At 37.1% G+C, this 72,089-nt stretch overlaps 1 protein-coding gene across 2 annotated transcripts; it reads left to right on the forward strand.

Moving 5' to 3' along the window:
* Nucleotides 1-16,233: 16,233 nt before the first annotated feature.
* On the forward strand, nt 16,234-41,365 carry VSTM2A (V-set and transmembrane domain containing 2A). 2 transcript variants are annotated; one of them, XM_028108882.2, is made up of 5 exons: nt 16,234-16,312; nt 18,152-18,318; nt 19,510-19,560; nt 22,893-23,229; nt 41,277-41,365. In XM_028108882.2, the coding sequence occupies exons 1-5, from the start codon at nt 16,234-16,236 to the stop codon at nt 41,363-41,365; spliced, it is 723 nt and encodes a 240-aa protein (XP_027964683.1). The 2 variants fall into 2 exon arrangements, with proteins under 2 accessions (XP_027964683.1, XP_027964684.1); XM_028108883.2 differs by lacking the exon at nt 41,277-41,365 and adding an exon at nt 41,155-41,231.
* The last annotated feature ends 30,724 nt before the right edge of the window (nt 41,366-72,089 follow it).

A 72,089-nucleotide genomic window follows, 5' to 3' on the forward strand; every position in this document is an offset into this window, starting at 1 on the left:
GTTTAAGTTCATTGGTTTAATTAATACAGACATATCTTTAGTGTTATCAGCATCAAATATAATACTTTTATCTTACCTAGGTTTACTAAAACCTAATAAGCTTATGTTGTCTCTGTTACAGGATTTGTCAGCAAGAAAATAACTTAAGATAATGGTTAGCTGTTTAATAACTCATGAAATATTCATGACTAATCTAAACATAATTAAGAACAAATGAATTAAATAAATGTAAGATAAAAGTTTATAAATGAACTTTTCAGCAATATTAATTTTACGATATGTGTAGTTTTCTAAATCTCTTTGATAACTTCCACTCTTAGAATTTTGCTAAGTTAAATTAAATGCTGGGACTACATTTAATGTCTAGATTACTTCCAGTAAGATAAAATACTGAAACATTAATTTCTAAATGTGTCTAAGTTTATCTACGTTTTTCTTATTACAGAGAAACTAAACGTGTTTGTGTCTGTTGGTAAATATGTCTTGTGCCACATTGAAAGATTATACTATTAAAAGGAGGCATGTGCTTCTAGAAATTATGAAATGTGTTTATAAATTTAAATCTAAACAATACTGGTATAATAGAGAGTTTACAATTGCTTACTTTTTAGTTTTTGCTAGAAATTAAGGTTTCTAAGGATTAAGAATTCTTATTAATATATATATAATTAAAGCTACTGGAAATAATAAGGGAAATATCTCTGTATGCAAGGAAAGTAAAATATATTATGTTGATGAAAAAGAACATTATAAAATGTTTGTGGAAAAGGAATCTTTGGAGAGAAATTTGTGTATGTATGTGATCTTAGTTTTTGGCTAAGATTGAAATGAATTTAATTAAGTGAATGGGCTTTAATATCAAAAGTAAACAGGTGCTAAATTAAAATTTGGTTTTATCTATGTTAAAAAGACAAAGTTTTCTTGGACTATTGGTCTGCTTTTAATAATAATAGATTTTAAAGGTATTTCCTTTGCTCTTAAAGTCATCTGCCTAGAATTTTTTTTTAATTTGTGTTTTAACAAAATAATGTCCTGTACTTAATGTTGTTTTAATCAGGTCTTCGATTACTTTAGAAAACTAAATCTCAGTATTGAAAGAGCTAAGCTTTGCTAACAACTATGTAGTCTTCTGTATTTTCCTTAAAACCTTTTATTGTCACTTTGAGTAAATAAATATCATTTCATAATGATTTCTGATCCTATGTAATCAAATCTTCGAATTTTTTTTATATTTTTGACAAACTTCCCAAAATTCAAATTCTAAGTGAAGTGTTTTGACTTAGAACTAACTTTAATAACGGTGCTTGGGTGGCTCAGTGGTTAAGCATCCGCTCTTGATTCCCGCTCAGGTCATGATCTCAGGGTCATGAGATCGAGTCCCACGTTAGCCTCTGCACTGGGCATGCATCCTGCTTAAGATTCCCTCCCTCCCTCTGCCCTTTCCCTCTCTCCCTGCTCCCCCCACTCTCTCTCTCTCTTAAAAAAAAATAGATAAAAAGAACTAACTTTAAGATATGAGATATTCCAGAGGGTCACTGGAACAACTCAAAAGATCTGTTCACTCTTCTAATTTACAAAAAAAAAAAATGATATTAAGCTATCTGGGCTTATCTGGTATGTTCAGTTACATGGGAAGCATTGCCAAATAAGTGATGATGAAATTCCTACATTATATTGTATGGGTGGAATAGTATTGATGTAAGTGTTCTGGGAATTGTATAAGATTCCTAAAATTCTGATAAGTTCTGGTATAATGTTATCAGTCATAATTCTAGTTATTATCTCAACAAGTTGTGTGTCACTAAAATAACCAAATTCCCTTGGTCAATTGCATTAAAATGAACTCTCATCAGATTTTTAACCACAAGAATTTTTAAGTCTTTGTCATCTATAAATACTTTTTTTATTCTGATGTTGCATATGTGTTTTATCTTCAAAGAGATTCATGGAAAGGAGTTTTGACAAAATGGGTTTCTGATAACTTTAAGATTATAAAACTAAATAGGGTAACAATTTCCGGAACTCATTAAGAAAATGGATTCAAGCAAAACAAGTATTAATTACATGGGACTACAAACTAAAAAAGATGATTATAATTCTTTATGACTTTTTGTTTAAAATATCACTGGTGCTTTAATCTTTTGTTTTCTGGATATAAGGAAACCTTTCCTCTTAAACTAACCATGACTTACAGCAATTTGGTAAATTATAGTTTTGTAAGGAAAATAGAAAATTTATCTTTCTCCCCCTACCTGACTGTTACAGAATTTGGAAATTCTTAGTGAGTATTCTTACTTTCATGGCAATATTGTAATTTATATAAGTTCAATAAGAATCTGTTTTCCTTGTAATAAGACAAAATTAGAAACATTGGTTATGATACCAAGGCTTTGACTGAATGTCATATTTAAGAAAGATATAAATAGACTCAGATACAACAAGACATGCTTAAGAACCTAAGGCTGACTTCATGGAGCTAATAAAGCTCCTTGAAAAACTCAGTCTTGCTTACAGAGTTCTTGTCAGCCTTACTAGGTGAATAAGGAAAGTCATTTCCTGGAAAGCACAGGAAACTTGGGATATTTTGGAGATCCTGAAAAGAAAGGAATTCACCCAAATTTAGAGGTATTGCAGGCAAAGTCTTATGGCAAGCCTTGGCTTCGGCTTCTTTGCTTTGAAAATCTAAAGAAGTTCAATCTGAGATTCCTTATGAAAAGTTCCAGCAAAGCAGATTTAAAAGAACTTATATAAGTCAATCACGATCCTTGCTGTACTTTTATGAATAAATAGGCCAAATTAGGCCATATTTATTGAAAATAGACGTGGTTTGTAAGTGAATTAGTCTTGTGATTATCTTTGATAAAAATGGGGGTAATTGTAGAGAGAAAAAATATGCTTTAGTAATGTATTGTTAATTGTCTTTCAGATTTTGTTTTCTACTTGTAAAGTGAACTAGAGTTTGCATTCTTCTAATTTCCTCCAATATTTGGCTGCTAACTCTCCAAACTAACATTTCCAAATTTCTCCCACCTTTCTAACTTAGAATCATTATAAATTAAAACTGCTCTTTTCCCAAAGCCATGTAAGCCAAAGCTGGACAACCTGATATAAACTTCAGATAAATCACCACAACAGCTCATGTATAGACAATCTTCATGCATGTTGCTGTGTGAGCCACTTAGAAAGATTACCAGAGACATTCAAACTACAAACCAGAAAAATATATCAGACTGCTACTGCTTGCCCTCACTTTGTCTAAATATCCTCCAAGCCAGATATCTAAAAATCTTCTCAACTGGTGGTCTTCAAAATTTAGAAACTGGGATTATAATCTGCTCCAATTATTAACTTTTGTTTTGTTTTGTTTTGTTTTGTTTCCATAGAAATGTGTGCCACAGGCCTAACTTGGGGAGACCACCTGCATTAACACCTCCTGAGATGAGACACAGCTATTTAACTGAACTGACCTGTTTTCAGGTCCAAGCCTGGTTCAATGAAATGGAGCAATCCACCAAACTGAAGGGGTTCAGAATGAGCCTTTCCAAAATGTGCCATTTTGGCACATGAATTATTTCGAGCAGAAGACAATCAAGACCCATTTGACTCAAGAATAGCTTTTACCTCTCCTTTAAGCTACCGGAAAGAATTTAGATAAGAAGTCTGGCCCCAAAAGAAAACTATTGCTAAGAGATAACTTTTTATCTGAATGACCTTTACTGAATGGCAGGACAAACATTTAAATACCAAGCATCTGCTTTTCTTATCATCTTGTTAATCATCTTCACCCCCTTTGAAGTGCCAGGCCCCTAGCTCATTCTTTAGCTCAAGGTGGTATATAAGCCTCAATTGCTTGGCTTGTCCTTGGGTCTCATATTCTGATGGGGCCCCATACTTATGTAATTAAATTTGTTTTTCTCCTGTTAATCTGTCTTATGTCAATTTGATTATGAAGTCAGCCAGAGAAACTAGAAAGATAGAAAGAAAAATTTCCCCTCCCCAATAATTTTTAGATCACCATTGGCAAAATCACAATTTAAACAAAGGCAGGACACAACAAAAATTATGTAGGGTCCTCCAGTTTGTTTTTATTTCTCTATAAAGACCATTGAAATATTTCTTTTAAGTATCTAATTTATTTACATATTTAAATCCTCCTACAACTCTTAATGTTGCCCCATATTGAATTTTATAGCACTTTCCCTACCATAAAAACAATAGACAAACATTACCAACTTTATTTCACACAAAAAAATAGCCCAATTTTATATGACCTACTTCAAACCCAATGAAAGGAAAATAAATCTAAAAGTTGAAGATGAGCCAAAGTGAATTATATGCCAATTTATTATATAAATTCCTCAGTGATACAGTATTATCAGTATTTCATTTTTATACACCAAAAGAATAAACAATTTAAGTATTTCCTACTAAGAGATACCTAAAACAGTTGATTTCTTATGTGTACACTGACTTTACCAAAATTGTCGGTCTTGATTTCAGCTCAGGTCATGATTTCGGTCAGGGTCCTGGAATCCAGCCTTGCTCCGGGCTCTGCACTCAGCAGGGTGTCTGCTTCAGGATTCTCCCTCTCCCTCTACGTCTACGCTCCCCTCAAATAAATAAATAAACTTTTTAAAAAAGGTAAATTATTAGCTTCAATTCTGCCGGTAAGTTTGTGTGTTTGGTGACAGGAAGGTAGATGATCTTTTCTTCTGATATCTGCTATTTAATATTTGGAGTGAGAACAGAGGGTATTTGCACATCATAAAAGGAGACTCTTGTGGTTGAAGGTTTTAGGAAACTGGCAAAAGTTTGAAATAGTAACTGAGGAGAATGTGGAGTGAGCCAACTAGGAAAATAATAGATTAGTTATTATTACTATGAAAATAATATAGTTACAGGTGTCATCTAGAGCCCGTTTGAAGCTGGTGATAATAAATGTTTAATGATGTCAGTTTAATGGTAACGGTTTTGGATTTCTTGTTGCTTATTTTTATTAAAAAAAATTGCAGAAAAGATAAATTTCCAAATCAATAAATTATCACCCAGAGAATACCCATATAACCAGTTTCCGGGGCAAGGAGTAGAATGTGACTAACTCCCATTGGAATCTCTTCATACAATACTTTTTCCTTTCCCAATATTGACTTAATCACTGTAGTGTGGCTATACATGTTTTTTTTTTTTTAATTTTATTGAATTGTATGCTGTAGTACATAATCTTTGGTGTCTGACTTTTTGTGCTTATGAGATGTATCAATTTCGTAGTCTATGGTCATGTTTGTTAGTTTTCTTTAATGTTTGATATATGAATACACCACGATTTATCTATTCTACTGTAGATACATATCTGGTTCCAGTTTTGAGTTATTAAAGGTAATGCTACTGTGAATATTCTTACACAAGTTCCTTAGAGTACATATATACATATTTTCTTATTGCATTTGTACATAAGAGTAGACTTATAGTTCACACTGTAAGTACATCTTAGTCTTAACAGATATGTCAAATGGTGTTTCAAACCGGTAGTACTACTCTCACCAAATTTCATGGGTTCCCCTATGTTGCTTCACATGCAGGCCAATAATTGAGAATTTCATTTAAAAAAAAATAGGTATTCTGTTGGGATATCTCATTACACCATTCATTTGCATTTACATTACTATTAAGGAAACTTAACATCTCTTCATATTTTTATTGACTTTTATTCTCTTTTGCAAAGGAGTGTAAAGTCTTCTGTCCATTTTTAAAAATAGTATGCTTTTTTATTGATCTATGGAATTCTGTATATATTCTTGATATGAGTGTTTTGTTGGTTATGTGTGTTCCAACTCTCTATTCCACTCTATGTTTTTCATTCTTACTCAATTAATGATGCCATTTGGTGAACAGAACTTCTAAATTTTAATGAAGTCCAACTTACGAATCAATCTTGATGGTGGTGGTTTTTGTAACCTGTTTAAGAAATCTCTATGCCAAAGTCGAGAAGATTTTCTCCTTTATTATCCTCTAGAAACTTGAATATTTCAGTAATCATAATTAGGTCATAGTCAATCTGGATTTTTTTTTCTATGTGCCATAAATCAGAGACTGTATTTTCCTTTTTTTTATGTAGATAGCTAATAGGCCAAGAATCATTAATAGAAAAGATTTTCCTTTGACCATGTATCTGAAATCTCACCCTTGTTACATATAAAAGTCCATGTATACACAGGAAGATTTCTAGAGTCTTTATTTTAATTTCATTTTTTTTTCCGTTTGTAATCATGCCAATGTGATAATGTCTTACAAATTCTTTATACTGTTTTGATATACCTACCAGATCAGGTCCTCATTTCTCTGTTTTCTTTTTTTAATCTTTATTTTTCCATTCAAAAATTTCCAAGAGAAATTTCAAATTAGCTTGTCAATTACCACAGATATCCTCTTGACATCTTGATTGAAATTAGATAGATACATACATTCATTTGTCTTCTAATCCATAAAGATATGAATACTCTCATTTTATTTAGATCTTCTTTTATTTCTCCCAATATGTTTATAACTATCCACATAGAGATTCTGTGAATTTTTCATTAGATTTATTCCTGGATATTTGATAATTTTATTCTATTGAAAATTCTATATTTTTAAAAATAATTTTAATATTCTAACCTGTGTTGCTAAGATATGGAACTACAATTGATTTGATATATTGACCTTATATCCAACAATTTTTTTTCAAAGTTTACTTATAAATTCTAACAATTTATATTTTGTATTTTCTACATACATAATCATATCAATTGCAAATATTGACAGTTTTGTTTTAATCTTTTCTTATACTTACATGTTTTATTTCTTTTTCTTGCCTTATTATATTAGCTAGTATCTCCAGTACAAAGTTGGATGGTAGTGAAGACTATGGGCATTTTTGTCTAAGCCCCAAGCTCAGAGGCACACATTAACATTTTGCTATTAAATATGATATTTAATATTAGTATTTAATAAATGTTTTTTATAAGGTTAAGGAAGTTCTCTTCTATTTCCTGTATAACACGAACACTTTTTACCACAATCATTAATGGATATTAAATTTTATCACATTTTTATCAATTTATCATGGTTCACTAAATGAGATTCATACTTTAAGAAGCTAGCATCCAAAATTGAAAGTGACTTTAAGAGTTTATTTGGCTACGTGATTAAAACTTGAATTTAAAGAGGGCCTACATTCAGTGAGGTAAAAATAATGAACTTCCATAATATGGAGGAAGATATCCAAAGATTTAGAAACATAGGAATGTGGTATGTATTTATTATGTGATGCACATTCACCTACTCACTATCTATCCCCTGAGAGGGCTCAGAATACACCCCATTCACTAAGACACTGACAAATACCTCTGTCAAGTATCACCACGTTCCATGAACCTGGCTCTTTTGGGTCAGTCTTCTGTAGGGCATCATTGTAATGAGCTCTTTATGGGAATGATTACTTTGGGGCAGCAACTAACCACAAAGTTACAATAATAAGCCAAAGGATTGCCATGGCAATCAGAGGGTTTTGCCCTTCAGAGATTGGTCAATTGATCATGATAGACTTAAAAATTAAGTAGATGACTATCTTTCAAAGTATTATTCAATCTATACAAGTGAAAGGGGGGAGAAACTTATGTCTGAACAGAAACAAGTTAATACTAAAAAAAAAAAAAAAGGTCTCCTCACCAAGTCCCCAGACACAATTTAAATAGAAAATGGGGAGTCATACCAAACCTTTTTCTATAACTCCATGCTACATAGAACATGGCTCAATCAAATATAGAACTCTAGACTGTTATGTTGGTCCCCTTCCCATATATATATTTCATGAATACAGTCTCAGGGCCCAAGTGTATTTTTTTTATTTAGTCTTTTTGTTTTGAACTAATACTAGTTTTTCTCTCAAATATCAGTTCCTTATTCTTCTGGATCGTAAGTCACCATTAAAGAAAAACAAAACCCTGAATGTAGGAGTCTCTGGATTCTCTTGAAGAAGTCTCCTTACACACCAGTGCCTGGGGCCCTAAAATGCTGCCATACTTTACCATTTTGGAGGCTTATGGAAATCAGGCCATACACAGAATCTTGGATCTGATGAGCCTATGGACCAACCTCATAGTTATCTCCCTTGTTTCTGAATGGTGTTAGGGAAGATATACTAAGGAGTTTGCAGGATCCTTATATGACTCCTTGGCAAAAACAGGTGAGGCTGAACGTTAAAATGATAGCACACTGAACTACGTTTGAGAGAAAGAAGTGAAGACAGGAGTGAAATGATAATATGGGAAAATGTCTGAAGAGAAACTGGGATGAATTTTGTGAAATAGTTGACCAACTAATGTGGGAGTTATGGAGCAAAATAACTGAATGGATACAAGGTTTTGGTAAGTGATGGGGGGGTGTATATTTACTATTTCTTTCTTTTTCTTTTATTCCAGAAATTTCTTTTTTTTTCTTTTTTTTAATTTTATTATGTTATGTTAATCACCATACATTACGTCATTAGTTTTTGAATATATTTACTATTTCTAAGATACAACAGATCTAGGAAATAGCCAAGTCCACAATGAGACAAAGGAGGTATGTGATTGAAGTAGAGTGAACAATATTTTTATTTGGTAAGAAATTAAAGATTGAGAAACCAGTATTTTGAAAGCATCTTCTAACTGAATGTTGAAGTAACTAAGGGGTAAAGGCAGGGGACAGGTTAGGGATTAAGAGATAAGGTGCTGAGGGAAACATGCTCTAAGTTGGATAGAATGAGCTCCAAAGGGACACAGTTAAATTCAACTAGGAGGAATTAGGGTGGGAAGTTCTGATCTTCAATTATTTGAAGTATTAGAGCAAAAGTGGTCTACACAGGTGAAGACGTTTCTTGTGGTATGGTATCAGCTGAACAAAACCATGCTTTTGGTAAGCCACTGAATGTGTACAAAACACAAGAAGAGTGAAGAGGGTGAAGATGTAGAGAAGTTTCCTAATCTTAGAAGACAGAACTCTAAGGCGCAGGAGAGAGATCCAAAGGAGAATGTTGGCTAGAGCATGGGCGAAGGGGCTCATAGAGTAGAGAAGGCTGTCATATATCTTCCATGGGGAACAAAGTGGTTACAGCATGCTAGATACACGTGTTGTCGGGTAAAGGTGTCACCTGCTGAAACATTGCAAGAGAATGAAGGCCAGCTACAGTTTTCCCTTTAATCCTATATGTATTTATTCCCCTTTTGCCTGTCCCATCCCACCCCTGAACTTCACTGCTGCAGGACTTTCTGAAGTGCTGCGCACACACACACACATGCCCTTCTCCTTTGAAAATGGGGTAGTGAACACACCTTTTGTAATTAGTAATCAAGCCTTCCAAATATAAAACAAATCCCAGGAAATTCTAAAGACCTCCTTTATCTTTTTATTCCCTCTTTTTTGAACTGCAAAGCATTTTCCCAAAGTATAGTTTCCTGTACTTACGTTTCTTTAGTTGTAAAGCCTTTTTGCTTCCTCTTAGCAATCACCAGGACCAATTGATGATTCAGCCCAGCCATCAGGGGTTACTCCCACAGGGCCTCTGGGTCTCTCCAAAGAGAATGTGAGCTGACTCTTACCCTCTGTATTTAGAACATTCTGACTTGGGATCAAAATTTTCTTTCATTCAACCTCAAATACCTTCACAACTAAATCCTGGCCATTTATAGGAGTCTTAAATAGTCTTTCGTCTTATACCTTGCAAGTTACACAGTCATGATTCTCAACTTGATACTGAACTAAGGGCTCTATATTCCTCTTATACTAGGGTGGTCATATCATTTGTCATCCAGAAAGGGCTGTTTTTGAAAGCAAAAGTATGTGCTATGAACAATTATGGAGAGATAGTTGACATGAACCAAGACCATTCTATATTTTTAACCAACCTAGGACTTGTGTGATGTTCCTTTAAAAGGCTCAGGATTCTGAGCTGGGAAATGTACCAAGTTCTTATGATGACAGGGATCGATTATTTAAGTCATTCAGCCCTTCCTACTACAGTTAGACTAACTCCAGTTAAATTTATTACCATATAAAATCACTTATACCCATTTATTAACATACCTCGCTTAGTTTACTTAGAAATGAGTGGGACTTGCATACATTGTGGAGTCAGACCAAAGCCCTTTCCTCAATATAACTAACTCTGTGCTAGAACACAGCTAAATCAGTTATAGAACTCTGTTGCCTTGGCCGCTTTCTTATAGCATCTCATGAATAAAGTTTCAAGGTCCTATTGTATATTTTTTAATTTATTATTTTGAACTAGCTCCAGTTTTTCTCTCAAATATCAGTTCTTTATTCCACCAGTACAAATGATTATAATTCGCCACCATTTGCCTGTGGGGAAGCCCATACATTTCTCCTAAAAGATCACTATAAGGGTAACAAGGCTTTCCTTTTTATTCATAAATAAATAGCATAAGATCTCAGGCTCATGAGTGAAAAATAGGAATAAATGAAAATAAAAATAATAGTTAGCTTTTATTGAACACTTACCATGTACCTGGCATTGTCCTCAGAAAGTATGAAACAGGAACTGTTATTCACAGGGCAACTGGGTGACATTCGGGGAGGATAAGAAACTTGCTTAAGGTCATAGAGATAATAAATGCTACAGGGAAGCTCGAACCCAGTCTGTAATATTCAATAATTGGAAAACATGTATACTTAAAAATGTTTTGAATGAGGAAATATGTATACTTAAAAATGTAAGGATAGTTAAATGTTTGTAAATTGCTTTGTTTCTTGAAAGATGTTCATTAGCATTATTATAAGTTATTATTTACTTTCATGAATACTGTAAATATAGGCAAAGAATCATGGACAAGCTTAGAATTATAGACTCTACCAAAAATTGCTGCTTTTCTTGTATTTTGGTTTTCTTTCCCCCAAATAATTATCTGTTGCACAAAAATAGATGTAGAATTTAGTTATTCATGTCTAATCAAACCCATGGGATTTTTAATGAAAGAAAACATATATTGAAATTAAGAAATATCACAAACCCCAAGTTTCAACTGACTGCAGCATAATTTTGAAGCAAGAAGAAACATTCCAGAGATGGTAGGTGCAGCTACAGCAGCCTCAACTTCTCTAACTTCATGGCTTCCAGCTATAGATTTTTTAGATTTTTTATCAAGGGTAGGCACCTAGTTCCACGTTAACTTCTTTTGCTAATGAAGAAATTAGCAGACACAACTTATGTTTGATTATGAGCCCATTTTAATCTTTCAAAAGAGAAAAAAAAGATAAAGGTAAGCGTCCATGAGTTTTGTGGAGGACATCTAAGCAGATCGTGATATTAACTTTTACAGAAAATATGACACTTCCTTTTGCTGTTTCTGGAGGTCACATCTAGACCAGATATTACAGTTTGAAAATGACATAACATGACCTCATGAATAATTTGAGTTCTGACTTCCTGAACTGCAACTACAAAGTTACATCGAGATTCACAGAATATAAGCTAGATCTAGGTAATTTATATTTTGGTCATGGCATTAAAGGAAAAGATAAAGGGAGAAATACTGTGTGGAAGACTAAAATGACCAGTAGCCATAAAATGGGCAGTTAGTCGATCTAGGCCACCTGGCTGTTTACCATGCTGATCACTTCCAATGACCACTGGTTATTCTTCCTCTCTGAATTGTTGATTTTATAAGACGCAAAATATGAGACAACTGGAAATTGTGTGGAGGAGATTCACAGACTATTCTCAGCAGCTGGAATTTCAAGTGACTTGTTTTGTAGAATCTAGGAGAGAGTTTGGGTGCAATTGATTTTCTTTTTAGTGGTCACTTTTTCAATATACCCTCTAAAGCCAAGAGCATGAACAAGTTTTGTTTGCTTGCCCTATGATAGTTAATCCTCAATTCTTTGTTGTAAGCATTTTAGATCTTAGGATCTTGATGAAAGAAAGTCTTGATTTGGTTTTGTGATGCAAGTGAGCAGTCATTACTTTTAGTCCCTGTCCTGTCATATGTAGAATGAGCAGTTTGGATTGATTGCTTACTAAGATCTATGCCATTTCTGAAATTCATTCATTTTAGGAATACATGCTATATACATGTACAGAAAGAGATGTCATTTATAAGTTGTTTCTGTTGTTATTATCTTGCCCTTGACTCTCTCATATCTTTGAAAACGTGACATGTGGAGGAGACCAGTAAACCCAGCCCTACCAGGGCATAGGCTTCTATGATTCAATGGAAAACAAATTTTAAAAGCTCATCTTCAGTTAATGCGAGTTAGTGACTTTCTCCTGACTCTTGTTTTCTTCCGTTGAAAGAGTTTCTCTGTGGATTTTTTATATTGCTTCCATATCTAAAGAGGTCTATTTCCTTTAATTTTCCCAAATGAGAAAAAAAAAATACTCTAGGCATGAGATTACAGGTGAAAATATTTCTCAAGGCCCTGAAATATTCTCTCCTATGCAGTTTGAGCTTCTCCAAAGACCATGTTTAAGAACACAGTAGAATGAATCTCTTGGTGCTTGGATGGAAATTATGAGCAGTTCAACTAAACCGCTTGCCAGAGATGTGAAGAAATTAAGCTTATACTTCTGGATCCACAAGGATGATCTTCTAATTTCTTAGATGGTTCTATTTTAAAGGTTATTTCTAAATAAAATACTTAATTTGGGGTTTTCCAATGATTGAGACAATTTTTAAAAGTTTACATTGGGCACTTTAGCCCCAGTTTAGGACAGATTATGCAAGTAGAATAGGGAAAGTAATTTTATCATGAGACTTTGGGAGTGAAATATGGTGATTCAAAGTGAACAAATGCCCCAAAGCTGTCTTAGGAGAAGAGGGTAATGCAGTTGATAATCACAGATCTTGAAGAACCCCTCTCCTGCTTAGCTCTTGGGTGGATCAAACCTCTGAAAGTGTTTAGGAAAGACTGTGGACATCATAAGTCAGCAGTGTTTGAAAGATAAAGTTAAACAAGTTTTTATATACAAGAAAAGAGTGCAATGCAATCTAAATAAGATACCAAAAGAAAGGCAATGAAATGAACTCAAAGATTGACTTATACCTGAGGAAGGAGCATATTCAAATAAGAATTTCTATTACATATTTTAGGGGGAAAATAGCGTGGTGATACAAATATTTAAATTTTAAAATAGAAAAAAAAACAAAAACAAAAACAAAAGTTAGTTTAGAAGGCAAAAAAAAACAAATTAAAAAAGGAGATTTAAGATTTTATTTTTGGAGCATTAGTTCACAGAAAGGTGTTTGTTTGTTTGTTTGTTTGTTTGTTTGTTTGTTTGAAGAAGAGATTTGCAGTCATTTTTATAGGGTAAGACACCAGCAATGACCATTTTGGGAAAGGAGAAATGGGAAGGAAATGTCTCTCCCATTTCTGGATGCAAATAAGTAATCTGTCCTGGTAAGTTACCACCAATTTTGTAGGAGAATGTGGTGTTTTATAAGGACTTATAAAAATAGTGGGACTTTGTCTCGGAACAGTGACATTTTGATATATGAGATATATTTACATTTTAATTAAACTTTTTTATCATTTCAAACTGTTAATATAGAAACATTTTTGGCCTTAATAAGGGAAATGTTCTAAAGTAAATAATGCAAATGTGTTTACCAACACTATTTATAGTCCTTGAAATTATACAATAGTATCAATTCATACAATATAATATAATACGTACAATATAAATGATATTTAAGATAAAATTATTGGTTTATCTTGGCAAAATTGAAAATAAAATACATATCAGGCATTTTTCAGAAGGAAAAGAACATAAATCCTTTTCCAATTTTGTCTTTCTTGTTACTTTATTTCTTCTTCTTTTCTTCTTTTTTCTTTCTTTTTCTTTCTTTTGTTGCTTAAATGCTTATAAAGTAGTTTGACAGTTTATCTGTCTTATAAAAGCTTTTCTCACACTTTTAACACTTTTTCAACTTATTTTTATTGTATTTTTATAGTTACAGAGATCAAGCTCCCTTTGAGAGAATTTGAGGTGCTTTGCTAAATTAATTCAGAAATTCCCTTGTTTAAAATGGATGCCCTTTTCTTTATATTGGAAACTGTTCTAACAGCAGATAACCTTGAAGTCAGGACATTTTCATGACATATTAATCTCATGTTTATGTTAAATGTTTCAACTAAATCTAAAACCGTGAAATAAACATTAAGCATATCTTGTTAGGGATAAAATTTAAAGCTGGAGACAACTAACCTCTGCAACTAATACCTGCAAAGTTTTGTTTATTTTCCAAATAATTTTAAGTATGGGGTAAGTATATTAACTTGGATTGTTTCTATATTCTGAACACATTCTCCACAAGAGAGTATTTGGAGGTAAAGAGACTTATTTTCTTGAAATGACATACTTCAGAATCCTTTGCTCAATACAAGAAGGATATGGAGTCTTGTTGGCCTAAACATGAACAGATGTAAAATATTCCCCATGACTTTCTCCAAAACTTACAAATCTTATACTCTGTCTCTACCCATAGTGGAAGGTAAATATATCTTCAGAAAATAAATAATATTGTATTTTATAATATGTTCTGATCATTTAAGTTATTACTGCATTCAGCAGTAGAAGGATAAGTGGTTTAAAAATCCAACAGCTCTGATAAGGTTAATTTCTTTCTGGTCAGTGAAGGAATTAGCCAACTACAAATTCTTTACCAGTAAAATGAAAATACATATACTGCATTGGTTTCCTGACAGCATTGTTAAGGCTGAGTCATATTTTGAAATAATTTTGAAGATTTGTGGTATAGTTGCATAGAAATAATAATGGGAATAAAATATCTGGTATTCTGCTTAGATAGCAAATGATTTTAATTTTGTTAAAAACATTTAAATTCATTGGCTAATGGTTGGACTTCATAAGGACAAATGGAGTCTTTAACATACTGTTTGTAGATTCTTAATAAGAAACAGAATATCTCTATCTCAAACCCTCTCCAGGGCAAATAAGTAGATTTGTTCCAAATTCTAAAACTTACTGCTGTTTTCCCCCAAAATAATATTCTTTATTCATATATCGTAAGGAACATTAGTTATTGTTATGCAAAAGAAAAGCATATAAACAAAAAGAAAAATCATGCAATGAAGACCTTACTGGTATTTAAAACCCCTCCCCCATTCCACAACACAGATGAGAGCAGGAAAGGCAGAGGGGTATATGAATTTAAAAAATCATAATAAAATAAAATAAAAGTAATCATAGTATGATGGGCTTTTCTTTCTGGAGAATTCTCTCAGTACGTGACTTTTTATACTTTTTGTCTTTTCCATTTGCCAGCTAGAGTGGTATGGTTGCCTGCATGAGCTGTTTCTCCTCGCCTGGAGGCTGTTCAGCAATAAATTCGTGAGGAATAATAGCATGTGATCATTCTAGTTAAAGCAGTTAATAACTGGCTAAGCGACATTTCCCTCAAATGACTGTTTTCATCGCCCCAAAGCAGTCTCCTTCACCCCATCCCATTTCCCCCTTCAACAATGCCCCAACTTCCTCCCCAAATCTCCAGCTCCCAGCCCCCAGCAATCCTACACCGCAATCCTACAACTGTATTGTCCTCTTAAGCGCCGAGCGATCCAGTCTGCCGAGGCAAGAAAGATTCAATCGATGGGGAAAAAGGGCAAATTGGAAAAAAATAAATGCTCCTGCTCTCCAGAAAGAAAACGTAGACGGAGCCGCCAAGCCCCGAGCCTGCCGCGGGCTGCCCGGCCAGCGTTCCTGGCTGGTGGGGAGCCGTCCGGCGCGCAGAGAGTTAAAGGCATCATCGCAGCCATTAGAGGGAAAAGTTGCGGCGCGGCGAGCCCGGTGAAGTCCTCCAGCCCGCCCCCCTTGCCCACTCCCCACTTCCCGAGCTGGCTCGGCGTTTAGGGAGGGCAGTGATCACGCAAGCCGGAGCAGCGGGCTGACGTTGGACGAGCTGCCAGGTAGCTGAAAGCAGGCAGCGAAGCAGCGGAGGCACTTCCCCGCGTTGCAAGCCCGAGTGTGGACTCGAAGCCTCTCCGAATCCGAGCCAGCTGGTTTTAACCTTCGCGAATTGCACTCCCCTCTCCCCAAAGCCAGTCCTCGCGGAGTGAGCTCCAGGATGTTTGCAGGGTCGCGCGCAGGGCTCTGAGACTGAGCCTCTGATACGTTTGCATTCCTATCTTTTTGGGCTTTTTGGCTGTTGGCTACACTGATGTGACCCCCCCTTTTTTGGAATGATGGGGGTCTTTTCGGCATATGTTGGATTTGTTTTCTTTTCCGTTTTATATGTTCAACAAGGGCTGTCTTCTCAAGGTAAGTCTGTGCTCATTGGCAAATATACATTTGCTTGCGGAGTGCGTGTGTGTGTGTGTGTGTGTGTGTGTGTGTGTGTGTGTTCTCTATATTCCAAGAACGGCCAAGCAGATGTAGTGAGATTCTTAGCAAGTAACAGTGGAATAGTGTTCTGTTTGGCGTTTTTATTTAAAGTTTATTAAATAGTAGGCAAGCTAGATTTGAGAGCAAATCTACTTTGTGCCTGACAATGAAGTGGGTTCCTGGGCAAGCGCAAACACAGGGTGTTGTGTGTGTGTGTGTGTGTGTGTGTGTGTGTGTGTGTGCGCGCGGGCGCGCGCGCGCCTTGTATCTGTGTTCATGCACTGGGTAACCACTCATGCATACATAATCATGGCAAACAAATAGAGCTGAGGATGGGGGGCTCTCCATTACCAGTCCTCCTCAGTGTAGGCAGAATTGGTTTAGTTTCCTTTTTCTGGGTCCTTGCTACTTCGTTTGCATGTGTGTTTATCAAAGGACAGACTCCTCTGAGGACCCATAAAAAGGCACGACTTGCATTACAAGCCGCAGCAGCCTGCTGAATCCAGTTGTTCAGGACTTCGCAGGCTGCAGTGATCATTTCAGCACCATGAACAGATCACATCTCTGCTGCCAAAAGACTGCATCACTTAGGCAAGCAGAAATGCCATGTTCCTCCTTCCAGCTTAAACAGAAAAGTCATTTTCACATCAGAATGTCTTCTTTAACATCTGCTACTTCCTTTAAGTATAAATACAGTTCCCCTTCAGTTGAGATCGTTTTGTTATTTCCTAAAATTCTGAAAAGACACACTGATGGTGCTTCTCTTTAAAAAGTGGGGGGAAAGAGCATCCACCCTAAATCAGTCCTGCAGGCCCTCTGTCCTCCTGTCCACGAGTGTGCGTTTTAACTGTGCACTTCCGTCAGCCACAAATCTCTCCAGGATTACTTTTAGGGAAACATCAGTTCTTCACAAAGTATCCCTCAGACCAGATAAGAACAACCACCCAGAGCATTCCATGTTAAAGAAATGCCTTTGGGAGAAAGGGAACATTTCATTTTTGTGAGTTTCACCTTAACTCTGAATTTGCAGACAGGCAGTGTCAAGACTGATAGTGAAAAGACTGAAAAAAAAAATCTCTGGTGACTTCAAAACAGTCTTCGCTCTGAACTAAAACCAGGTGTGTGATTCTTATATGCCATGATATATGGCAATTTACAATACAGCTTGATGAGAACAAATATGAAGGTTAATCTAGAAAGAAAAAAATGTTCACAGCTTAGAAAGTGTGCAACTCGTTTCACGCTGTGGCTTAAAATCACAGTTGCTAGTAATTGTTTTGATATATCAGGCATGTGCATTTTGACAGGTAATCATGATCCACTCTCTATTACTTGAAACAACCAGTTAGTCATAGGTTATTTAGAAACTTAGAGCAAGAGGCTCTCCTCATATATCAACTTGACAGATTTGTCAAAAATGTAGCTCATTGAATCCCTCTGTAAGTTTTGGGTAATGCTGCAATCTGACAAAAGGCATATGGATCTAACTATGGGCAACTTGGCTAAGAGAGGTGAGTTATTTGGCAAGCTTGTTAACCTTTCCATTACCTGGACTTCATCAACAACAAAGTTATTTAGGCATGATACCAAAAATGGACATGAATGGGGCAAAGGAAAGGGGGTTGGGGAACCAGGCAACGTCCCAGAAATCACAGAGGGGTTTTGTTGCCTTTTTTTTTTTTTTTAAGTCCAGGAAAAATGTAGAGAGCTCTCAAGGAACGAGACGCTGACAAGAGTGGTGTGGGTGTTCCAAAAGGATGCGTTTCTGTTTTGCAGCAAAATTTACCGAGTTTCCGCGGAACGTGACGGCGACCGAGGGACAGAACGTGGAGATGTCTTGCGCTTTCCAAAGTGGCTCTGCCTCGGTGTATCTGGAGATCCAGTGGTGGTTCCTGCGAGGGCCCGAGGATTTGGAGCCCGGGGCCGAGGTGGCTGGTGCGCAGGTAGCCGAGTCGCGTCGCCCGCAACGCCGCGTGCGTCTGTCCCGCTCACCCCCTTAGTCCTCTAGGTGCACCCAGGGATACTGGACGCCCCTGGGGCCCGCCTGGCTCTCTTAGCGTGAGTGATGCCAGGGAGTGAGCCCGAATGTGTCCTGGTGACATTACGTTAAAACCAAGGAGGAAGTCGTGTTGTGTGGAGTGTTTCCCGATTAAAACTGGGAATAACCTCCTCCTTTTAGTACCGGCTATTGTCAAGCTGTCAATAGGGGGGGACTACTGTATTGTTACAGCTCAGGACACTCTCTGTCCCCCTTCCAGGACGGTGGGGTCGGGAGGCATTTCTCTGTGTCTGCATCACACACACACACACACACACACACACACACACACACACACACACCTGTCAGTTCTTCTCACGACTGAGGCTAGGAGAAAAGAGATTGGGAGGAGGGGGGAGAGAGAGAAGAGGGAAAGGGAGGGGTAAGGGGAGGTGGGCGTGGGAGGGAGGGAAAGGGGGAAGAAAGCGGGGAGAGGGAGAGAGAGAGGAGGGGCGGCGGAAAGAGGGGGCGAGGTGCGAAGGTAGAGGGAATAGGGAGTGAGTGAAGGAGGGGAGCGGAGGCTACTCTTGAACACACTAGAGAGGAGAGCGGAGGGGAGGGGTGGGAGGGGAAGGGGAGGGGTGGAGAGAAGGAGTACGGACTGGGAAAGGGAAGCAGCGGGGCGAGGCGGGAGAGAGAGGGTCAGCGCCGAGATTGAACGGTTCAGCAAAAGAGGCGGCGGACTTGCCCAAGAGAAAAAAGAAAATCTGGAAGAGACCCCAGGGAGGGGAGGCAGGCCGGGCAAAGACGCAGACTCCTGTCCCCGCAAACTTCCATTCGCGCCCGCGCCCGCTCGGGGAGTCCAGCCCTCACCAGCCCGCGGTGTCCGGGATCCACATCCCAGCGCGCGCGACTCGGCAGCGCCCCCGCGCGGTCCCGCCGCCCCGCGCCCAGTTGGCCTCCGCGGCAGACCCGCCGGCTGCGGCTGCGCTGGCCCTCGCCGGTCTCTTTTCTAAATCACCCCAACCGAGACGTTCCTGCTACCACCGACTGGGTCTCGCCGAGCCTCGCCGAGCTGGCTCGGCGCGGCTGCGTTCCGGATCAGGACGGGGACCGTCAGGGTCCCGAGTCTGAGCATCGTCTCCTTCTCCCGCAGGTGGAGCTGGTGCCCGACCGAGACCCGGACAACGACGGGACCAAGATCAGTGTGAGTATCACAGCGACAGGCGACAGGGGGCGCCTGCCTTTGTCAGCTGCCAGGCCGGCCCCAGATGAAAATTAGGGGAATTTTAGGTTTTTAAAAGCCTTTTAACTTATTGTCCCGGAAAAAGGCAATTTCACGAACGCAAGACGAGATCCAGTTTTCTCTTTCTTATTTACTGGGTACATAAAAATTGAAGCAGATTTAGAGTTGATACAATAAAATTATTTATTTCAATATCGTAAATATTTAAACAATTACTAGAGAATCATTTGCCAGCCAAGGAGTGTGACACTTTCTTCTTCTCTTTTTGGCACTTACATAACTGTAGGATATAGGACTGCAATACTAATATTCATTCAAAATCACAGAAAAACTTATCCTTTGATAGGAAGTAAAACACTAACTTATGAAAATCTTCCTAGGCAGGAAAAAATTCAACAGGATGTTGAAATTGTATTGAAAACAACACAATTTTCATTGTGATTCATAATGCATGCAATGTATTTCTAATGACAATGCTCAAAATCATATAAATATAAAACCATAAGGCAATGTAAATATAAAACATAATTGGAGGAGTTCGACCTATTGAAAATAGAGATGTATTTTGACTTTTAATAATGCTATGTGAAGGGCGCCTGGGTGGCTCAGTTGGTTAAGCAACTGCCTTCGGCTCAGGTCATGATCCCAAGGTTCTGGGATCGAGCCCCGCATTGGGCTCCCTGCTCAGCGGGAAGCCTGCTTCTCCCTCTCCCACTCCCCCTGCTTGTGTTCCCTCTCTGTCTCTCTCTCTCTCTCTCTCTCTGTCAATTAAATAAAAATCTTAAAAAAAATAATGCTATGTGAAATTAGAAATAAAAAGAAAATTGTATTTTTTTTACTACACCACCAATGAAGCCTCCTAGAATCACTTTATGTTGCTAGAACTGCTTAACTCATTCATAAATAGTAAGCGAGTTTTCATTACTAGAAATGAAATAGTTATATAAAGTCAGAAAGTACAAGGCCTGCTTAGCATATATGCTATACATAGGAATATATATAAGTATATATTCTTATTCTTTATTCATTTTAAGAATTTAAAAATCCAATGACCTATATTAAAAAAGAAAATTTATTCTGAAGCTGTTACAATAGTAAAAAAGTGGTATAAGATTGCAGTTATATCACACCTAAAAGTATGAAGATATATTGTACTAATAGAACCAAATTCTGTGATGTAAGTGTATAATCTCAACATGGAAGCTAATATCAAACAAAAATAAGACATAAACCAAAAACTACAATTTATATTCATAAACTCACTTTTTAGAATATTTCAATTCAAATATTATGATATTACAGAAATTATTGTTTTCATACAGTGCTAGAAAGGTTTTACTGGTAAAATCAATTGTTGACAGTACTTAACCTTAACTATTTCATTTTTATACATATATGTAGTGGCTAGATTGTTCACTGACTATTCATGCTTCACCCTTCGGCCATGACTATATCCTCCAAAGACCAGTAAGGAATAGCCTCACACATCCTGAACTAGGGAGCCATACAGTTAAGATACATGATCATGCACATAACCACTAACAGTATTATCTATGCTAAAAGTTCATAATATCTAGTGCATCAGCAAAAGTTCTGGTTACAGACTGACACAGAAAGAAGTTTATTCCCTGTTTAACAAGGTGACCTTGGTCATGTGTCTTAAACCAGCAGTTGTTAACTTAGAATTCTCAGGAATGCTTTTATCAAACACTGATAGGAGCTGTGCCTCCTTGAGATGCAAGCTTAAATGTTTCCACATTAATCCAAATGAGGCCATTTTCTTTATTATCATTATTATTATTATTATTAGTTTAGAGAGGGGGAGAGCGAGGGGAGGGAGGGGCAGAGGGAGAGAGGGACTCTTCAGCAGGCTCCGTGCCCAGGGTAGAGCCCTGTGTGGAGCTTGATCTCACGACCCTGAGATCATGACCTGAGCTGAAATCAAGAGTCGGAGCTTAACTGACTGAGCCACCCAGGTGTCCCGGATGAGACCATTTACTAAAGCTCCCTAGATGATTCTAATGTACAGTCAATGCTGAGAATCAAGGACCCAAACCCCCAAACCTCAGTTTACTCTACTGTAAAATAATAATCATATAAGTACTCCAACTATCTCAAACTTTATTAGGAGACTCAACTGAGACTATATTTGAAACTATTATTCCCCATTATTTTCATAGTATGAGTATCTTAATATGTAATTTTGCATACAAATAAATACATACTATGGTTATGGTTCACATATTGATAACTATTCATATATATAACTCTGTATGTAAAACACAATGAACATTTCCCTAGTTTTCTTAATTACTTATGGCCATTTGAAAATGTATGCCTTCTTTACTTCATTTCTCTGTCTTCCAAAATCATGCAAATCCTTAAATCCTGAGTGTCTTATGAAATCCATCATCCTGTCAATCATGGATAATATATGATGTATGTAAAACCTAACTGTTCTGATAAGGATGTTTATGGATATACATGTGTTCATGTATATTACACATAATACAAACTTATAATCTTTTAATATTTATATTTAATTTTGCTATTAATCTGGCATAAACATTAGTAGAAGAAATAAGAGAGCCAGTTTTAATTTTGAAAATCAAACCAGTGTCTGATTGATGGCATCTCCAGGTCCAGTAGCATAAAGACCCTACCATGGCAGGGGGTATGCATTCTGACCATAAGACTCCAGGTGACCTTAATCTGTACCCTGAGCCATACCACCCCAAGACTCTTGGTAAGACTGCACCAAACATTTGAGTAGAATATTAAATATTCACATCTATTTTTGTCAGTACCTTTAGTAAAGCATCCCAGTGCAGGGATAAAAACACATTCTCAAACTCTGTTGTGACCAACAAAATAATTTTGTGATCTCTCAGAGTTGTAGCCTGTAGAAAAGAGGCTATAAAACTAAATCATTTACCAAATTCTGTTTGTGCTTCATTTGACTGAGCTATCCAGGCAGAGGTCAATCTCATGGTTGGAAAATGGCAGGACTGTTCCTGGAACCTGGGAAATGAGGACCACATGGCTAATAGAATCTGGTACTGGCTGGATTGAATTAATTATTCCATGATTTTGTGAAGCCAGTTGTTAGTGCAATGGGATAAATATGACCTCCATATTTGACTGTTGAGAAAATAAATAGTTCTCTGACTGTGGCTGTGAGGCTATTAAGACCCTTTAATTTTCCAGCATTAGCAAGCTCAGGAGCAAATGTGGGAACAAAACCGTTTGATGTATGATGTAGCACTTTATTCTTTTTACCTGCAATTTTTCAGACAGTGAAAGTCCAAGGCAATGACATCTCTCACAAGCTTCAGATTTCCAAAGTGAGGAAAAAGGATGAAGGCTTATATGAATGCAGGGTGACCGATGCCAATTACGGAGAGCTACAGGAACACAAAGCCCAGGCCTACCTGAAAGTCAATGCCAACAGCCATGCCAGGAGGATGCAGGCCTTCGAAGCCTCGCCCATGTGGCTGCAAGATATGAAGCCTCGCAAGAATGTCTCAGTGGCTATTCCCAGCAGCATCCACAGCTCTGCCAACCAGCGAATGCACTCCACCTCCAGCCCTCAAGGGGTAGCCAAAATCCCCAAACAAAGTCCACAATCAGGTATGGAAACCCATTTTGAGCCTTTCACTTTACCACTCACAAACCTTCCCACGGGAAGATTGGTCGAGTAGACAGATTTATGTGTGATGGTTTTAAAATTGGAGACCTAGTTCAGTTGAAATAATGATGGGATGAGACACGGGGAGCTTGAGGCTTGCCTTCACAGAGGATGTGAGTTGCCCTGTTAGTCGCTGACAGTGCTTCATGTCCAGGGGACCTCAGAGCTGGACTATTTTTTTCCCCCCTTCTGTATTTACACATTATAAGAACAGTAAATCATGTAATGTTGGTTGCATTATAAATGCATGTTCATTTTCTCTACAGATTTATGTATTGATAATGGCCAAATTAAGAGACTTTCACTTAATCAAAATGTAAATGAAAGAGACAACACATTTTCAGCGGCCCATAGCTTTAAGCAGGATTGTTCTCCAAGGGCTTTTGATTTTGAAGGAGAAACTTCAGCTGCCTGTGATGAAAGTGATGATGATAATGGGAGGAAGTGAGGGGGGGATGAAAGGCAGTAAGTGGTGCAGAGATAAGGCAACTCCGGTAAATGTGCCTCCGATGCCAATTTAGGAGCTTAGTCACACATTTCCAAAGTCAGCTGTGCAAGTTAAAGCTGGTCTGAATGACATTAATTTATGCAATCACTCAGCCAATGGAAACTCATTGAAGTTTTAACCTTGATGTGGGATAAAGACTTCTTGGAATGAGCAGTACCCTGCACAACCCCGTGACTGTTCTGTATTTTGTTCAAACACTTGACGTAATATTACAGGATGAAGGGAGCAGAAAAATATTTAATTTATCATTCTTTAAGTTTTTCCTTTACACTTTATCACTGAAGAATTATTGATACTACTGTTGGTAATAGAAAATTACATTGCTAACATTCAGTGTCACTTTAGCCATTAAATACAAAAACCTGGTCATTTCATTAGGAGGATTTCAAATACATATATATATATATATGCCCTTTTAAAATAATGTGTGTCAACCTAGGTTTCCTACTCGTGCATCACGTGCTAATGGATATGCTTTGTAGGCAGCTTGACTAAGGGTCCCTGGAAGTTTGCTTGCCTTGCCTTTAAATGTAGGTGAGCAAGTATCCCAGCATCCCTTGGTCATGGCAGTTTCTGCCAATCTGATAAATAAATAGCCTAGTCTCTTAGCCCCCGCTAAGGCTCAATTTGTGTGGCTTTGTTTCATTTTCCTCTTTCTCATCGTTTTCGTTTTCCAAGTTAAAGAATAAAACCATAGCTAGAATGTATATGTACATAAATACCTACATGCATGTATAACCACATATACATATATAGCACACAGAAATACATTTATATATGCGCCTAATGGTTAGAATTTTTGTAGCCATTGTTTGACAAAGAGTCAGTGTTTTTGGAGACATTGTCCCCCTCTCCATGCAAAAAACAAAAAAAGAAGCCAGACGCTATATGCAAAATTACAGAGTAGCTTCAGCAGACAGTTTAGGACCTTATTCGTGAGAACTCCAAATCATGAAAGTCAAAGTATTAGCCTACATAGAATATTCCAAACTAGATATCATAAATCTGTTTCGTTGAATAAAATCAAATGTATTACCTATTCCAGTGGAGGGTTCTAACCATGGAATGAAATGTCCTATTTCTAAATTATTTACTTTTAGATGACATAATATACTCTAAAACTATCTATTTTAATATATTTTTCTTGGTGTGGTGATTGGAGCTAAATGGTAAAACTCTCAATGTCTTCTAACAGTTTTCAAACAGAAATCACTGCTTATTTTCCACCACACCAAGCCTTGCTTGTTGCTTTCTCTAAAGCAAGACAGAAGAAGGGAAACTGACTTCATGAAAGCCTATATGCATCCAAAGCCATCTGCTTATAGCAAAGATTAATATGAAATATATCAAAATCTTTAATTTCTATTTTTTTCTACCAGTGAATACTGGAAAATATTTTTGATACATTTAATAATACTTTTTAGCTTCTAGGTCAGAAGCTGGGGTAACCTAGCCACCCATCCCATCCATGTGGAAGTTTCTGTGCTTGCACAGTTGTTGTATAAAATACAGTCTCTGGGATGGATATGTATAGAGTAGATTCACTGTAATACCTACATCCTGGTTTATAATTTTGCTTTATAATTTTTCAGGTTATATCCAAATAAAGCTGATTTCAATACTCATGCTTCCTTTATTCACTCTCCATCCTTTTGAGAGCTTCTGTGCCAGGCACAATGACACAAAAATGGGAGACATACTTCCTCTCTTCAAGGAGTGTATATTTTTATTTGTGAGCAAACAATATATTTGTAAATTCCATTGATCATGCATCTTTTTTTTTCTTACTCTAGTAAAGGCAAGACATGATGAAGACACAAAAATTAACATCTTGCTTTTACAGGCCAAGAGCAATAGTAGACTTTTGTCTGTTTTCACTTGATACAAGGAGGCATGCTTATCCATGGTACATATGTTACAAAAGGCTGGTTTATCTGGCCTTTTCTCTTCATGATAGTCTTAGATTTGGTTGATTAAATTATTTGGGCTGAATTACTCAATTCTTAATTCATAGTATTTTTCTGTCAAAGAATTTCTGTCTCTATTCAGGAAAAGTATTGGCTGAAAGTAATTTGGTATATATACATATATATATATATATATAATGTTCAAACTGTCATACAATTAACCAGTTTTTATAAAGCAGAAATCTACACAAAAAAAGATGGAAAAAGAGCCTATTTCCCTCTATACACTGCAAGATAAAGAAAAGATTTAACTGTCATTTAATATAGCTAGTCCCATATTTTTCCAGTATTTTTCCAAAAGTTAGTGAGCATGTGACTGTACCCTCCTGCTTTAAACTGTTTACCTTTATGACATCTCCTTTTAAATTCATTTGATAATCCATGATTAAAAACAAAACAATGAGGAAAAATGGTAAAGCAAACAGATAAACAAAACTTGGCTTTTGCAACCCCTTGTTTTCTCACCTCCAGTTCTTTTGAACTCTCTCCAGTTTTGTGCACTCATAACTAACATTAGAAGAAATGTCCTATAGATGTTCTGAGGAGGAAGAATTCCTGATTCTGGCCGGGGTTTCATTCCACCTTCACAGAGAACACCGAGACTTCCTTGAGCCTCTCCCCTCCCCAAAGATCTCACACTATATTACCCATCCTCTACTTGAGTCTTCCTGTCTCACCCTCCTTCCAGAAGCCAAAGATGCCCTCCATAGGCCACCCCTCCAGTCCTCCCTGTGTTCCTGTCTTCTTTCCCTGCTACTGACCCCTCCCCAAGCCCTGGAAAACTGGCAAACCAGACTGAATCCAGCCCCCACTTGCCTCCCCCAGCCGCCAGCCACCATCCGGCAGGGGGCGCCGCCGCCCACTCCCCCTCCTAGCGCCTCCTCCACTGCCAGCCCTGCAGTCTCCAAACCTGTCCCCTCACCTCTCCTCTCTTGTCCTGCGTCGTTGCTAGGAGCATCTGTCCTCCGACTGGCTGTTAGAGTTCGAGCTCTCTGTTGGTTTCTCCCCGCCAAACGCCTCTCGTAAATGCAGTCCTGTTCTAGTCTCAACTTCCTGATCCAATCACCCATTTTTAAGATTTTGACTGCTAACTTTCCCCCACAAAATTCCTTCACTCACGTTTCCAATTCTGATTCTCTCCGGAGAGCCAGACTAGGTAGGGTTCACTCTGGTCCCCCAGTACATCTCCACATATGCCTTCCACAAGCACGGTGGCAGGGTAGTGATGGCTGCACGTTTGTTGACGCTGCGCGCACTGGGATGTGGCACCTGTCCCCCCGCCCCCCCAACCTGGGCTGCCCTGTGGCCACTCTGACAGTAGGGTATGAAGCAGTTAGGCGGATCATGCAATGCCAAGTCTAGATTTTGCCTTTCTGAGGGCAGGCAGCATCAGCTGTGGCCTCTCGGAAGCCAGGCACCAGTTAAGTCCAACTACCTTGAGACCACTTTACTGAGTGAAGCCTAAGCGGCCCAGCCTTTAACTTCAGTCCCTGCTGCCTTGTCAACCAGCACTGCTCAGCTGAGCCCAACTGACATCGACTCCTGAGAGATTTAAAAAAAGAAAAAATGTTGTTTGAGGGTACAACGTTTTAGGTTTTAGGGTGGTGAGGCCCCTAAACACAAATACTCAAAACAACCGAGTTTATCTTAGCTTCCTCACCAAAAAGAAATGTTCTTCCTCTGGTGTTCCCAAATTCTTTTATTCACATCATCACAAACACAGGTCTTGTGGAAACCTTGAAAACGTTCTTATTTTCTCTTCCTTTGGTTGCCACAGGGAATTCAATATTCAGTCCCACTGTCTCTTTAAAATATCCTTGAACAACTGCATCTTTTCTGTTCCTCCCAACAGGGACTTAGTTCTCAACATAGGTCCTCTTCACTTTCCCCGTCTCTTGCAACAGCTCCTAATACCTTGCCTGTTTAAATTCTAATGCACCGAACAGATCACAACAGAGCAAGTATGAATTACTATTTCCAAAGCACCATCACAAACTTTCTCATGGTCTAATTTCCAGCCTTGTTTCTCCTGAGTTCGCACTCCTCACGCCCATAATCTTCTTAATTAGTATTTCCTCAATGTTTTCAGATACTGTCTTACCTCTGTGACTGTGCAAATGTGTTGTCTCTGCGTGGGTCTTTCCCTCTTAGCCGAGTTCCTACTCAAATGCAAATTCTTTTGTAAAGCTTCCTTGGATCCTCTTAGAATTGATTGTTTCCTCCTTCAAGGCTTGGCAGCAACTTGTTTATGCTTCCTTTGAATCCATTGTTGTGCTTGTAGTGTAGGAAGTCTTCCCCGGGGCTTTCCTCCTTTCCCGGCTGGATTCCACCCTACATTCTGGGAAGCCTCGGTCTCAGGCACTTCGGGGTAGCTGGTCACCCAAGATAACTTCTAGGCTGCAGACATTACAATTTGCATTTGTATTCCTCCAGGTGCCTAGAACAGATGGAGTTCGTGTTTGCAGGAGAAAAGGAAAACAGACAGGGACAGTAAATCTTTGTGTTTATTTTCTTCCTTATAATTATATTTGCATAAATAGATGATACTACCACTATTCCAAAACTGACCGAGACTCGAAACAGTGTTTCTCCAAGTGCCCTGCAGACGACTCAAGCCAGACTCACCAGGGAGCTTGTTAAAAATTCATATTCTAAGACTCCACCTAGCACCTTTTGAATGAAAGTCTCTGAAACTAGAACCGGAAATAGGCATTTTTATGTGCAGCAAATTACGAAAATCGTTAGCTCTAAAAAGTTCTTATGGATGAGGAAAACATTTGTATCACTTACCATGAGATATGCATGCATGAGTGTGATGCTACAAAATACTTGTACAGAAACTGGTCTCTTGCCATTATTTTCTGCAATTGAGATGGACTTTTGTGAAGCTCTTCTCTTCGCTCCGGTGATCAACAGCCGGCACTTAACAAGAAAAACTGGCCGTGGTTAAGGGGTAGTTATGTTTCTACATGTGGAGTCTCTAGTCACTCAGCAGGGATGCTGATTCTCTGAACTCCAAAATATGATTATTGTGTTTTCACCGTGAGCTGAACCTGAGCATTGAGAGGCAGCTGCTGCTACAGCTGCCAGAAACCAAGAGCTCCCCGAAGTTCCTCTGTGGCTGATAAACATGGCTCCTCTCCAAAAATGGCCAGATTTAGCAAGCATGATCTTGAGACAGAATTCAAAGGTGGTGCGGAGAGGCAGAGGAGGGGCCAAGGGTCTTGCAGGAGGCTGTTTTCCTCATTTAAAATATGAGGAAAGGGTGTGTTGCCTTTCGGTAGCGAGCCAATAATATAATTTAGACCTCAATGTTGATTTTGGTTTAAATGATCCAACTTGGCTGCTTACACAGGTTAAATTAATTTGATCACTGTAATTCCATCGGTTAAATGGCTGCTATGTAAATCAAGTGTCTATGAATAAGGTGAAAAATAGATTTGAGGCAGTGCTTTAGATAATACAGGCCACTGGATCTGCTAGAGCTGTGTTTGAACCGGAATTAAGTAGATTAAAAGTCTATACTGGCTAAATTCGCTCGCAAACCATATTTAACTCATTGAAATTCAGTAACTAGCTGAGTCCATAAAACCAAGGCCCAGCTCTATGTTGGAAGGGCTTTTCAATGCACCACTGGCCACATTAGGGTTCACTTGTGATTGCCGGGAGCTCTGTAGTTGAGGAGACATAAAGCAGAATTGCCCGTGTTGTAAGCTCGTCTCTAATGATTGCATGATTTGAGATATCAGACAGCTGCCAGGTGAGCAGCTATCTGGATAGATAACCAAAGGTTTGAGAAGTTGCTGGAAGACTTAATTCTGTTGGTCAAAGTAACACGTGTCCTAGAAAAGACAAGCGTCCCTTCTCCCAAGGAACACTGTTGTCGCCTAAAGCCTAACACCTTAGGCACACAGGTGCATTCATTTCATTCTCAAGGGGCCATGGGCCCAGCAACTAAGGAGAAGGCCCTTCCCAAGTCACCTCCATCACTCACAGCTGGCCATGTCTCCCTTTCCTCATTTGTTAAATGGGAACTATGGTGTAAACCTCACCAAGTTTTGAGAATTAAATGAAATCATATGCAGAGAGAGCTTGGCATTGATCAAGCCTCAAGAAATGATAATTAGTTGCTGTATTAATCTTGTTGCATATGCTTTTTTATTATTCTGATTATTATTAGGAGCCATGAGGTGCTGAGAGTAAATGGTCTACACCACCTGGCTCCGCTGTGGTGCATATTTTCCTTATTGGGTGAGTGTAGGTGAGGAGTTAAAGAAGGATTCATTCCTGGCTTATGTTTTATCATGTATAATTTCAGAACTCTCTTTTTTACTTCTGTCACAATGCCATTAATTGATGATAAATTTTCCCCTATATAACCGTACTAAATATATTAGTGACCAGCTGTCTTGCCCAAGGTTGTAACTAGATCCTTACTGTAAAGCGTAATAAAATTCCAAAGGATTGTTAAGAATTTGAACTGTGTGGCCTGAAAAAACAGCATGTACTTGAAACCACAATTATGCTCACTGGCTGCTAACTTAATTAAATTCAAGCTTTCAAAAAAGACCCTCAGAATGTTTAAAGTCATAAAATGATCATAGATACATCTAAAAACATAAGAACAGGTAAAAGCTTTAAAAAGAAAATAATAAAATGGGTTTAGAACCCAGTAAACCCCAGCTTGTTTGTTGAGTGAGCTGTTGTACAAAATATCTCTGAACCTCAAGAGCCATAATTTATAAAACAGATATTAACACATATGCCCTAAGGGGCCATTTTCAGCATTAAGAGACATGATATATTTTAAATATCTATCAGAGTAAACCTGGCTAAGAGTTCAGCAATGGTTGGTTCCTTCCTTTTTACCTATAGGATCTTAAAGCATATTATTAAATAACTATGATTTAAAAGGGTAATAAAGGAACATAAATACAAATAGAGATGAAAGAAAATAAGAAGCCTGGAAATCCCTCAAATTATATAAAATATTTTAATATCTGATGAGCTAAAAATATAAGAATTAAGGAAGGATTTATTTAATTAATAAGTGACAAAAGGAAACATTATTATAATTTATGATATGTATCCAAATGAACTCAAATTAATTAAAGAGCTAAGCAGAAAAGAAAAATCAGAGAAAGATTAGCATAAAATCAGAGGTCCGAGGCTTTGAAGATTTAAAGTTACAAAATATACAAGTGAAAATAACATTTTACTATAAGTAATTCAAAACATTTGTTTAATTAAATCAAATTTAAGTAAAAAGTGATACAGCAGACAAGGAAATATGTGTGTCTAATACTTAGGAAAAGAAGAAAATAATCTCAATTTTACATATGCTATGATTATGTAATCCATTCCAAATGATTTAGGAGAAATATCAAAATAAACTTAATTCTCTATTTGACAGCAAAACTGGAAATAGAAAATATTTGGGGCTTAATACATAATCTTCAATGGTAACAACAACGAAAAGTATAAAATATCTAGTTTTTTAAAAAACAATTGCAAGTAATCTAAATATGAAGACCATTAGAACACTTTGTTCAGAGAGTTTAGGTTTGAATAAATGAATGAATATGCATGTTTTTGGATGGACAATCTCAATTGTAAATGTGTCAGGTTTTTCAAAAGTATCTGTAGACTTGATGCAGTCTCAGTCAAAACCCTAGTCTTTTTTTAAAACTTGAAACATATAATCTTGGCAAAGATTTTTAGAATTAACATGTATCATCAACGTTACAGTGGCTCAAGCATTTTGCTATATGATTACTTACACGGTGAATTGGTACTTTCTTTCTGGAGGAACATTTATCTGGAAGGACAGTCACAGGGCTTTAGACCCTGTGACCCACTCATACCTGAGGTGATGCTCCTGGAAGGAAATTCCAAAAAGAATAGTAGTGAAGCAAGCCCAGAGGCATGAGCGGAGATGCTTCTCACAGAGGCCTTCCCAAAACAGCAAATACCCAAATGACCAAAAGTAAGGAAGTTACTTGAATGTGTTAAAATGTTAAAACCATGCAGTGAGTATTACGCAGGTTCTAAAATCAAGTTTTAATGAAATTAGATAAGATTCAGTACAGGATACAATGTGAAAAATACAGGCCACAAAATATTAAAGTAAGAAATAAAGAATACAAAACTTTAAGTCAATCTGAGATACTTGCATAGAAAGATGATAAATATATGAAAATGTACATCAAAATTCAAGATGTTATGATTTTTAATTATTTGATTATTTTGTGAGTATAATTAACATTTATACAATGATAATCCATTGCTTTTGTTATATGGGGAAAAAAACACATTATTTAAAATTTCCCAGATTTAAAGATAGGCTAATGATGGGGCGCCTGGGTGGCTCCGTCAGTTGAGCATCTGACTCTTGATTTCGGCTCAGGTCATGATCTCGGAGTTGTCAGACCAAGCCTTGCATCCCGTCGGGCTCCATGCTCAGTGGGGAGTCTGCTTGGGATGCTCTCTGTCTCTCCGTCTCCCCCTGCCCTCCCCCCACGTGTTCTCTCTCTCTTTCTCTAAAATAAATAAATCTTAAAAAAAAAGATAGACCAATGACAGCTCATGAGAGAGAAAACTAACAAACAAAATATGTTCAACAAAGTAAAATAATGGGTGTGATTGTGGAGGTAGTGACAATTTAAAAATATACATACACACACGTGTATGTACCCATGCACACATTTATACATACCTGTATACGTGTGTGCATATATATGTAGTAAAAGTTCTACTATGAAAGTGGCATACTTGGAAATTGCTAGTAGCCTGGAAATTAAGAACACTGTATGTTATTTCCTGGGAGCTGGATGAAGAATCTGACCATCGAATTATTCTTTTTGTTTTTCTGAATATAATGAGTGTGACCTTGATAAATTTATCTTGATTAAACTAATCAAGCACATGTAAAGTCTATAAATTAAATATCATGCAATCATTTTTCTTCTCACTAGTATGACTCATTCAACCCCCAATTCAGAGGGAGTTCAGAGCGGAGAGCAATGGTGCAGTCATTGGTACTGTCAAGGAAAATTAGTACCCTGGAAGATTTATAAATGATAATTATGTTTTATTTAATATGTCTTTTAAAAAGTCTGAGAGAGCATTTTTGCATGAATTTCGAAACCCTATGTGCATTAAAAAAAAAAAAAACCAAGATAGGTTAAACTCTTAATGCTAGAATTAAAGCAAATTGCAAAACTAGGAGTTAGGATTCCTCATCCCACAAAGCTGATGACTGTGGAGCCATTGAAAAAATAAAAAGTAAGAAACTACATTAAGCAGTTTCATTATCTTCACAGACACGAGCATTTTAATAAAGATTAAGTAACGCAGCCACTCTGCATTGTAAAGAAGGGGGGGTCTTAAGCAGTGTGAAATGAGGGGTCTATTATGGGACTGATTTCTTTCTTGTGTTATTTATATGTTTTATTTTAGAGACACATTCTTAGCAGCATCTTCTTCAGCCATTTGGAACATATTTGAGTTTTAATTTTTCTGATTAAATAAATTTATTAATTTTCTGATTTCTCTTAGCACTGTAAATGGTTAATTTGAAAAATAGTACACTTATGGAGCAAGCAGTAGAAACACAACTACTCAATAGAAAAAAAAAAACCCTTTAGAATATAAAAACTCAATTTCCAACAGTCTGAAAATATAAGTATTTTGAAGATATGAACTGTGTCTTGATTTTTTTTATGTTATTTCAGTGTCTCGCATTGTGTTTAGCATGTAATTAGAGTTAAATAGATATTTAAGGATTGGGTATGATGTTTTGGTTTATGTATAGGACAAACCACTTAGGATAATACCACTGCTGAGAAGATACATGAATTCTTATGTAATCTGGTCAATTTCTAACAAAACAAACCCAGACACCTACGTTTTAATGGAGAATACACTTGGGTCATCCTTCGTTGCATACTATAACAACAATATTCATTTATTGAAAATTATATTTAGTATCAAATTATGTTTAGGAAGTTCGATGAGCAGTCCCTGGCAACTATGTACTTTTATTATACCTGCCTGCCTTGATAAAAATGACAAGGATTAAAAATGTATATTGCTTCATCTCTGTTAATTATTTAATTCTGATGGCTAAGGTCATTTCTGTTATGAAGTTCATTTATAAAACATTCTAATTTAGATAATTTTGAAATAGCTGGATTAAGGAAAAACTACAACCCTTGGCTCAAATTTGGAAAATATATGGGTAAAGTCTTAAAACATTTTTCTTATGTTAAAATAAGTGTGTTTTCTGAAGCTATATAATTGGTGTTTTTCTATAACCCGTTGGCCTTAGGTCCTCAAGTAATTTTTTCCTCAAGAGCAAACATTGCTGAACAATTAAAATTAATTTTTAAATGTAGGCAAATTACTGTATGAAGTATGTTGCTATCTTAACTTTCCAATTTATATAAGAAGACGAGCGAAAATTGAAATCTTCCATTTGCAACTTTTTTTCCTTCTCTTTCCTTTACTTCTGTGTCTTTATTCTGAGTGTCTCAGTTGCCATTTCTCTAAAAATGTGAGATGTGTTTCTTTCTTTGATGAGGGATACTTCTCTGTTGATGTTGGAGAGGGGCATCTCTGTCACAGTGCAGCAAGAGTGTAGGCGGAAAGAGAGATCCTTTATTTCACCAACTAGTGAGTGATGGCTCAAATATGAAAATACAGCTTGTTTCTCTCTCCGCTCAGCAGTCAATAGTTCTCGCTGTGGTGCACTGTATATGAGAGTCCTCACTCAGGGCACACTAGTCCAGCCCGCTCTGATGCAGAGCCATCCCGCTTTGACCCCAGTTGTCCTCATTATTTCCTCCACTCCCCACATTGAATGTGCTTATTTAAGCCCTTTGAGAAATGTGGCATTGCTCTACAATACTGTAAGTGCGTGTGTAGTCCCTAACAGGGAGTTTGTGATCCTTCCAACAAGATGTGGATTAATATCTACCTTTGCATTATGAATAAGGAGTATGCTAATTAATAATGAAAACACACATGCAAAAGGTATATTTAAACTCCATGAGTAAATAGTTGCAAGCCCCGGAGCAGCGTTTATTTATGTACTGGTAAATGTAGTGCTAATAATAAATCATTCTTATCCATGCATTAAAAGAGTTATTAAATGTACATGGTACTAAAAACTTCACTCTCTGGAAACATTTTGTTTTCCCCTAATTTATATTGTTCTCCATTCCATTTTGTCAAAGCAGCTCATATTTCCAAATATTTCCAACAGGCAGAATTGAGAGTCGAGAGTTTTTTTGCAGTAATGAAGAATCTCTAGAGGAAATTGTGATGCACCTTAGCTTGTAGATTGAGACCGAACTGGTTTTGAATTGCAGCAGCACCACCTACTAGCTGGGTAAACTCGAACACATTGCAGGTTCAACAGCTTCAGCTCCTTAATTTGGAAAATGATTATAATGACCTCCTGAGACCACAATCAGAGGTAAAGAAATACCAAGTGTTCAAGAAATACTTGCTCATCCTGTGTGCACCAAGATCAGTCTTACTTAGATGAATGAGTTACAATTAGTGTGCTGTTTGGAGACACACTATGGCCTTAGCAGGTGGGAGGAACCATCACTTTACTTCCTTCTTGAGTCACTGTAGAAGGTAGGAACCCTGATATCCTGCCACGGATAGAGTCTGGAAAATTCTGTGGTGAATGGCGTATCAGCCATGCACCTTGGCAATCAGAGTTTGTGTACATGAGCATCTGCACTTTTTTTTCCTTCCCTCAGCTACAAGAAAAGTCCTCATGACTAGAACAGAGGTATAAATTTGCTGACAAAAAGGAAAGAGAAAGGGAAATTTACACAGCTACTGCCAACATGCCAGGGCACAATAAAATAGGCAATTTATGTATTAGGTCAAAATGAAGCACATTTCTTTTAAAAAAAAATTTTTTTCTGGAAGAAATTGGCAATGGATCCATAAGAATTCTAATAAAAAGATATTCTTTTCAAAAAATTATAGGATAAAATCATCCTATTATTTGACCTTTGCCCTTAAGTAGTGATTTAGTATGTGCAAACCTGAATAAAATGGCATTAAAAGCTAGCTCAAATTTTCTCACACAGATATTTTCATTTCTTGAAGCTGACATCTGTAATAAAAGAGAAGTATGTCAAAGGCTCTGTCTGTTCCTAGAGCTGTAATGGACACTCCATTCTTTATAAACTTAGCTCCTTACAGACAAAATTATTTGACTGATGCTTCTTTTATTATTGGAGCATTTTCAGTTTTAGGTTTGCTCAGATGATAAGCCTCACTAATATTCACTTTTATAAAATAAAGACTCCAGAGTCAGACTGTGGAGCCACATAGCAGAAGAGAAATTGTTTTCTTTTTCTTTTCTTGTTCCTTTGACTCCACTCGATACTCAAATAGGAAAAAGAAGAGAATCATACCCCAATTTATAGACAGATGCCCTGCATTGACTGTACCTCATATCTAAACCAATGAAAAGTTGTACTCACAGGGAAATTTACCTATCAGAAAATATTCACAGCCAAGAGAAAGTGGGTACCTGAAGAGCTGGTATAATTTAGATGGGATAAATTGTCTAGATAGTTGTGTAAACACTCCACTTAGTTCTTTGAATTCAATACCCGTATCCTCTTCTGATGCTTTTTCCTGGTAGACAAGAGCTCAGGTGGTCTTTCTCACTCCATCACTAACTAGTGGTGGCACCTTAAAACAATCAGCTTAACTTTCTTAGTCCTAGGCTATCAAAGTGAATAAAAAGCTTGGAGAAAAAGAAGTGCTTAGAAGAAGACTTGTAGGAACCAGGAGAGATGATGGACTCTGAAAAACAAACTGAGGGTTCTAGAGGGGAGGGGCTGGGGGGATGGGTTAGCCTGGTGATGGGTATTGAGGAGGGCACATTCTGCATGGAGCACTGGGTGTTATGAACAAACAATGAATCATGGAACAGTACACCAAAACAAATTATGTAATATATGGTGATTAACATAACAATAAAAAATTTTAAAAAAAAAGAAGACTTGTAGGAACGATGGTGGAGCCAACTCTTATTCAAATATTTAAATGAATTTGGACGAACCTTTAAGCTCTAAAATTCTATCATATGAAAAGTTCAAAATATTATTATGTCATACGACATTTGGTGCACTGTATGGAACAAAGCAAGCTTTACGTCTTATTAATGTTTAGGAAAAGTAAAAGTCTGATGATGTTTTTGTATCCCGTCTTTATCAATTCTGAGTTGGGGAGAAGAAATGTTAGATCAATTTTTTTTCTTTTTTTCTCTGAAGCAGTTATGGCCAGTGCATTTTTCTCTGAAAAGATTAATGTACATTCAAATAATAGCTTCACATCTTGATTGAACAGATGTGGAGACAATGGAGCAAGATCATTTGCCTCAGGGAGTCTCATAAAAAAAGCACGTCCTTATTCTAAATTGATCTGACTCGCATTGCTGTTTCTTCATTTCTTTACTTTACCACCTACTATCCATGTGAGTTAGGGTGAGTTATTCCATGTCACTGAGTTATATTTTCTCCTGATCTATACATTTACTATACAGAACTGTTGAGGGGATGAACTAAGACAATGTATGCAAATTACCTAGTGCATATTCCCTGACACATAGTAGATGCCCAATGTGTTTTAGTCATTTTGGAAATTGATGTGAACAAGGGGGATGCTACATTATTAAACATGCCCAGTGTCTTCCAGCCTCATGACCGTGCATGCAGGGAAGAAATGGCACTACAAGATGGAATAGTTTAAAAAGGAAGGTGCTAAAAGGAGCTAACTTCTTCCATCTGGCAGACAGATGAGAGGGGCAAGGCCGACTTTGCAGTCTGGGAAGTTGTGCTAAGTGAAATGAGGCAGGGAGATGCAGGACTGAGCTCTTGATGGAAATGGTTCTTACGATGTGGTGTAACTGCAGCCCATCTCCACCGGATTACACAGAATGCCAAGGTCTCACTCCTGTGCTGTGATTTTTTGTTTGGTTGGTTTTTTGGGGTTTTTTTGTTTGGGTTTTTTTTTTTTTAAAGCAACAGATGGACTTTTTTTGTTCTTTGAAATAATAATTGAGATAAAATATTTGAGGCTTTTCTTTTCTTTTTCTTTTTTCGTATTTCTCCTTAGCCAAACTCTCTTTTGTCACAGTCAGCCTCTTGAGAAAGGCTTGCTTTTCCACATCTCAGTGAAGGTGATGTGACACTGGCTATTGCATGAGGTATTAGAAGAGCTGAAAACTGGAAGCTAAGTTTCCGCACTCCTTAGACTTCTAAGAAGACTTAGTAGACTTTTCCATTTGCAAAATGGAGAAAATACCTTTCCTGTGTTACAAAGGCTTGGGGAATTACACCTGAGAGAGCACTATGAAAATCTTTAAGCATAAAAACAAATGAAAGTCATCGTTATTAAATAGAAGTCAAAGGACATCATGAAATGGCATTCTGAGTCAGAGAGAAATCTCTAAGTTCTATTAGGCTGCCCTCTCTCTGGGCCTGCTATCTGTACATTTTCTTTGCATAATTTAGATAATAGTATCTCTCTTCTTCACAGGGAACTTTGTGTAAGGGGAAAAGTTTTAAAACTTTCAAGGCATTGTTTTAGACATTGAGAGTCATAAAAAAAAAAATTGCTTAAGTTTTGTCCCTTGCCTTTACTGAGCTTACAGTGTAATCAGTGAGATAAGCTATGAATGTAATGAATTACAAGTCAATGTAGGCCATGATGAGGCCATTGGAGAGGCAACGCCCATCTACTGTGACGTTCAGAGGAGAGTGAAATTCAACTGGCTGGTGGGAACACACAAAATGGATGCAGGTTATTTGAAGGGAAGAGTTGCTTAAATTCATGGGCGTATTAGGGAATAACAGATCACCCTGCCCGGCCTGGGCATAAGGCAAGAGAAACCAAATAAAGCAAAATAGGTGATCCAACACAATGTCTGTCATACCAATATGAAAACAAATAATATACACACAGTTATTATGCTCAATTTAGAAAATGTAGAACAAATATGTTTCTTATTTGGGATCTTAGAAATGAGAGGCAGCAGAAGAAATTGGAGCTCAGGGGTCCTAACTGAGTCCTAGCTGTCATTATTTCACAAAAGTAAAATGTTTCTATCAGTGAAAGTAAGACTAAAGCATGATGAGTGGCCAAAGTTTGACTTAAAAAAAAATAATAACTTTCTATAGAATAGAGTATAATAACATGTTTGATAATAATGTAATATTCAGAATAGTGTACATCTGAATGGAAAGGACTATGATGATTATTTGTTAAAAGAACACAGGACAAATGACAGCATTTCAGAGTCTTAGTTTTCACTAAGCCCTTGGGTTTACAAAGATAAAGGAGTCCATATTTCTTCATTCAAGACCTAAAACAGAAGAGAAAAACAATCAGTGATTTGATGATAAAATTGCTTTAGAATCTAATGTAGAGGGTGATAAAAAAGCTTTATAATTATCCTGACAGGAATACCTTTCATTTAATAGAAATATGCTAGGAAATACATGTATCTAGAGCAGATGAATGATTACTAGAAAAAAAAATACTATGTTACAATAGCATATTGCATATCTCATGGCCATTCAAAATTTTAGTAGCCTTAAAATACTCTTTACAGTATGCAATTGGATTTATTTCTGATTATCCTGCTTCTGTAAATTTTGTTTTAACCTGCACATGCTGGACATAGTATGGTTGGAAATGTTGGGTCAAAATGAAGTAACGGTTCCCTTCATCTTTTTGGGAATGATGGGCTCAGGCATTCCCTATGAAGGGTTGATTATTTGAGGAAGGGGCAGCAAAATACATGACCTGAGCAAGTGTGAGCCAATCTGCAATGCCTACACTGAAAAGGAAACCATTATTTCACAAAATATCTTTCTTGAAGAGTGAATCATTTTGCTTGCTTTTATTGCTCTTAGCATTTCTTGAACCTTTACTCAATATCAGACATACTTTGTGTCAAGTCAAGTGCAGTTGGCTATTCAAAGAGCCATGTAATCATTTCTTTCTTTGCTTTCCTTCCTTCTTTCTTTCCTTCCTTCCTTCCTTCTTTCTTTTTTCCTTTCCTTTTTTTTTTTTGATTAAATGAATCCTTGTCAAAGAATTTCTCTTCAAAAGGTAATAAGAATACATATTTAGTTTTGGAAAGCTCTGATGCTAGTGGTTCTACATGGATTGTATATATTTCCTTTGCATGAACTTTGTGCTGAAAGCTTCACATGACCTATCACTTTTGCATTGTTGAACCTCCTTACCCGGCTTGAATGAAGGCACCCTGCAGAGACTCACCATTAACTGCAGGGTCTTCAGCCATTAGGTTTCTATGAGGAGATACTGTGTTAAATATATGGCTAACTACCAAACAAAGACAATCAATGGCAGCACTAACCAAAAACAACAACAACAACAACAACAACATGAAAACAGTAATGATTTGATTTAGTCTACTAAATGGCCATCTTAGAACCCCCAAATGTTTATTCTACAGTGACGTTTTTGAGAGCATGTGTTTTTGCCTCAATTTTTATCATTTGGCAATATGGACCTGAACATGATTTAGCAGAAATATTCAAAAGATTGAATTTCCATGCCCTTACCCCTTCAAACTGTTTCAATCTATCTCCAATTAAAAAGAAAGAAAGAGAAAAGAAAGACCCCCCAAAAAAGAAAGAAATTCTTAGAGCCTCATCACATTTTTGCTTTCTTACAAATAAAGGTATTTAATACATAATTAGTAGCTAGAAGTTTACTGAATTAAATGCATGAAGAAGTCAATGCAAGAATTCCATTTAGTTCTCTCCCTTACAGTGTCCTCAAGCTCTTTCAAAAATTTCCAACTCTTGATAGCACTTAACTTTTCTAAGATTTCAAGAGTAAACAATTGAGAAAGATCTTTCTCTAAAACAAAACCCCTCATGCACCCATCCCAGAACACATTCTCCCCGCCCTTGAGAATCCTGCTGCTGTGTTTTGGTTCTACTCCTGTGGTTTTATGCTTACGCAGTAGTAAAACAGGGGATGCGTTTTTTCGGTACCAATAGAGGAATAACCAAATGACTATAGTGAATGATCCTTAAAGAATTGCTTGAGGGAAGAGTATGTGGATTCGTTCCTCTCAGGGTTCCCCAATCATGGGATGGCATTGTTTGAAAACAGACAAAACAAAACAAGACCAACTTCCTGGGACTGAAATACTTTGTATGTGTTGTTATTTGCAGTGCATGCCAAGACATTCATGAGCACCAGAGCCAAGCTGGCGAGCTAATTAAATATATATATGTATGTGTTTAAAACAGCCTAATAAGGAGCATTGGAAATCTTCAAGATGAGCGAATATCTTATAACTTCTTCCGCAGGTGCGAGGATAGCTACAAGCCATGGACTTTCTGTCCTGCTTCTTGTTTGTGGCTTTGTGAAGGGTGCTTTGCTTTAATCTAAAGTGCTGACTTTTTTCCAATATCACTTTCTCTTCTTAAAGCAAAGAGCAAATCGCCTGTAAAATCTACGGAGCGGACAGCAAAGTTGACCCTAAACTCCAAGCACCACTCTGCACCCACTGTTCTCTAATTACCTACCCAAGGAGCGCCTGCTTCCGGAAGCATAAATGAAGAGGCTATCACACGCTTTGTTCATAACATTTTCTTGGGCAAATCACTGGTCTTTTATTTCAAGAAAATTAGTGTGAAGTGATAGGACATTTTCTAATAGCCAGATCTATTTTTTTTTTCTTTTTTTCCCCTTTTCTTTCGGCTACTTAAAGCATCACCTGACTGCTCAGGGATTGGCCTGAACGTCATCTGTATAGTAAATATTTACTACGGATACCACTGATTTCCGAGTAAAAGACACATTACCTGCAGGAAACAAACAGAAATCAAAAAGCGACAGAACATAAACTATCATCAAACAAAACCCCGCTTTGGGGGCAACAACAAAATCATCAACACCGCGAGTCAACGAGGAGAACGTTATTTTAAATAAGACATAATAAAGGAAAGATTTTTTTTTTAATTTTCTCTTTTTTCTCGGATTTTTTTTTTTTTTTGCCTTTTTCTTGATTATAGTTCTTGTTCAATGGTGGCAAGTGCTGATTACGGCCAATCCCTGTCAATCCTGGGAGGTTTATATAAATACATTTTGAGTGTTCTATATTTCAATGTATTTTAATTCATTTTGCAATTCCTGTATATGCAAACCTGACAAATTCTGTAAATTGCTTATAGTATGTGTGATATAACTTCAAAGTAGATAGACTATGACCCTCATGCAAGCTGATTTTTATCATTAAATATATAAATATATACATATAGAGATCTATATGTTGGGCCACCAACCAACTTTTTTTAGATAAAGCATTTGTTTTTCACTTATAATTCATATATTGTGTGAATTTTGTAATGCCTTGTTTCACTTCCACAGGTTTGACAGCTGCAGATGGTCACTGTTGCCCTCTGCTTCCTTCTGGAAAATGCATATTCAAAATTGTATTGGTCTCTGATAAATGAATTAATTTTGTTGTGTGTATGCTGTGTTGAAATTTGCTATGTTCCTTTATATATGGTGTTTATTGAGGTTTGAGGGTCTCTTGACTCTGAAGAATGTACACTCTCTGGTTTTGACAGCTATCCCTATATTACTATCATCATTATTATTTTCAAAAAGCAATGTTGCTTCTAGAAAATTTGCCTTGGAGGTGAATGTGGAGAAGGTGAAGTGGTCACCATGATTACCTAAATTCATGGAAGAACACTTCTTGCTGTGGCTAAAGATGCTGCTTCCTTTGACCTTTATGGATTTTGTAGCTTTGTCACTCTGTTATTTGCTGCTAATTATATTTTAATGTCTCCTAATTAAAAATTAAAATTTGGTTGTTGGCTAAATATAATATGCAAAAGATGACTGCAAATCGCCAACTAAAGAAGATAATGTGTTCAAGGTTTCACTGGTTAAGTGAATTATAATTTCAAATATTTCATTCTTATTTTTGGCTTTATGATAATTCAGATTATTTTATTTGGAAACTGTTTTCTACTCTGGCAAAGAATGACAGGCAGAACTATTCATGTGTTCCATGTACACTATGGAATAGATACAGCTTGAGATAGAAATGACCTAAGTTTTCCTTATGTAGAGATTCTTCCATTTTCTTTCATAACAAAACCAGAAGATCATCTTTGTAGGACCAGCAGCTCATAGGCTAAGGTCCTAAACTGAAGCTTGAAGGCAATGAATACCTCTGCTTTTCAAAGGTAAATGCATTGATTTTCTGCTATTCAATTACAAGCAATGTGCATATTTTCATAATATCTTAACATTATCTTTGAGAAATAATGTTTCAGGCTAAAACTTTTATTGACTTCTTTTTGTCCATTTGGTTTATTATTTCAGTCTAATGAGAAAAATAAATAAAGGATTTAATTGCACTATTTTATTAACCTAGAAATTTATTTTCTTTCAAAATTTAATACTTAAAATGCATAAATTAATGGTAAGATAAATATTTATTAAGTCTATCTGGCCTCTAAAGATCACATACATTCAAGCGTAAATTAGCGTACTGATTCAAATTCAGTCAGGCTGGGAAAATCCACCATGTAATTTACTTTTACCCAAAGTTTCAGGTCATGAGATTGGTCATCTCTAAAGCAAGACAGACGTGTATCTGTATTAATGATGTTTACCATGCTCGCTCGTAATAAAGGATATATGCTGGCTTGGGAAGAATTCTCGCTAGATTCATTGTGTCCAATGTCCAAAATAATGAAGTCTTCTTTGTCAGTGGGATACCGAGAGTCTGACTCACTGGCCTCTGTGAGAAAGAACATGGCATACTATATCTCCAAACTTGAAAAGTTAATGTGTAACCTTAAATATTGGTCAGAAGCTTTAAAAAATTAACAAATCTGTCTAGTGGTTTTGACCTTGTATCTGTACCTCTGGGACTACTACTTATAGGTAACAATGACTCTAGAAACAAAGATTATAAAATAAGTTATATGATTTTCTCAACCTTGATTTCTAAGATTATGAAATGTTTTTCAGAAGAGGAAGTCATAAAAAGTTGAAATTGCTTACCTGAATTCAAACAAATTCTTTAGTTCTTTCTTGAAGACTTACAAATTGCTTACAAATGAAAACACTTGAGGGTAAAATAACAAAAATCATCTAAAGCAGGAGCTCTTAATCTGAGTTAGTAAACAAGCTTGGTGGAGTCTATGAACCAATTAAAATTATGTGAATATTTTTGCATATGTGTATTTTTTAAAGTTTTTATTTAAATTCCAGTTAGTTAACATACAGGATAATATTAGTTTCACGTATAGAATTTAGTGATTCAACACTTCCATACATCACCCAGTGCTCATCACAAGTGCCTTCCTTAATCCCACCTCCCCTCTGGTCACCATCAGTTTGTTCTCTATAGTTAAGATTTTGTTTCTTGGTTTGCCTCTCTCTCTCTTTTTTTCCTGATGCTCATTTGTTTTGTTGCTTAAATTCCACATATGAGTAAAATCATATGGTATTTGTCTTTCTGTGACTGACTTATTTTGCTTAGCATGATGCTCTCTAATTCCATCCATGTCATTGCAAATGGCAGAATTTCATTCTTTTTTTATGACTGAATAATATTCCATTGTGTGTGTGTGTGTGTGTGTGTGTGTGTGTGTGTGTGTCTTCTTTATCCATTCATCAGTTGAGGAACACTGGGCTGTTTTCCTAATTTGGCTATTGTAGATAAGGCTGCTATAAACAGAGGTGTATGTGTCCCCTTGAATTAGTGTTTTTGTATTCTTTGGGTAAATACCTGGTAGTGCAATTGCACTGTTTCTTGGTTTGCCTCTCTCTCTAGAAAATAAGGTAGTTCTATTTTTAACTTTTGGAGGAACCTCCATACTGTTCTTCAGATTGGCTGCACCAGCTTGCATTCCCACCAGCAGTGCATGACAGTTCCTTTTTCTCCACATCCTGGCCAACACCTGTTTATTGTCTTGTTGATTTTGGTCATTCTGACAGGTGTGAGGTGATATATGCATATTTGTTTTATGGAGATGGTCCCCTCCATTCATTATTCTGAAAGCAATTTGTGATTTACTGACCCAGGAGAGGAATGCTTAGATGTTTTTGAGCACCTAAAAGGATCTGATTATTATTTTGAATTAATTTACCTTAAAGTTCTTAGAAGGAAAACATGTTTAGGGAAATAGTGTGCATGTTTGCACGCGCGTGTGTGTGTGTGTGTATGTATTTGTATACATATATACATATACACATAAAATAAAACATATTTTTAAGTCCAGAAAAAAAGTCCCTTTAAAATTGTCATATACAATATGGAATAACATCTATGGTATGATGTTTGTTGAATTCTTAGAGTCAAAGCTAAGAGCTTAAAATATAATTTTACGAGATATACACAGATAGCATTCAAATAAGCAGTCTTGGTTTTGATCTTATATAAAATACAAAATATTAAATATAACTTAGCAGTAGTTCTTATAAGGAAAAAATAATTGCAAAAGGTAAATGTATTCTGAGATAATAAATAAACTGTGATGATTGTGTCTTAGAGTGAAAACTAGGGAGCTACAAAAATACATGTGCACATAATTTCAAATAGGAAACCCAAATAATTTTAATTTTAAAGTTTTTTTTTATTTAAGTAATCTTTACACCCCATGTGAGACTCAAACTCATGACCCTGAGATCAAGAGTCACATGCTCTTCTGACTGAGTCAGCCAGGTGCCCCCAAATAATTTTAATTTTAGAACTGCTCATTAATAAGGGAGCAGTCTATCATTCAGAAAATGTTATAAACTTCATCGTTCCAGTGATGGAATAGATAAAGTCCTTTCCTGTACCTAGGGAAAGACAGACAGGAAACATCCAAAAACAAGGGAATATAAGATAGTGATAAATTCTAAGAAGAAAACCCAGTAGGACCACATAAAGGAGCATGACTGGAAGTGATCAGGGGAGGCTGCTCAGAGGAGGCAACATTTAAGCTTGAAGAACAAGAACCTTGTCAAGGGAAGATCTAGGAAAAACTTCCAGGGAGAGGAAACATCTCATACAGAACTCCCAAAGGGAAGTGCATCTAGGCTGGCTCATGCACTAGAAAGAGGCCAGGGTACAGTGAGGGGAGAGTGGCAGGAGATGAGATCAGGCAAGGGAGAGCCTGAGAGATGAAGCAAGGACAGAGGAACAGAACAGTTTGTGAAAACTCCAAGGTGAACTGTTATTCTGAGATCCAGACACCCGCTATCTCCGGACCTGACTTCTTATTGTGTATAGTTTTGCTGTAAGCAACATTCCTTTGGGAACAAAATTGAATCTCTCAAATAGTCAAGTAATACTTTTGTATCGGAGCTCAAGGATACCTTAGGCATGAAGGAATTTAACAATATTTTAATGCTAATTTACAATTGATAATTTTGAGGAAGAAAAAAAATTGAGAGATAATCGGGACTGCTTTTAGTATAGTACTGAGGTAGTTATAATTAGAAATGTAATTTGACATAAAAACATGTATATGAATTGAAAGTGCAGACAGGTTGAAATAAAAGAGACTCCTAGACACTTGGTAAAACGTTGTCATTAAAAAGATAAAGGGAGGGGAAAATCTCTACATGTACAGAGAAAAAAAGTGATCAAAAAAAAAAAAAAGGATCATGGAGTCTTCCCCAATATAAACCCCGGAAGACAATGGATTAAAGAGTACCATGGGAAAAATATTGTGACAAAATAATTTTATACTTAGTTAAGTTATATTTTCATTGTTAGGGAAATAAACAAAATCCTTCTGAGGTAGGCAAGGCTCATAGAAAAATTGTATGTATCTACAATTCTTAAGGCTATGCTTACCTCCTATATGTTCCAACTAATAATCAAATATAATTTTAAAAATAAATAGGCATAATATAAACTGTCTACCATATGAGCTCTGAAATTGTGTTAAATCTAAAGAGTCGTTGAATATTTTATTGTATTTTAGTATATATATATATGAAAAGAAACATGTTTCACAAAATAGTATTTACCCTTATTGTGTGCATGCAGTGAAGTGCACTCTAATATTTTCTATTTTGTTCTGTTTCTTTCTTTTTGTTAACACATGTCACAGAACACTAAATTAATTTTATAACCAGAATCTGAAAAAAAAATCACAGGTGTATTTTATTCCAAAATTTAGTATAAATGACAAGCATAATTAAATGGCAGTATATAATATAAAATAGTAATTTAATTGAGTTCTGAACTCTTATTATATTTTTAAAACCCAGGAAGTCATAGATGACCCAAGGGAAAAAAAAAATGCATGCTTTCTCCTGTGTTAAAGTGACATGACTCCTATTGGGGGTAAAGGAGTAATAGGGTTATTGTTCATGTCTGTGGTCTTTGTGTTCTATTTTAAGTTTGTATCATTTTCTTCTTCTGGCTTATTATCATCTGAGCCCCTTCCTGTGTTTGAGATATCTTTAACCCCTAGTTAAAACTGATGAGGTGCTCCAGAAGACTTTCCTTCTTTAAAGCTTGAGAACTACATTGGAGAGATAGCATGCCAGCATATTTGAAGTCTACTACCATGGCCATCCCCAGATACCAGAGAAGTGGTAGAAGACATTAGGGTAGTGGTATTTAATCACTAGAGGAAAGGCATGTAGGGTGACAGTAGTAAGAAGCAACCCCCAGGGAATGCCTGGGTGGCACAGTAAGTTGTGTCCAATTCTTGATTTTGACTCCAGTCATGATCTCAGGGTCATGGGATTGAGCCCTGACCTGGCTCTGCACTGGATGTGGAACCTGCTTAAGATTTTCTCTCCCTCTGCCCCTCCCTTGCTCTTTCTCAAAAAGAAAGAAGAAGGAAGGAAGGAAGGAAGGAAAAGAAAGGAAGAAAGGAAGGAAGGGAGGAAGAGAAAGGAAGGAAGGAAGAAAGGAGAGAAAGAAAGAAAGAAAGAAAGAAAGAAAGAAAGAAAGAAAGAAAGAAAGAAAGAAAGAGAGAGAGAGAAAGAGAGAAAGAGAGAAAGAAAGAAAGAAAGAGAAAGAAAGAAAGAAAAGAAAAAAAGAAAGAAAGAAAGAAAGAAAGAAAGAAAGAAAGAAAGAAAGAAAGAAAGAAAGAAAGAAAGGAAAAGAAAACAACCTCAGAAAGGTAATCAGATTGTCTGACCCAAGTTTTGAATAGTTGTTTGTGAAATCGGAGGAAAGAGAAGAGCAACCTTCTTGAAGACACACTTGATTTGTGTGATCTACCTTTTCTCAGAAACAGAGTTTTGAACCACCACACTAAAGTTGCACTCCTCATCCAAACCCATTGCCAGAGTCAGATTCATTAAATGGATCACTGGTCCCAATAATAATACTTCATGTGAATCCTGGCACTATTACTCTCAGCATTTCCCAAAAGAACTGAGACGTTTAGAGAGTAAATGTGTATCAAAGAAAGAGATATATTCAGAACTGGTGTGTTACTGGGTCATGACTCAGAATTAATACTATATCCTGGGGTCCCTGGCATATCCAATGAAAGATGTAAAGGGCAGGCAATTCACAGAATATTTACCCTAATCTCTTGTTGGCCATGGAGACCACTATACCCACCTGTAGTTATTTCCCCAGCTCCTAAACACACAGTTGAAGCAATAGGAGACAGACTCTACATTGTTTCTCTGTCCAATTAGCTAATGACCATATTTCTGAAGGACCTGGAATTTCTCCTCTTTACCAAAACAGTCAGTAAGAAACTTCAATGGCAGAAATAAGTGACACTATTAAAGTCATGGATAAAGCATTTACCTCTTTCTTTGGTAGTCCAAACACAGCTGAGTCTTGAGTCCAGGTTAGCACAGGCATGATTAGGTGCTGAGTGCAGTTGTAGCTGCTTGTTCAAATATGGGTACTTACTGGAGCAGTATAATTGATTTATTTGTGAGGTTCAAGAACCATGAATCAAAGAGAAGGAAAGAAGACAGAAGATGAATGCGTTGTCAAGCCAGCTACCATTGCAGGCAACTGGAGTTTAATCCCATGGGGAAACTAAGCACCTGGTATAAAACACATACCTCAGAGTTATCTCCATCCAAGGGAGAAGCTAGAGTATTTACATACCAACTCATGTCAGTCATTGGCTGAAGATGGCTGGCCTTGTGGGGAGGAAGGTAAGAGAGTTCATTTCCAGGCACTTCAAGCCCACCTTGTGCATGAGCAGAACAGACTTTTGCAGCTTCCAAGACAATCTTTAGGAAAAGAACTGCAAATGTCGGCAATGGGAAATTTGCTGGAGCGTATGGAAGGGCTGAGGCACATTGGATGTGGATCACAACAGTTCCTGCTACAACATTAACAGAACAAAAAAGTATGCACAGATCTCAGTAGATGAAAGAATGGCATTTGATGAAATTCAACATCCATTCATGATTAAAAACTCATGAAAACTTGAAAAGTCTTTCCTCACCCTGGTAATGGGTATTTTCAAAACCGTTGTAGCAAATACCATACTCAACTGTGACACATTGAATATTTTCCCTTTATATTCAGGAATGAGGAGCTAGACAATGAAGCCCATTATCCCACATTTATGTATTATATAAGTATGTTCTTAGAAGTGTTTTAATGATCCATAATTTGGAAGAACACCAATAAAAATATATAAACATATACTATGTTCATAAATAATATACTGGATAGCAAAGAAAATAATTCAGCTAGGACTATTTATAATATGATGGATGAATTTTAAAGCTATAATTGATACTTGATTGATTAAAACCAAGAGATATTTATGGTAGGATTCTGTTTATACAAAATTCAAGAATAAGTAAAATTGAATCAGTGTCTGATGCATGCCAGAAAATTTCTTCTAAAATGGAGAAATATGTCACATCTTATCCTTCCTAATACTAAAAAATGTCCCATGTTTCATGGGCCTGTTTAGGTTTTGGAAACACACACACTACAGTCCATTGTGTAGCTCTGATTTATTGAGTCACCTGAAAGTTTGCCAGGTTTGAACGCCCACAGAGGAAAAGAAGTCTTGTTATCTGGTCCAGGCCATGATGGAAATAACTCTGCCCATTCACCCTTATAGCTCTACAGGTCCAACTGGGTTCCAATATATATCAATATCCTGTTAATATATAGGGGATCTGCTAAAAATCTTGCTAGGAGAATCACTGTGAACTTTGTCTCTTGATTTTTGTAGGAAAGCCATGACTACTGGGCAGTTTATTCATCTACTTTTAAGAAACCATTTACCACTGTCCCCTGGTAGAGATTAAATAAAGATGGGATACCAGGCAATTAGGCCACCTGTCAGGACTCAGTGTTACCTATAAAGTTCAGCATTCCACAACAGTCCACCATCATGTAGCAATAAGAAAATGTCTGAGAACACCCCAAAGGTACAATAATTACATAAAAATGTCACACTCTCAGTTTCCATATCCCTGCCATAAACATCAGTCCTCAATCAACCCACATTATAGTGTCCTGAGGAATTAGTTCTCCATAAAGGGAAAAGTTTAAATTCAACTTATGGATGGATGGTTTTGCAACCAGAAATTCCCTTTTTAAAAGATATCTAGAGGCCATACAAAACTTGACTTGAAATATTTTAACAGCGGATTCCTGACAATCAAAATTATATATATATACACATATTTGTACATATTTAATATGTATATTAGAAGGCATGTGATAAAGACAGCATTCCAAATCACTGGTAAAAGAATGATTCTATCAGCAATTGTGGAATAATTTATTAACTATTTGGGAAAAAAATTCAAGCAAAATAAGGTTGGGAACGAGTAAATTAAATGACAATATAAAACTTAAACTTTATTTAGGCAAAAATTCAAATCAAAAGAAGAACTAAGGGGAAGAGCACTTCAACATATATGATATACCTAAATCAATATCCTTCCATATTTTTAAAAACTTAAATAAATCAGTAAGCAAAAGAAAAGCATCTCAGTTTCTAAAACTGGGGGACAAATAACCAACATTTTTCAAGGACAGAAATATAAATAGCCAAATAGATATGAAAATATTCAATCTTACTAAAAATAAAAGAAAGTACCACATTGAGGAGGGTATGTGCTATGGTGAGCGCTGTGAATTTTGCAAGACTGCTGAACCACAGATCTGTACTTCTGAAACAAATAATGCAATATATGTTAAGAAAAAAAAAAAGAAGAAGAAGATAGCAGGAGGGGAAGAATGAAGGGGGGTAAATCAGAGGGGGAGACGAACCATGAGAGATGATGGACTCTGAAAAACAAACTGAGGGTTCTAGAGGGGAGGGAGGTGGGGGGATGGGTTAGCCTGGCGATGGGTATTAAAGAGGGCACGTTCTGCGTGGAGCACTGGGTGTTATGTACAAACAATGAATCATGGAACACTGCATCAAAAACTAATGATGTAATGTATGGTGATTAACATAATAATAAAAAAATTTAAAGAAAAAAATAAATAAAAGAAAGCAATAACAAGATCAATGTTTTGTAAACATAAATCTGAATTTGAGAAAAGTGGATGTTCTTAAATGTTTTATTATAAAACAAGAAAAAAACTGTATAAATTGTATTCTCAACCCAAGAATGTGAAAATTATCATTGAAATGAAGCACAGGAGGGCTCCTAGGTGGCTCAGTCAGTTAAGTGGTTAAGCGTCTGCCTTCGGCTCAGGTCATGATCACAGGGTCCTAGGATTGAGTCTCACATTGGGCTCCTTGCTCAGCAGGAAGCCTGCTTCTCCCTCTCCCGCTATCCCTCTCCTTGCTTGTGCTATCTCTCAAATAAATAAATAAAATCTTTAAAAATAAGTAAATAAACCACAGGATAAGCAGAAATAATAAAGATGAACATAAAAATAATGAATGATATAACAGAAAACCTTAAAGAGCAGATAGAAGGGAAAGTTGTTTGAACAAATGATAAAATAAGCAAAATTCTGGGTGATAGACTCAGAAAACAATGGAAGAAAATAAAATGGTAAGACAAAACAAAAGACAAGACACTAAAAGTTACAAAAGAATATAAAAGGGTGCCTGGGTGGCTCAGTCAGTTAAGCATCTGCCTTCGGCTCAGGTCATGATCTCAGAGTCCTGGGATTGAGCCCTGCATTGGGGGGAGGGGTCCCTGTTCAGCAGGCAGTCTGCTTCTCCTTCTGCCCCTCCCCCTGCTCATGCTCCTTCTCTCTCTCACACACAAAAATTAAATAAAATCCTTAAAAAAAACCACAGAAGAATATAAAGTACATGTTTGATAATCTATAGTAAGTTCAGTGGCATGAAAAGCTCTGAATGGCAAGTGACGATCTCAACTTCCAATTCAGTGGAGCCACAGGTATGCTGATGGAGGCATACGTCCCTTGAGAACCAAAATCTCCAAAAGAGCAAAATTTGAAAGGGACAGAAATCAAACCTTATGTGAGTGGGTAATTATGTAGAGTATGAGGAACCACTCCCACTTCCAGTCTTGTTTTCTTGACACCTGTATGCTGACTTTGGAAAAATCAGCACCACATATCAGATGCTGATTCAAATCATATATTATCTTTCTGCGTGTTGATACCAGCTAGGGTGTAACTGAGTCTCAGTGGGCCATGTCTTTGTTTTATCAGGCCAGCTGCTTCTGGGTGATGGGGTATGTGGTAACACCAGTGTATTCTATGGACATGCATCCTTTAGCACTTCTGCTGCGGAATGATTCCTTGATCAGAGGTAATGTTGGGATGATAGTGGTGGCAAAACTATTACCTAAGGGAAGGAAATTCATATACAGAATTCTTGTATGTTCCTGACATAACAAATGGTCATCCCTTTTATGATGGAAAGAATCTAGTGTAATCAACCTACTACCTACCAGGTCTTCCCGGGAATGATGCCTTGTCAGGAGCTCAGCACTGGTTTTTACTATAAGCAAGATGGATACTCAACACTGTGGCAGCACCAAGCAGCCTTTGTATGAGGAAGCCCCAGTCATGGAGCCCAGGCAAATGTATTAAGTAAGATGACATAGGATAATACAAGATTGTAATATGGCTAAGAAAGTAATGATCACTTCTATAGCTGATAAATGATACTTGATGAAGTTCAAAATTGTTTTAAAAACTCTTTGTAGAGGTGCCTGGGTGGTTCAGTTGGTTAAGCATCAGCCTTCACCCAGGTCATGATCCCAGAGTCCTGGTTTCGAGCCCCACATTGGGCTCTCTAATCATTGGGGAGTCTGCTTCTCCCTCTACCCCTCCCTCTACCCCTCCCCCCTGCTCTTGCTTGCTCTCTCTCTTTCTTTCTCTCCCTTGCTCTCTCTCAAATAAATAAAATCTTAAAAAAAAACTTTGTAAACTTGAATTTGAATTTTGAAATTTGTTCAATAAAATGAATAAAATCTATCTTAAACCAACAACAAACATACTATTAGAATTTAAACATTGTAAACACTTTCATCAAGCTAAGAAACATAACCAGGATCCCTGTTATTGTTTTTGATATTTGTTGTTTGATAACAGTGATTTGATAATCTAGCTGAGCCAGTGTAAAATGTAAAAATAAGAAATAAAAACTTAAAAGAAAGTAATCATCATAATTTGAAGTTAAATGATTATCTCCTGAAAAGCACAAGAAGGGAAACTGGCATATATTAAGGCCAGTAATTGACTATAATATGACAAAATATAAATATTAATACATAAAAACATTTTCTTCATGCCAGTTAGAAAAGCATAATGAAAAAAGAAATGCATTCACGCTGACAACACGCACACCAGATTAAATAAGAATAACAATATGAAGAAAGATGTCAGACCTAAATGAAGAAAATAAACAAAAATATTGAGGACACAAAAGAAAATTAACCATTGGAAACCATACCATATTCCAGAAAAAGTATTTAAAAAAATGACAATCCTTCCCAAAGTCACATATTTCCAAACATTCTAGCTAGGAATTTTTTTTTTTTTTTTGGAATTTTGCCAAATCACTTTAAACTTGGTCTTGGAAAAGAAGTGAGGGAAAATAGCCAAGGAAAAAAATTTTTAAGAGTAATGAATTTGGGGCAGAGCAAGATGGCAGAGGAGTAGGAGACCTGGATTTCGTCTGGCCCCAGGAAATCAGCTAGATAGGGATCAAACCATTCTGAACACCTACGAACTCAACAGGAGATCAAAGAAAAGAATAGCAACAAGTCTCTGAACAGAAAAGCAACCAGTTTCTGGAAGGTAGGACGTGCAGAGAAGTTAATCTGAGGCGATATTCAGGAGGATAGATGGTGGGGGAGGGGGCCTAGGCCAATTCTGGCAAGTGATAGAGCCACGGAGCACAAAATCGGAACTTTTAAGAAGTTGTCTCTGCTGAGGGTTGTCACTCCAGTGGCTAAGCGGGGAGTGGAACCCTCGCGGGACAGTGTGGTCTCAGGATCCTTGGGGTCACAGAAAGACCGGGGGTGCCTGAGTGCAGCAGAGCTCCCAGGTATTGGAGTGGGGAAACTGGCTGCAGAGACGGAGCCGAGGCGCGGGCTCTCAGCTCGGGGTGGCCATAAACTGTGATCCGCGGCCCAGTCGGGCCACTGCTCTTCCAGCAGGGACCAAACAAGTGGCAGATCCGGGGAGACTCTATGTCCTCCCCTGGGAGGAGTGGCACAGGAGCACCGCAGGGATCTGCTGGGTTTGGAGACTCCACATGGGGTCAGGAGCCAGAGATACAAACGCTCGGTCACAGGCCTGGTGAGGACAGAGTGCAGCCAGAGACCGGAGAGATGGGAGTAATTGACTGCTTTTCTCTGGGGGCACACTGAGGAACGGGGCCCCAAGTTCTCAGCTCCTCCGGGGTGGAGATTGGGAAGCCGCCATTTCCACTCTCGTCCTCCAAAGCTATACCGAGAGCTTGCAGGGAACGAAAGCTCCCGAGAGCAAATCTGAGCAGATGTCTTAGCCCGGACCCAGCAAGGGCGGGACAATTCCACCTACAGCAAAGACATTTGGGAACCATGGCAACAGGCCCCTGCCCCAGAAGATCAGCAAGAACAGCCAGCCAAGACCAAGTTTACCGAACAATGAGAAGGGCAGAACTCCAGAGAAAGGGGAATACTGCACATAGAATCCATGGCTTTTTTACCATGACTCGTTAGTCTTTCAAAGCTAATTTTTTTTTTGAATTTTTCTTTTTTCCTATTTCAACCAATATCTTATCAATCCCTTTTTTAAAAACCATTTTTATTTTTCATTTTTAGAGTCATATTCTATCCCTTCATAGTAGTTACCCTTATTTTTGGCATATACATATATATAGTTCTTTCCTTAAAATTTTGAGATAAATTTTCTTCTAACAGATCAAAATATACCCTAAATCTCTAGTGTGTGGCTTTGTTCTAGTCTCCTGCCTGGTCACATTCTCTCCCTCTTTTTTTTAAAATCCTCTTCTTTCTTTTTTCAAACAACATTTTATCTTATCAATTCTTTATATTTTTTTTATAATTTTCATCTTTATAGTCATATTCCATCCCTTCATTATATCAACCCTTAATTTTGTACATATATAATTTTTCTTTCTTTAAAATTTTGGGAGGCACTTTCTTCTAACAGACCAAAATACACCCCAAATCTAGTGTGTGGCACTGATCTATGCGCCAGCCTGATCATATTCTGTTTTTTTTGTTTGTTTGTTTTGTTCTGTTTTTGTTTGTTTTTATCTTTTCTTTTTCTTCTTCTTTTTTCATTCTTTCCCTTTCTATTCCCCCGGTTTCAGGTCTTTTCTGATTTGTTTAGCGTATATTCTCTGGGGATGTTGGTACCCTGTTAGCATTTAGTTCTCTCATGCATCTCTACTCCTCTGGACAAAATGACAAGACAGAAAAAAACACATCAACAAAAAGAACAAGAGATAGTACAAACTGCCAGGGAACGACTCAATATGGACATTAGTACGATGTCACACCTAGAGTACAGAATCATGATTTTAAAGATACTAGCTGGGCTTGAAAAAAGCATGGAAGTTATTAGAGGAACCTTTCTGGAGAAATAAAAGAACTAAAATCTAACCAAGTCGAAATCAAAAAGGCTATTAATGAGGTACAGTCAAAAGTGGGGGCACTAACTGCTAGGATAAATGAGGCAAAAGAGAGAATCAGCGATATAGAAGACCAAATGATTGAAAATAAAGAAGCTGAGGAAAAGAGATATAAAAAACTACTGGATCACGAGGGTAGAATTAGAGAGAAAAACAATACCATAAGATGAAACAACATTAGAATAATTGGGATCCCAGAAGAAGAAGAAAGAGGGGCCGAAGGTATATCGGAGCAAAATATAGCAGAGAACTTTCCTAATGTCGGGAGGAAAAGAGGCATCAAAATCCAGGACGCACAGAGAACTCCTCTCAAAATCAATAAAAATAGGTCAACACCCCAACATTTAATAGTAAAACTTACGAGGCTCAGAGACAAAGAGAAATCCTGAAAGCAGCTCGGGAGAAGAGATCTGTAACTTACAATGGTAGAAACATTAGATTAGCAACAGACCTATCCACAGAGACCTGGCAGGCCAGAAAGGACTGCCATGATATATTCAGAGCGCTAAATGAGAAAATATGCAGCCAAGAATACTATATCCAACTAGGCTGTCATTGAAAATAGAAGGAGAGAGAAAAAGCTTCCAGGACAAACAAAAAATAAAGGAATTTGTAAACACAAAACCAGCCCTCCAAGAAATATTGAAAGGAGTCCTCTAAGCAAAGAGAGAGCCTAAAAACAACATAGACCGAAAAGGAAGACAGACAATATACAGTAACAGTCACCTTACAGGCAATACATTGGCACTAAATTCTTATCTTTCAATAGTTACCCTGAATGTGTATGGGTTAAATGCCCCAATCAAAAGATATAGGGTACCATATTGGATAAAAAAACAAGACCCATGGATATGCTCTCTGCAAGAGACTCATTTTAGATCCAAAGACATCACCAGATTGAAAGTGAGGGGGTGGAAAACCATTTACCATGGTAATGGACACCAAAAGAAAGCTAGGGTGGCAATCCTTATATTAGACAAATTAGATCTTAAGCAAAGACTGTAATAAGAGATGAGGAAGGAAACTCTATCCTACATAAAGGATCTATCCAACAAGAAGATCTAACAATTATAAATATCTATGCCCCTAACATGGGAGCAGCCAATTATATAAGGCAATTAATAACAAAAGCAAAGAAACACATTGAAACAATACAATAATAGTGAGGGACTTTAACACCCCCCTCACTGAAATGGACAGATCATCTGAGCAAAAGATCAACAAGGAAATAAAGACTTTAAATGACACACTGGACCAAATGGACTTCAGACATATTCAGAACATTCCATCCCAAAGCAACGGAATACACATTCTTCTCTAGTGCCTATGGAACATTCTCCAGAATTGATCACATCCTAGGTCACAAATCAGGTCTCAACCGGTACGAAAAGATTGGGATCATTCCCTGCATGTTTTCAGACCACAATGCTTTGAAACTAGAACTCAATCACAAGAGGAAAGTCGGAAAGAACTCAAATACATGGAGGCTAAAGAGCATCCTACTGAAGAATGAATGGGTCAACCAGGAAATTAAAGAAGAATTAAAAAAACTCATGGAAACCAATGAAAATGAAAACACAACTGTTCAAAATCTTTGGGATGCAGCAAAGGCAGTCCTGAGAGGAAAGTATATAGCAATACAAGCCTTTCTCAAGAAACAAGAAAGGTCTCAAATACACAACCTAACCCAACACCTAAAGGAGCTGGAGAAAAAACAGCAAATAAAGCCTAAACCCAGTAGAAGAAGGGAAATAATAAAGATCAGAGCAGAAATCAATGAAATAGAAACCAAAAGAACAGTAGAACAGATCAACGAAACTAGGAGGTGGTTCTTTGAAAGAATGAACAAGATTGATAAACCTCTGGACAGACTTATCAAAAAGAAAAGAGAAATGACCCAAATCAACAAAATCATGAATGAAAGAGGAGAGATCACAACCAACACCAAAGAAATACAATTATAAGAACAGGGCGTCTGGGTGGCTCAGTCGTTAAGTGTCTCCCTTTGGCTCAGGTCATGATCCCAGAGTCCTGGGATCGAGTCCCACATCGGGCTCCCTGCTCAGCGGGGAGCCTTCTTTTCCCTCTCCCACTCCCGCTGGTTGTGTTCCCTCTCTCACTGTGTCTCTCTCTCTCTCAAATAAATAAATAAAATCTTAAAAAAAAAACAATTATAAGAACATATTATGAGCAACTATATGCCAGCAAATTAGATAACCTGGAAGAAATGGACGCATTCCTAGAGATGTATCAACTACCAAAACTGAACCAGGAAGAAATAGAAAACCTGACCAGACCTATGACCACTCATGAAATTGAAGCAGTCATCAAAAATGTCCCAACTAACAAAACCCCAGGGCCAGATGGCTTCCCAGGGGAATTCTACTAAACATTTAAAGAAGAATTAATACCTATTCTTCTGAAAGTATTCCAAAAAATAGAAATGGAAGGAAAACTTCCAAACTCCTTTTAGGAGGCCACCATTACCTTGATCCCAAAACCAGACAAAGACCCCGTCAAAAAGGAAAATGATAGACCAATATCCTTGATGAGCATGGATGCAAAAATTCTCACCAAAATACAACAGTACATTAAAAGGATTATTCACCACGACCAAGTGGGATTTATCCCTGGGCTGCAAGGATGGTTCAACATCCGCAAATCAATCAACGTGATACAATACATTAATAAAGGAAAGAACAAGAACCATGTGATCCTCTCAATAGATGCAGAAAAAAGCATTTGACAAAGTACAGCATCCTTTCTTGATCAAAACTCTTCAGAGTATAGGGGTAGAGGGTACATACCTCAATATCATAAAAGCCATCTATGAAAAACCTACAGCAAAGATCATTCTCAATGGGGAAAAACAGAGCTTTCCCCCTAAGGTCAGGAACGCGGCAGGGATGTCCACTCTCACCACTGCTATTCAACATAGTATTAGAAGTCCTAGCCACAGCAATCAGACAACAAAAAAAATAAAAGGCACCCGAATTGGCAAAGAAGAAGTCAAACTCTCACTGTTTGCAGATGATATGATACTTTATGTGGAAAACCCAAAAGACTCCACCCCAAAACTGCTAGAACTCATACAGGAATTCAGTCAAGTGGCAGGATATAAAATCAATGCACAGAAATCAGTGGCATTCCTATACACCAACAACAAGACAGAAGAGACAGATCAAGGAGTCGATCCCATTTACAATTGCACCCAAAACCATAAGATACTAGGAATAAATTAACTAAAGAGGCAAAGGATCTGTACTCAGAAAACTATAAAATACTCATGAAAGAAATTGAGGAAGACACAAAGAAACAGAAAAACGTTCCATGCTCGTGGACTGGAAGAACAAATATTGTGAAGATGTCAATGCTACCTAGAGCAATCTACATATTCAATGCAACCCCCATCAAAATACCATCCACTTTTTTCAAAGAAATGGAACAAATAATCCTAAAATTTGTATGGAACCAGAAAAGACCCAAATAGCCAGAGGAATGTTGAAAAAGAAAAGCAAAGCTGGCGGCATCACAATTCCGGACTTCCAGCTCTATTACAAAGCTGTCATCATCAAGACAGTATGGTACTGGCACAACAACAGACACATCGATCAATGGAACAGAATTGAGAGCCCAGAAATGGACCTTCAACTCTATAGTCAACCCATCTTCGACAAAGCAGGAAAGACTGTCCAATGGCAAAAAGACAGTCTCTTCAACAAATGGTGTTGGGAAAATTGGACAGCCCCATGCAGAAGAATGAAACTGGACCATTTCCTTACACCACACACAAAAATAGACTCCAAATGGTTGAAAGACCTAAACGTGAGACAGGAGTCCATCCAAATCCTAAAGGACAACACAGGCAGCAACCTCTTCGACCTCAGCCGCAGCAACTTCTTCCTAGAAATATCACCAAAGGCAAGGGAAGCAAGGGCAAAAATGTACTATTGGGATTTCATCAAGATAAAAAGCTGTTGCACAGCAAAAGAAACAGTCCACAAAACCAAAAGACAACCTACAGAATGGGAGAAGATATTTGCAAGTGACATATCAGATAAAGGGCTAGTATCCAAAATTCATAAAGAACTTCTTAAACTCAACACCCAAAGAACAAATGACCCAATCAAGAAATGGTGAGAAGACATGAACAGACATTTTTCCAAAGAAGACATCCAAATGGCCAGCAAACACATGAAAAAGTGCTCAACATCACTAGGCAACAGGGAAATCCAAATCAAAACCTCAATGAGATACCACCTCACACCAGTCAGAATGGCGAAAATTAACAAGTCAGGAAATGACAGATGTTGGCGGGGATGCGGAGAAAGGGGAACCCTCCTACACTGTTGGTGGGAATGCAAGCTGGTGCAGCCACTCTGGAAAACAGTATGGCGGTTCCTCAAAAAGTTAAAAATAGAGCTACCATATGATCCAGCAATTGCACTACTGGGCATTTACCCCAAAGATACAAAGGTTGGGATCTGAAGGGGTACGTGCACCCCAATGTTTATAGCAGCAATGTCCACAATAGCCAAACTGTGGAAAGAGCCAAGATGTCCATCAGCAGATGAATGGATAAAGTAGATGTGGTGTATACATACAATGGAATATTATGCAGCCATCAAAGGGAATGAAATCTTGCCATTTGCAATGACATGGCTGGAACTGGAGGGTGTTATGCTTAGTGAAATAAGTCAATCAGAGAAAGACATGTATCATATGACCTCACTGATATGAGGAATTCTTAATCTCAGGAAACAAACAGGGTTGCTGGAGTGGTGGGGGGTGGGAGGGACGGGGTGGCTGGGTGATAGACATTGGGGAGCGTATGTGCCATGGTGAGCGCTGTGAATTGTGTAAGACTGTTGAATCACAGACCTGTACCTCTGAAACAAATAATACAATATATGTTAGGGGAAAAAAAGAAGAAGAAGAAGATAGCAGGAAGGGAAGAATGAAGGGGGGAATATTGGAGGGGGAGACGAACCATGAGGGACTGTGGATGCTCAGAAACAAACTGAGGGTTCTTGAGGGGAGGGCGGTGGAGGCATGGGTTAGCCTGGTGGTGGGGCACGGTCTGCATGGAGCACTGGGTGTTATACGCAAACAATGAATCATGGAACACTACCTCAAAAACTAATGATGTAATGTATGGTGATTAACATAACATAATAAAAAAAATAGTTTGTATACTAAGACAGGAATGCCTTTTTTTTTTTTCCATGACAGCTTCGCTTCATTTTTAAATTGGCAGCAACAATATATTTTCTCATATTCCTCAGCACAAACACATACCTATTTCTAGCATGGTTGGAATGGTCAGCATTGGCACAGCATTTAATTGTTTGTTGTGATGCATCCTTGCATTTTATTATCTGTGATTGGAGAGTAGTGAATGAAAGTGATTTACATAAGCTTCTAAAATTACAACTGTAAAGACATTAATGTGCTCTCAGCTGAGAGTGACACACATCTTTCCGTTATATATTAATTTGACCATCCTTCCTTTCCTTACTCTTTCGGGGAGTAAGGAATGGAAAAAGGGAGTTCATAAATTTGAAAAGAATGTGTCTGAGCACTGCGAAATAAGTTTCCAAGATGCTCTTGGCACTGGACAACAATGAAGATAGCCCTAGGAGACCTATCTTAAAGCATTATAGGAAGAAATTCAATCAAAAATCTCTACAAACTAAATACTAATTACATTGATAGTATGAGAATTAGGAGAGATAACATTACTGATGCCAGAACGAATTATCAGCAAAATTAGGCTCTGAAATACATACTGAGGCACTACTATTCATTCCAGGTCCAGTGCTGTTTTCTCCATAATATACAGTAGAGGATGTAAAGAGTGCATAGCTTCATGATCTATTGCTATAAGGCATTAGCATGTCTATACATGCAGACATTATAAAATGTATAGACAACATCTAATAAATTAAATGTGTACACAATTATAATTATATACAAACCATATATTATAAATGATTTGGAATTTCAAAAAGTCACTTAATTTCTTTAATCCAGTTGGAAACCAGTAAATGCAGCCAATGAATGGACAGAACGATTTTCATTAAAACCTGTCAATGTCTCTCGTTTGCCAGTACAGCAGAAATTACATAAACTGGCAGTCAGAGGTCTCTGAGGTCTGGATTCAGCCACCCATCTCACTATCATTCCACGGTGATTCTTCCCAGATACCCTCTGGTCCAGAAAAAGCCTCATTCATCACACCCTCCTACACAACACTCCATAAACACATCTCTCAAGCCTGGGGCTACACATCTCAGGCTATTTCTAAAGAATATCTTCTCTCTAAATGACACCTGCCCATCCTGTTATTTTGAAGAAGCAGCAGGTGCTATGAGAATTATACTGTAATGTCCAGGACAGTAATGTCTGCACATTCCTCACTATTAAAATAAATACAAATAATAATACTGAAAGTTGACTTTCCACTCAATCTTCAGCCTCTTTCTCCCCTACTTGTCACTTTTCCCTGTTTGTTGGCCTACTCCAACCTTTGCCTGTCTTCCCCACTCTCCGCTAATCATACTCATTATCTTACACTTCAAATTATTCCTCTGGGTTTGTATGTAAGGTGTTATTGTTATTGGGTGTGTTTCATTTTAGGTGTCTCATTTCAAGACACAGACTTCAGGGAATTTAAATGACAAGACCAAGACAGTACAGAAGATGGGAAAAGACAGGACTCTAAGACACTGTGTTTCCTAAGCTGGTGTCTTTTCTCCCACACCATGTTCCTTTCTATAAAAATGATGCCTTTCACCAGAGAAGTAACATGCTGGTGATGAGCTACTTGACCTCCCTGATCCCCAATTTCCTCATCTGTCAGTGGGAATTATGTGTCCTGCCCTGCATCTCCTACACGGTGGCTGCAAGGAGCAAATAAGACAATGCATGTGAAGGAGTTTCTGAAGTGCTAATAAAAAATTAAAAGTGTCACTTTATTATCTTGACATGGAAGACAGCTGAAGAGCACTGGGATCAAAACTACCAGATTTAATCTCTTACTATACAGGTCCTTACTAGAGACTGAATCAAGGTTTGCATTAAACTGATGTCTGATTTGTGATTTCCCACCTCCCAATTAAAATAAAATGGCCTTTAAGGTATCAAAAGAAGTATCAAACTTGCAAAAGATCAAGAATGTTTAAAAATTCTTAGAAACATTTCTCCTAAGACTATAATAGCTTACAGTTTGAGTCAGAAAACCAGTTGTGCCTAGATTAAACTGAAGTCTTATTAGAAATTTCCAAAATAACATCTATGAACACTGATGAAAACAAATTCTATTTCTAGAGGCTAAGATTGACAGTTAGTGCATTGCCAGAATTTGCAAGCATTTCATATTAACCATAACAACAACGACTCTGGATCTAGAACTGCCCTCAGAGGTCTGCCATACTCACGGAGGACTTGACCTGGAGAAGATAGGCAGGGTCCTGATGTCCCAGCAACCTGGGAACTGTGGGTTTTCATCTCTGCCACCTTCTCTTCAGTGTTAATCAATAAGCCTGGTGTCAGTGAAGGATGATCTCACTTCCACCCAGCAGAACCCACTAAATCAATCCCTGGACATTTAGGTAGGGGCTTTGCCTGTCCAGCATCTGCAAAATGGAGATGAGAATTCATAAAGGACCAGGGTGAGAGTCAGAAGGGCTGAGACTATTCCAAGTACCCTGAGAGCAAAAGAAGCCCTCGACAGAGCTTTATTAGTTCAAATTTTACAAATAGAAAACTCAAGTACAAATAAATTAATAAAACAAATGAACCAACAATAGTGACATTTATTAAAGAGGGTTCATGTTGGTTACAAAAATCAATTAGACACATATGTTACCAGTCTTTTAAAAATAAAAGTTGTAACATATGAAGTCCAACTATTGGTAACCAATTCTAAAAGTATGCTCTCAAAAAATGGCCTCGAACATGGGAAAAATAATCTATGTATCAGTTCAATTGTTTTATAATTGAACTATTATTTCATTATTTTTTATTTTTTATAAAGATTTTATTTATTTACTTGCCAGAGAGAGAGAGAGCACGAGCAGGGCCAGGGTCAAGGGAGAGGGGCAGAGGGGGAGGGAGAAGCAGGCTCCCCACTGAGCAGGGAGCCCAATGCGGGACTCGATCCCAGAACTCTGGGATCATGACCTGGGCCGAAGGCAGACACTCAACTGACTAAGCTGCCCAGGCATCTCTATAATTGAACTAGTATTTTAATGTGTAAAAGACATTTAAGAGTTTGTAACATCATAGAAAATTATTGAAAAACATAAAAACCTGAAATTTTATGAAAAATATGACGATGTTGATGACTAATATTACCAGGTAATCACAATGTAGCAGACACATTTGTAAGATATTTACATATTATTAACTTCTTTCATTCTCATAAACATATGGTGCAGGCACTTTTTCCTTCCCCTTTCTTGGATGAGGAAACTTAGTTTCAAAGAGGTTAAATAACTTATAAATTAATGTCACAGAAAGATGATATGGCAGAATCAGGATTTAAAGCAAGTTATTCTGGTTTCAAATTCTTATAATGACTATGCTATATTAACATCAATAACATATATATGAATATACATATATTGCATAATTAATGCTGACATGATGTAAAGCAAAATATTATTGGTCATTGTTTTGAACTATAATAATCAAGGATATTTATAGACCTTCTTTTCAACTTAGTAATTTTTACTTATAAAAAGAAACAACCTACTACTTCTAAAATGTGAAAGTGAAGTCATTTTGTTAAAAAAAAAAAACTGTTACCATACTCCTACACCAATGTAGGTGGAAGAATTAACATATACAATGTAAAAGACACCATCTGTACAGTTGTGTGGTCAGATCAAAATGGATTTTATGTATGTTAAAGGACTGTGTTGGTTCAGCATTGAGCTGTCACCAAGGTGTCTCAACTTAGGGGACTCACCTTCCTATTCTTTTTATTTAGGGCTTCTTCATTCTTTTACTTGTATTTTTAAAATGATCTAAAATAAATACATATTTATATATTCTTAAGTATCAAGGAAATAACAGTAAACAATGCTTTTAAACCAGATAGGGTGAAAAGGTAATAATATTCAGAAAAAATGAAACCGGTAAAACCTACACGTGAACTATGCAAAATTTACTCATGAGTATACAATTAATGTGAGTTTGAACTTCTCATCCCTTAGGTATTTTTTTAAAGTTTCTATTTAAATTCCAGTTAACATACAATGTAATATTAATTTCAGGTGTACAATTTAGTGATTCAATATTTACATACAACACCCGGTGCTCATCACAACAAATGCACTCCTTAATTCCTATCACCTATTTAACCCATCCCCCACAACGATCTCCCCTCTGGTAATCCTCAGTTTGTTCTGTATAGTTAAGAGTCTGTTTCTTGGTTTGTCTCTCCCCTTGCTCCATGTTTGTTTGTTTTGTTTCTCAAATTCCACCTAAGAGTGAAATCATATGGTATTTGTCTTTCTCTGACTGACTTATTTTGCTTAGCATAATATTCTCTAACTCTGTCCCCATCATTGCAAATGGGAAGATTTCATTCTTTAATGGCTGAGTAATATTTCACTGTATATGTATATACCACAACTTCTTTATCCATTCGTCAGTTGACGGACACAGGCTGGTTCCATAATTTGGCTGTTGTAGATAATGCTGCTATAAACATCAGGTTGAATGTATCCCTTTGAATTAATATTTTTGTATCCTTTGGTTAAATACCTGGTAGTGCAATTGCTGAATCATAGGGTAGTTCTATTTTTAACACTTCGAGGAAGCTCCATACTGTTTTCCAGAGTGACTGCTCCAGTTTGCAGTCCCACCAGTGGTGTGGGAGGGTTCCCCTTTCTCTGCACCCTCGCCAATACCTGTTATTTCCTGTGTTGTTAATTTCAGCCATTCTGATTGGTGTGAGGTGATATCTCACTGTGGTTTTGAAGTGTATTTCCCTGATGATGAGTGATGTTGAGCATCTTTTCATGTGTCTGTTGTCCATCTGGATGTCTTCCTTGGAAAAGTGTGTATTCGAGTCTTCTGCCCATCTTGTAATTGGATTATTCATTTTTGGGGTGTTGAATTTGCTAAGTTCTTTATAGATTTTGGATACTAACCCTTGATCAGATATGTCATTTGTAAATATCTTCTCCTATTCCATAGGTTGTCTTTTAGTTTTGTTGATTGTTTCATTTATTTTTTGCTTTTGTTTCCCTTGCCTCAGACTACATACCTAGTAAAAAGTTGCTGTGGCCAAGGTCAAAGAGGATACTGCCTGTGTTCTCCTCTAGGATTTTGATGGTTTCCTGTCTCACATTTAGGTTTTTCATCCATTTTGAATTTATTTTTATGTATGGTGTAAGAAAGTGGTCCAGTTTAATTCTTCTGCATGTTGCTATCCAGTTTTCCCAAAACCATTTTTTGAAGAGACTGTCTCTTTTGCATCAGATATTATTTCCTGCTTTGTCAAAGATTAACTGACCACATAGTTGTAGGTTTATTTCTGGATTTTCTCTCTTAGGTAGTTTTAACAAAGAATAAATTTTACGAGCATAGGTTCAGGCATCCACATTTTGGTGTCAGTCCAAAGTCACTTGGCTTAGTGATGTTTCTTAACCCCAGTGTCTCAATTTCCTCACACACAAACTAGGGATAATGATAGCACTTACCTCATAGAGTTGTTGAGACTTAATAAATGTGATGTTCATGTAAAGTTCTTAATTAGAACAGCACTTGTGTTCAGTAAATGTTCAAGATCTGTTAGCTATTGTTCCTATTTAGAAAATAAAGTAACAGACAATTAAAACAGGCAGCATCATATTTTCTTAACAATATTCTCCTACAAAACACTAACTCTTGTGGAGAGGATAAGACTGTCATAGATGAAAATTAAAAGACTAGAGCCTTGCTACTCAAACTGTTTTCCTTTAGATAAGCAGCATCTTCATCACTTAAGAATCTCTTAGAAATGCAGAATCTGAGTATGTTCTCTTCCCTCCCATTTGAATCAAAATCTGCATTTTAACAAGACCTCTCAGGAGATTTGAATGAATATGAGTAGCACTGTACAGAAGAGGTGTCTTGCTTATTATGTACCTTGTTCTAAATACCTGAGGTCAGAGACTCAGATCACATGCCTCTCTTCCTTCCCTGTATTCTTCCCTAGACCTCTCTGACTTCAGGAATCCCAGCTTAATTTGGTGAAGCATGCCTGCCTAAGACAATCACCTCTCACAACTTCTTTCATAGTTAAATTTCGATTCAAATGCTGAAGAAAATATCTGCCAGAGAGACATATAGACCAATGTAACAGAATAGAGAGCCCAGAAATAAACCCACACACATATGGTCAACTGATCTTGGACAAAAATGCCAAGAACACACCATGGAGGAAAATAGTGTTTTCAACAAATGGTGTTGGCAAACTAAATATCCACATGCAAAAGAAATGAAATTGGACTCCCATGTTAATCTATACACACTGTTCACTTAAAATGGATGTAAGACCTAAAACTGTAAAACTCTTACAAGGAAACATATGGAAAAGTCTTTTTGACACTGGTCTTGGCAATGATTTCTTGGATATGACATCAAAAGCACATGCAATAAAAGCAAAGATAGGCAAGTGATACATCAAACTAAAAGCTTCTGCACAGAAAGAAAAACAAAAACCAAACCAAAACAACAACAAAAAAACAATCAACAGAGTGAAAAGACAACCTACAAAATGGGAGAAAATATCTGCAAACCATTATCTGGTAAGAGGTTAATATCCAAAATATATATGAAACTCATACATTTCAGAAGTACATAAATAACCCAATTAAACAATGGGCAAAGGACTTGAATGAACATTTCTCAAAGGAAGACATACAAATGGCCAGTAGGTATATGAAAGGATGCTCAACATACCTAACTAATCATCAGGAAACTATAAATCAAAACTACAGGGAAATATGATCTCACAGCTGTTAGGATGGCTATTAGATGATACATCCATCCATCCATCCATACATACACACAAGGTTGTGGAGAAATGGGAACTCACTATTAGTGGAAATGTGAAATGGTGTGGCAGGTATGGGAAACAGTATGTAGATTCCTCAAAACGTTAAAAATAGAACTACCACATAATTCAGCAATCCCACTTCTTGGTATATATCCAAAGACAAAAAATGAAATCAGGATCTTAAGGAGATATCTGTCCTCCCATGTTCATTGCAGCCTCATTCACAATACCTTAAATTTCCATCAGCAGATGACTGGATAAAGAAAATCTCTCTCTCTCACACACACACACACACATATGATGGAATATTACTTAGCATTAAAATGGAAGGAATTCCTGCCATTGGCAACAACATGGATGAACCTGGAGGACATTATGCTAAGTGAAATAAACCAGGTGCAGAAGGACAAATACTACATGATGCCACTAATGTGAGGAAGCTAAAATCATCAAATTCATAGAAGCAGAGGAAACAGTGGTGGTTGCCAGAGGTTGGGAAGTGGGGGAAATTGGGAGTTGTTGTTTAATGGGTATAAAGTTACAGTTATCTAAGATGAATAAGTTCTGGAGATCTCCTGTATAACACAAGGTCTATAGTTAACATAGTATTGTTAACTTCAAAGTTTGTTAACAAAGTAGATTTCATGTTAAGCATTCTTAGCACACACATAAAACAAACAAACAAACAAACAAAACACACACACACACACAAAAACAAAAACACAAAGGGACACAAGAAAACTGTAGAAAGTATTGAATATGTTTATTACCTTGATTGTAATGATGGTATCATGGGTGTTTGCCTATGTCCAAACAACAAATTATATATATTACATATGTGTTGTTCTTTGTATATCAATTATACCTCACTAAAGCTGTTTTTAAAAAAAGGAAATATCCAAAACAGGATGATATATGAAACTTTAATTCTATTTTATTTCTGTTGCAAATTGCTTCTATCAGAACCTGACTGAAATAACCCCTGCTCTTTCTGAAAATGATCACTGGCCACCATAAGGGCACGGTATACCTTACTAAATTATGCTGTCAACTGGAAATTAGCAATTGACCTGTGGATCCCTTTCTAATAAGAACATTCCTGCTGGTATTGATTTATAGGGAGCGTTATTTCCTCTTGCAATATGAGTAGTAATAATTTTTCCTTGGAGGCATCTTATGTTTTTAAGACTTCCTATAACAAATGAGACTTTAACAAGGCAGGAGTGATTTTATGTGATTGGAGGCTATTTGTTATGCACTGGTGATTTGTTTAATTGAACACAATCTAGAAGACTCCAGTATTACAAATATACATCAGCAACAACTGCTGAACACATATCTGAAAACAGAAATGGGACCTGAGACAATGGAAACATTGGGGCACTTTTAAACTCATGAGCAAAAAAGGCACCCAATTTTAATCTGGAGCCATCTAGAACTCCTCAAAACATCTTCAATTTCCAAAATAATATTAAAATCTTGCCCTTTTCTAGCAAATATTTAATTTACCTAAGGATTGATTATTCTGTGTGGACATGAGCAGGTGTTAAACTCCTTGACTGATGTCCTGTGTCCTAACACAACTGTGATTTTCTGCTCTTATTCAATGAGTCAGCCTCTTTGGTGTCATTCTGTGTTCCTTGATTACTTTGCTCACTGGTAAGAGACAATCTCATTGAAATGGATGAAAGCATATTTCTATTTAGGCAGAAGCCTTGTTAACCTCAAGCTTTCAAAAGAGAATATCAACTATATCCACAAGTTATTGTCTGTGAAGTCATGAAGATTGGTCCTCATTAGGAAACATAGATAGGTATACCCATGCTTCCTGTTGAGGGCACACAACCTTGAGGTTGTCACTGCCCAGTAGGTATCAAAAGCCTCACTAAAATAATCCACCCTTCAGAGGAAGGATTGCCATCTTCCTCTGAAGATATTTGCTCTTCATCTCTAAGTCAAAGGAAATCTGAGAGCTGGATTCCTGGACCACACTGGCCATGAGAATTCTTGCTGTTATTCTAGTTCACTTTAGCACAATAGCATATATATCTAACAAGCATCGGTATAAAAATAAAGAAGCTATAAACACATTAATAGAGCTTATGTAAATGATGGCTGTCAAAATCATTTTATATACAAAGGAAGTCCTGGTTGGTGCTTAGGGCAGACTAGTTGTACATCTTCTGAAAATTTAGTTTATCTTCAGGAAACTGCATCATATAATTAATGCATTTTTTTTTTTGCTTTGTCTGTTGAAAGCATGACATGTTGAAAACATGCTATGGTTGATCCAGTTCATTCAATTTTGCCTCACTCTTGGCACCACTTTATGTTCCCATTTTAGTTTATTTTCTGTTTGTCAACTTCACTTTTAATATTTATCATTTTCTAGGATTCTTGTATTCTTTGAAGGTGACATAAATCTTTAATGGGAGAAGATGCAGCATGTGTCTGAATAATAAGGACAAATGACTGCCCTCAGGAAGACCACTCTGGCCACCTGAAGCTATTGACACTTTACAACACCTTCTTCTCAATAAACAAATTAGCAACCACTATCTACCATGGACTGTGTGCTTTAAACTATTATTAAAACAAGAAAAAAGACACTGGGTTGACCAAACAAGAGGAAACTTTGCTGGCCACAAAATGCTTTATTCCTGAGCTAAAAATGGGCAAATGAGAGAAAGAGGTGTAAAGAGAGAAAAATGACCGATGTGTATTTACCTCCTCCATTTAAATGAATAAAATAATTTCTATTTATGAAAAATGGCCTCTCTTTAATAATTCCCTAGAGTTACATGACTACTAGGGAATTTTTTTTCAAGAGATTTTGCATTAGAAACACTTTGAGATGGGGGATAAATTTAAATCATTTCCAGAAGCCAAGTGAAGAAACTTTTTCTCCTCAAGCTTTATTGAGATATAATTGGCATGTAAAATTGTGTTAATTTTAAGGCATACAATGTGATGATTTGATATACACAAATGTTTCAAAATGATTACTGTAATAAGGTAACACATCTGTCACCTTACATAGTTACCGTGTGTGTGTGTGTGTGTGTGTGTGTGTGTTGAGAACATTTAAGATCTACTCTCTTAACCACTTTCAAGTACACAATAGAGTATTATTAACTATAATTACTATGCTGTATATTAGATCCCTGGAACTTGTTCCTTTTATAACCAGAAGTTTATGCCATTTAAACCAGCACAGAACAGCAAGTTGTGTTACATATTGCTGTCATGTAGAAAGTTGAGCAATGAGACACTATCATTGGAATGGGCAACTTGGATCATGGATGACTTTGTCAAGTGAGGTTCTTCTGGAATAGTCGAAGTGGAAATTTATCAGTGTGGGTTTAAGAGAGAGTGAGAAAATATGAAATGGAAAAAGGAAGTACAGGAAATGTTTTCCAATTTTTCTTTTAAATTGATGACAGATAAGTGGGACATTGCTGGGGTCAAAGGAGTTATTTATTTTAAGAGTTCTTTAGGCATACATGTATGATGATGGAAATGGTCCAGTAGAAGGGAAATTTAGTGATACAGAACAGAGATGATTCAAGTGCACCCTTGGATTGGAAAGAGGGAACCGAAGTAACTATGGAAATGGAGGAACTAGTTTTAGGAGCACATTCATTCAATGTAATAAAAGGCAAGACAGAACATTTACATACAAATGCAGGTAGATCAGGGTGGGGATTGTGAAAGTTCTCATTTAAAGTTTGTATTCCCTCATAGAAACAGAAATAAGACAGAAAGTCATCACTGGAGAATGGCTAGAGGAAAGGGCGTTTTGGAAATTTTAGGAGACTTCTGAGTGAGTAGAAGAATGAAAAGATAAGGGAAATGTGATCTGATGGCAGGAAGCACCAAAGTCTCTTTTAAGTGTACTGGCCATGTTTAATGTAAGGCCCATTATTATCATGGTACGTTTTTCTCTGGTTACTTTCAGTTCCTTGCTTGCAAGTATAGAGTTCATGGAGAACTGAAATGAGCTAGTGTGTGATTTATGGAAGTGATTACAATGCTGGACCAGGAACTCTAAGCTAGAAAAGAAAGCAAGTAAGTAATGAGTGGAATTTGAAGGGCAGTGACAAGGTCATGGGTCAATTTATTGGAGGGCTCATTGAGACGAAAGTTGTTGAAACTAGAATGTAGAGGTAGTGAGTTA

Source organism: Eumetopias jubatus, unplaced genomic scaffold (genome assembly GCF_037043125.1).
Source record: "Eumetopias jubatus isolate StellerSeaLion01/CBP00866 unplaced genomic scaffold, mEumJub1_p1.0 scaffold_14, whole genome shotgun sequence".
Lineage (NCBI taxonomy): Eukaryota > Metazoa > Chordata > Mammalia > Carnivora > Otariidae > Eumetopias > Eumetopias jubatus.

Coding starts and splice junctions, on each gene's coding strand:
- VSTM2A (XM_028108882.2), top strand. CDS start 16,234: ATGATGGGGGTCTTTTCGGCATATGTTGGATTTGTTTTCTTTTCCGTT. Junction 18,319..19,509: donor CCGAGGTGGCTGGTGCGCAG/GTAGCCGAGTCG, acceptor CTTCTCCCGCAG/GTGGAGCTGGTGCCCGACCG. Junction 23,230..41,276: donor CAAACAAAGTCCACAATCAG/GTATGGAAACCC, acceptor CTCTTCTTAAAG/CAAAGAGCAAATCGCCTGTA.